This window comes from Anopheles ziemanni, chromosome 3 (assembly GCF_943734765.1).
Source record: "Anopheles ziemanni chromosome 3, idAnoZiCoDA_A2_x.2, whole genome shotgun sequence".
Taxonomy (NCBI): Eukaryota; Metazoa; Arthropoda; class Insecta; order Diptera; family Culicidae; genus Anopheles; species Anopheles ziemanni.
Genome location: NC_080706.1, coordinates 60,965,127 through 61,032,906, shown reverse-complemented (window position 1 = coordinate 61,032,906; position 67,780 = coordinate 60,965,127). Strand labels below are relative to the sequence as shown.

At 45.2% G+C, this 67,780-nt stretch overlaps 8 protein-coding genes across 8 annotated transcripts in view; 4 read left to right on the top strand and 4 right to left on the bottom strand.

Annotated features, from left to right (window-relative positions):
- The first annotated feature begins 22,925 nt into the window (after positions 1 to 22,925).
- On the top strand, positions 22,926 to 23,237 carry LOC131288291 (histone H4). Its single transcript, XM_058317411.1, has one exon. It carries the CDS (start codon positions 22,926 to 22,928, stop codon positions 23,235 to 23,237), a length of 312 nt encoding a protein of 103 aa, XP_058173394.1.
- Positions 23,238 to 24,134: 897 nt separating this feature from the next.
- LOC131285173 (histone H2A-like) lies at positions 24,135 to 25,669 on the bottom strand. The gene is made up of 2 exons (XM_058314035.1): positions 25,564 to 25,669; positions 24,135 to 24,541 (listed from the first exon to the last, which is right to left on the bottom strand). Exons 1-2 carry the CDS (start codon positions 25,667 to 25,669, stop codon positions 24,135 to 24,137), a joined length of 513 nt encoding a protein of 170 aa, XP_058170018.1.
- Positions 25,670 to 35,987: 10,318 nt separating this feature from the next.
- On the top strand, positions 35,988 to 36,362 carry LOC131285172 (histone H2B). Its single transcript, XM_058314034.1, has one exon. The coding sequence runs from the start codon at positions 35,988 to 35,990 to the stop codon at positions 36,360 to 36,362; it is 375 nt and encodes a 124-aa protein (XP_058170017.1).
- A 973-nt stretch (positions 36,363 to 37,335) lies between these two features.
- On the bottom strand, positions 37,336 to 52,847 carry LOC131285170 (uncharacterized). Its single transcript, XM_058314031.1, is given in 6 exon segments — positions 37,336 to 37,766; positions 38,013 to 38,298; positions 38,527 to 38,685; positions 39,230 to 39,580; positions 50,922 to 50,958; positions 52,444 to 52,847. Coding segments are annotated over 6 exon segments (1,668 nt in total).
- A 4,526-nt stretch (positions 52,848 to 57,373) lies between these two features.
- On the top strand, positions 57,374 to 57,685 carry LOC131289760 (histone H4). Its single transcript, XM_058319068.1, has one exon. The coding sequence runs from the start codon at positions 57,374 to 57,376 to the stop codon at positions 57,683 to 57,685; it is 312 nt and encodes a 103-aa protein (XP_058175051.1).
- Positions 57,686 to 58,583: 898 nt separating this feature from the next.
- LOC131285169 (histone H2A) lies at positions 58,584 to 58,958 on the bottom strand. The gene has a single exon (XM_058314029.1). It carries the CDS (start codon positions 58,956 to 58,958, stop codon positions 58,584 to 58,586), a length of 375 nt encoding a protein of 124 aa, XP_058170012.1.
- Positions 58,959 to 64,677: 5,719 nt separating this feature from the next.
- LOC131285168 (histone H2B) lies at positions 64,678 to 65,052 on the top strand. The gene has a single exon (XM_058314028.1). The coding sequence runs from the start codon at positions 64,678 to 64,680 to the stop codon at positions 65,050 to 65,052; it is 375 nt and encodes a 124-aa protein (XP_058170011.1).
- A 973-nt stretch (positions 65,053 to 66,025) lies between these two features.
- Positions 66,026 to 67,780, bottom strand: part of LOC131285167 (uncharacterized) — a 9,719-nt gene continuing 7,964 nt past the window's right edge. Inside the window, exons 3-4 of the mRNA XM_058314027.1 lie at positions 66,703 to 66,988; positions 66,026 to 66,456 (exon numbers count right to left, since the gene is read on the bottom strand). Of these exons, the coding sequence (XP_058170010.1) occupies positions 66,026 to 66,456; positions 66,703 to 66,988 (717 nt within the window). The remainder of the gene's footprint in view (positions 66,457 to 66,702; positions 66,989 to 67,780) is intronic.

Here is a 67,780-nt window from a genome sequence, read left to right as displayed (position 1 = left end):
GTTTCTATTCTGCCGCATATTTCCCCACAAACGATGACGGGCGTTCAGGTCCCCTCCAACAACCGTGCGGAAGTTGTTGCAGGCGATGGTGTTTAGATCTTGGCGAAAAGCTGCTTCAAGTGTACCAGAGCATTGTCTAGGACAGTACGCGGATACGATGTGCAGGGCTCCCGAGCTGGTACTGATCCTAACGCCAACTGCTTCAATGATGGTGGTGTTGAAGTGTGGTAGCAGTTGGTGCCTGATGCCACGTCGAACAGCGATCGCAACACCACCTCCGCGAGAGTTAATTCGATCCAGCCGATGTACTTTATAGTTGTCCAAATAGAAGCTCAGCTCTGGTTTGAGATGCGTCTCAACTATTAGCGCCACGTCGATGTTTTGACGATTCAGGAAGTCGTTCAGTGGAATTTGTTTGTTCCTGACAGAACAAGCGTTCCAGGTAGCCACTCTCAAACTAGGCATATCGAAGGACTAGCTTTGTCAGTCGAGTGAGCTGCTCCTGTTTAGACTGGCAGGAACGCACGGTAGCCATCATCTCATTGAAAATCTCCATGAGAGTTGCCGCATCTAGGAGATCGTTTTCATTGTTTGCCATTTTAGCCTTGGCGGCGTATGATGCTTCCTTTGCTTGCAGCTTCAGGTGATGTACGTCTACGGCCACCTCGTTTTGGGCTGGCTGATGTATCTTATTGTTTGGCAGGACCGGAAAATTTTCCTGCACATTCTTCAGCCGATCGCTCAGCCCGGATGATGGTTGTTTGAGCGCTTTTTTCATTTTTTGGCCTTTGCCTTGGGCACGCATTTGAATATTCTTGAACTCATCCCTTTTTGGGCACTCGCGGTCATTTGCGCGATGAGGGCCGCCGCAGTTTGCGCACTTGGGTGGTTCTGGTTTGACGCAGTTGGCCGTAAAATGCGAAAGGGAGCAGCTCTCGCATTTCGGCTGCAGGTGGCAATTTCGCGAGCCGTGGCCAAATGCTTGGCATCGATGGCATTGAGTGGGTCCTCGCTGGCCCCCACGGTAGGACTCCCACCTAATGCGGACAGAAAGAATCGCTCGCACCGATTTTAATGTTTGTAATGTGCAAGAAGCACGTTTCAAATGAACCACGTAGAGCTGGCTGTGGTAGGCCACCGTCTCCTCGTCCTTTCTCTTCATACGGAATACTTCTTCTACCTCTAGGGCATGGGTTGACCGGAGCTCATCCCGGATTTCCTCAGTATCCATTAGTGGGAGTCCTCGGATGACAACCTTGTATGGTCTATCATCGCGCAGATCGTGCGTGAAGTATTCAGCCTTCTCTTGCTCCAGAAGCTTCGTGAGAGCAGTGTGCTCCTCTCTGGTCTGCACGAAGAGTTTCGTGCCTGTGCTACCAAACTGGAACTCGGCTTTGATGTTTTTTGCCAGTAGTTTGGAGCGCAGAACGGGATAGGCCACGTTCTGGACTACCACTGGCGGTGGACGGCGATTGTTTGGCGGAAGCCCTGCTGAACGCCCTGGTGCAGATGTTTTGGGCGCATTATTTGCACCTTTCTCTGTCGTGCTCCGTTTGGCTCTCGTACGCACGGTGCGGAAGCCCTCCGGGTCTTCGTCAGACGAGTGGTCTACCTCACTACCACTGCAGGCAGACATGTTGACATCGGGTGGCGGCAACGCACCCGAACCGCATACTTTTTTCCTCTCGCTTCTCTCACTTCCACTAGAGCCCGAGCGCATCGTTCTCTTCTTCTTATCGTCACTCTTGTCCTTCGGCATAACGCCGAAAGGAAAAAACCGCTTCAATCACTAACACTGTGTTTCTTACTATGTGTCACTCCGTCTGCAGTCTGGGCTGGGCGGGCCGAACCGCGCCGTGAAACCGCGTTTATATAGTTTCGGGTCCCTCTTCGGGTGCTCACGATCGGGCAGGTCGGGTCAATAAAAACCGTGTTTCACTGCCGAAACCATCGCAGTTCGTCGAAACCGTTCGTTCAGTTTGCATCGTGTCAACAACAACCAATTGTGTAAAGCAGCATCATCATGACCGGCCGCGGAAAAGGAGGCAAGGGACTGGGCAAAGGAGGTGCCAAGCGTCATCGCAAAGTGCTGCGTGATAACATCCAGGGAATCACGAAACCGGCCATCCGCCGTCTGGCTCGCCGTGGCGGTGTGAAGCGTATTTCCGGCCTGATCTACGAAGAAACTCGCGGTGTGCTGAAAGTGTTCCTCGAGAACATGATCCGTGATGCCGTGACGTACACCGAGCACGCCAAGCGCAAGACCGTCACCGCCATGGACGTCGTGTACGCCCTGAAACGCCAGGGACGCACTCTGTACGGTTTCGGAGGCTAAGCTGCGCGAACAGCCCCCTTGTGTTACAAAAAAATCGGTCCTTTTCAGGACCACCAAAACTGTTCCAGAAAGATATATTTCCTGCTCATTCGTATCAAACTAAGCTTTTGTGGCTCTCCCGACGCTCCGGCACATTTGCCGCCAAAAACGCCAGGGAAAAAAAAAATGCGACTTGACTACTCCTCTCCTTCTCTTACCCCATTCCCCATGCCCGAAACGATATCCGATGGCATCCACAGCGAGTGGTACGGTGTACCGCGCATAGTGGTGGTGGTGGTAGTGGTGATGCGCGATACACTACCGACGGTTCTGATTCTCGGATATGTGACCGATTCGTTTTTTAACACGACGACCCACTGAGAGTTCGTAGAAAGGCGCCGGTCTACCTCACGGGGCTCGGTGTGGCATACGGGGAAAAGAACGCTTTGGTCGTTTACATTGTTAAATTCCCTACCTGTAGAGCGCGTAGCGTTGGCCGTTTCTAACGCGATGATCAAAACCCATCATTTTTCATGGCCACCATCACCAACGCATGTGTTCGGGTAGAAATGAGCGAAAAAAGCCACATACCTGATAGGAAGCAAAATGGTTTGCCCCGTTTAACCTACCAAACTTGCGATGTTACTTCACACATTGAGACACATTGCTTGAGTTAATTTTAAACATTTCTTTCGTTGTTCTCCAGCCACACTGTGAAATTACGTCCATTTAACCATTTTACTGCTGAAACTGAACAGAAACCAACTGCCATGGGCACTGAATGTAGTGAAATAAACCTTTATCACACGATTTTGTCGCCCTGAAAAGGACGGTTTTTGTGACGGTGAGATCTTCGGCGGGGTTTCTGAGCGCGACACGGTGCCGCGCGGCGGGGTGAGCACGAGAGAGCACGCCTTATGCCTTCTTTTCCGTCTTCTTCGGCAACAGCACGGCCTGAATGTTGGGCAGCACACCACCTTGGGCGATGGTCACACCGGAAAGCAGCTTGTTCAACTCTTCGTCGTTGCGGATGGCCAGCTGCAGATGGCGCGGGATGATGCGCGTCTTCTTGTTGTCACGGGCGGCGTTACCGGCCAACTCGAGCACTTCCGCGGCCAGATACTCCATCACGGCCGCCAGATACACCGGTGCGCCGGCACCGACGCGCTCGGCATAGTTACCCTTGCGCAGCAGACGATGAATACGGCCGACCGGGAACTGCAGACCGGCACGATTCGAGCGGGACTTTGCCTTTCCCTTCACTTTACCACCCTTGCCGCGTCCAGACATTTTCGATTGTTTAACGAGAGGGGTACGTGGTGCTCACTCGAAGAGGTTCTCTTCCGAACTATGCCGAAACGAACCTGAAACCGGGTTTATATAAACGTCGGGGTGTAGCGAAGCCAGCCAGCGAACTCGCCCGACGCTGAATAAAAGCCGAAGTGAGGGTCGAAAATCGCGTTAAAATTGAAGTCCATCATTCAGCTTCTGACCTCGGTCGAGACCAGACGTGTTTTTTCATTGTGCGAGATCAGATACGGAAATCTTCGGATTATCTTCTTTGCCAGTGTTGCATTCTAAGACTTGGAAGCTGAAGAAAGAACGCTAGCGAAAATTACAAGCGCAAGAGAGAGAGAGAACAGGAGAGAGAATTTGCGCTTGGCGCAAGCGCAAGCTTAACCGCAAGCGGAAGCGCAGCGAATAAGGACACAGAACATATATCCGTCTCGCTCTGAGTGGAAAGTTTTTTTGACCAAAGCCGGTAAAGCAAGTGCAAGCGAAGGATTTTTGAAAGTATATCCGTCTCGCTCGGCAACGGAAAGTTTTGGGTTTTTTCCTATTACGGGTGTACATATTTGTGTTTGTTTTGTTTCGTAGCTGTAGATAACCTTTGGACATATTGAGAATTTGTGTACATAGAAATTATTTAATAGTTACGACTGTGCAGTAATTTTTAGTTATTTGGTGTTGGTGAACATAAAACTCTTGGTGTATATAGTAAAGTTTAAACCGAGCCAGTGGAGTTTGGCTCGTAGTCATGGAGGGGAATTCCCCTCCTAGGAGAGACCCTCCTCCCGATCCTGGCAGCAGGACTAGAGAGCTGCCGGAATGGATGGACAAGGATGGAATGAGAGGAGACCTTAAGTTTCTGGTGTTGCAAGCAGAAGAGGGACACACTCTACCAAAAAATCCGTTTATTGTCAGCAAAAGCCTAACTCAACATGCTGGACAACTCAACCTTCCCGGTACTAGTTTTGAAAACGGTAGCAAATTCTTGTTGAAAACAAGATCCATCACACAATTTGAGAAGCTGCAAACTCTGAAGAAACTGATCGACGGAACACCGATAGAAATAACACCGCACTCCTCCCTCAACTACGTACAGTGTGTCATTTTCAGCCCAGATCTGAAAGAATTAACCGACGCTGAAATTCTCACGGAACTAGAGGCACAAAATGTTAAGAGTGTTCGACGTTTTTGGCGGAAAGTAGGCGATAATCTGATCCCCACAAACTCATTTTTACTGAAAATTGAGGCCCCGAGAATTCCAACACACATTCGGCTTGGTTTTCTTCAAGTGAAAACACGACCATATTATTCCCGCCCCATGATCTGCCACAACTGTGGTAAGTACGGGCACACTAAAACGAAATGCCAAGCAGAGTCTATCTGCCTGAACTGTGGTTCAAAGGCCCATGGGGAGTGTGAGAGGGAGAAGAAATGTCTTCACTGCAAGGGTCCTCATAAATTGCTCGACAGAAGCTGCGAATATTACAAGAAGGAAGAGGAGATCATTATATACAAAACGGATTATCAGGTGTCCTACACCGAAGCTCGCAAAGCTGTAATCGGAGCGCACTCAAACAACCAACAAAACAAGACTTTTGCACAAATAACTGGAACAGCTCAAGCAGATAAAGATAAAATCATTTTGGAATTATCGAGCACAGTAAACAAACTTAACGAGCAAATCCAAAATCTAAACCAATTAATGGCAACTCTCAACAAGAAACTGAAAATCCAGGACAACATAATAAACACACTCCGGCAACAAAACACCATGGAAACCGACACTGAAACAGTTATCAACACGGATTCATCATCATCGACCTGCACAACGCCTCGAAAACGCACCCTGAAGACCGGCTCCAGCTCATCCGAGGAAGAAACCAAGCTACGAGAAACGAAAGTCAGTAAAATTTCTAGCACTTCTACTACTGCCTCCTCACCAGAAACCCAATCCTCCTCCTCAAATTCCTCTAACCCTCCTTCCACCAACAAAAACAAAAAAAACAGATCAAAAACACCTTAATCAGTATATCAAAACAATCGTATTACCTCTTTTTTTTATTTTGAATTTTTTATGAAATCCTTTTTATTTTTTCATGTTCGATTCAACTAACCGAATAACGGATTCAACAAACCCATTCGCCATATCTTGGAATATAAGAGGTATCAGGAACAATTTAGACAACCTCAAATTGCTATTAATAAAATACAATCCAACAGTCATAGCTTTACAAGAAACTTTTCAGCAACACATTCCCAATAATTATCCATTTAATTTGTATAAATGGACACACTCTCCAGCCTCCACTATTTTAAATCACAGTGTTTGCATTGGAGTCCACAACAGCATTCCTTTTACAACATGCGCGCTATCTTCTCCCATTCCTACTGTTGCAATTAACATTAAGGCTCCTATCGAAGCCACAATAGTTTCCATATACCTTTCACCTACACAATTTAACAACCAAGAAATAGAAGAACATTTTACAGATCTAACTTCTCAAATTTCACCATCATCTATATTAATGGGTGATTTAAACGCAAGCCATGTTCAATGGGGGAACCCCAAAACCACCAGACGTGGTGAAGTTTTAAATAACATCCTGAATTGTTTGGACATACAGCCCATTATTAACTCCACCTCCACACGATTTTGCCCAAACAGAGGGACTGGTTCTGTTTTAGACCATTGCTTAGTCCCTTCAGAAATGGTAGCTTCTGTTAGGCTGAGGGTGGAAACCGACGCCTACGGTAGCGACCATTTTCCGCTTATCATCCAACATGATCTAAATACTCCGATTCCACGCACTCGTCCGCGTTGGAAATACACTGAAGCAGATTGGGACAAATATCAATCAGAATTTATTATTCTCACATCCAATATCGAATCCCCTGATGCCGAGGAGCTTTGTTATGCGATCGAGAACGCCGCCTCTGTTAGCATCCCTCGAACCAAAGGAACCCCAGGAAAGCGATATGCTCCCTGGTGGAACCAAACGGTCGGGCTGGCAATAAAAAACAGGAGAAAAGCTTTGAGAAAGTTTCGAAAAGCAAGCTTAATCATCGGAAACCCACAAATCCCCATACTTGCTGAACAATACCGAACCGCTAATCGCACGGCAAAAAAAGCGATATACACAGCTAAAACAGACTCATTCGACAAATTTGTTTCCGAGATAGATCCTGCCTTGTCTACCAAAGAAATTTGGAGACGAGTGCGCGCTTTGTCTGGAAATAAAAAGAAAACCAATAGTTCTATCATTCTTAAACAAAATGCACAATATTTCACACACCCCAAGGAAGTTGCCAACATTTTTGCCAAACAATTCTACGACACGTCTTCTACAGAAAACTATCCAACTAGATTCCGATCCCATAAACTGGCTTCCGAACTTTCTCCTCTTGAATTTCTTTCTTGTGAAGAGGAAGAATATAACAAAATGTTTTCGTTATCGGAACTTTCATGGGCATTGAATAAGTGCACCGGAAGCTCTGCAGGTCCTGATGGTATTGGGTACCCACTCTTGAAAAACCTTCCCTATATTGGGAAATCATTCCTGTTAAATATATACAACGACATCTGGAGGAAAGGAGAAATTCCGGCCCACTGGAAAAATAGTCTTATCGTTCCGATTTTAAAACCTGATAAGAATTCCCATAGCCCAGATAGTTACCGGCCCATCTCACTTTTAAATTGCATCAGTAAAGTCATGGAGCGGATGGTTAACCGCCGTCTCACACATGAACTTGAATCCCGAAAACTCCTCACCCCGGACCAACACGCGTTTCGAAGTGGCAGAGGCACGGAAACGTACTTTGCCACTTTCGAGCAATTTATCACAGATAGAAGAGCATTAAACCTTCCTGTAGATTGTGCAATAGTCGATTTATCGAAAGCCTTCGACCGAACCTGGCGCCAAGGGATACTTGACCAATTTGCCCGTTGGGGCTTTGGGGGTAGACTGACGGCCTTCATTAAAGATTTTTTATCTAACAGAAGTTTTCAGGTGACTGTAGGAGCTGATTGCTCAGACAGTTATATTCTGGAAAACGGGGTTCCTCAAGGTGCAATTCTCTCGCCAACACTCTTCCTTGTCAGCATCGAATCACTTATTCTGTCCATACCAGATCACACTCGGCTTTTCCTCTATGCTGATGATGTGATTCTCACCACATCTGCACACACCTCCACACAGACCAGAAAAAACCTCCAAGCCAGCATGGACAAGGTCCAACAATGGTGTCGCTGGACGGGCTTCGAGGTAGCTCCCGAAAAATGCAAAATTCTTCGTATTTGGGCTCCAAACACAGTTTTCAGGCAGCGTTTAAATCTCATTAAATTTAACAACTGCAATATTCCAAACGTTAGATCCGCAAAAATCCTCGGAATCATTGTTGACTCCAATCTTAACTTTTTCAAACACAGTATACATATCAAAAATAGTTCCAAAACGAGGTTAAACTTGTTCAGATTGTTAGGATGCGGTAAGCATAGGGCTACCCGTTCTACCATGTTTCAAATCTTGAACTCATGGCTTGTTCCCAAACTATTATATGGTGTTGAGTTCGTTAGTCTGGAGAGAGAACGATTTGAAAAATTAATTACTCCTTTGTATAATACAGCAATACGACTCTGTTCAGGTGTTTTCAAAACAAGTCCCATCCAAAGCATCCTCTCCGAATCCGGTCTCCTTCCATTTTCCCATATCATTACCAACAAAATAGTAGCAGCAGCTGTCCGTCAACTGGAAAGAGGCATTGAAGCAGAAAACCTCATAAGAAGAGCTAACGAAGCATTAACGGCACTTGTCGGACAATCCATTCCACACATCACCAAGCTTTGCAGAAACAACTCTCGACCATGGAACACACCACCTCCGAACATAGACTGGTCCATCAAAGATAAAATTAAAGCCGGATGCAATAGTGCAATAGCAATCCAACACCATCACTGGCTAATACAACGAAGATACAGAAATCACACTCACATCTACACCGATGGTTCAGTTCTACAGGATAATGCCGGATGTGGCATTTACTCAGCAATAGACAGCTGTTCTATAAAACTACCACAACACACCTCAATTTTCGCAGCAGAAGCAATAGCCCTATGTATCGCAACTGAAGAAGCAACCACTATTCAAAAACCCAATATCATCTTCAGCGACAGCGCCAGCGTATTGTCCGCTTTAGAAACTGGAAACCTTATTGACCCACACATCCAACAATTGGATGAGCTTCGGCAAGGAAAGAGAATTACGTATTGCTGGATTCCTAGCCATACAGGGATCAAAGGAAATGAAACAGCAGACCGATTGGCAAATGAGGCGCGACTTCAACCGGATACAGTTAGTGGTTCGATTTCTAAAGCCGACGCTCTTAGATGGGTAAAGAAACTGATTGCCGACCAATGGCAGAAGACATGGTACGATATCAACACCCGGTTTTTACGCAGCATCAAACCCAGCACAATAAAATGGAAAGATTTACCCAACGCAAGAGACCAACAAGTATTATCCAGACTCCGCATCGGCCACACTAACATCACACACAGCTACCTCTGCGATAGATCTTCACCTCCACTCTGCCAATTTTGTGGAGTGACAATAACTGTTAAACACCTCCTCGCTGACTGTTTTGGTTACTCCGATGAAAGAGCACAATGGGACATCGGACACGATATAGTAACTATTCTCTCAAATAACCCAACCAACCAAACCAAACTTCTAAACTTCCTCTATTCCACAAACTTATACAACAAGATTTAAAAAAAAAAAAAAAAAAAAAAAAAAAAAAAAAAAAAAAAAAAAAAAAAAAAAAAAAAAAAAAAAATCAAACAAACAAACAAACAAACAAACAAACATCAACATAAACAATTTAGTTTAAAACTATAAAGCAAAAAGATTAAAGACAAGAGAGATGAATGACCGAAGAGGTCAAAATCTCTGAAATAAAAAAAAAAAAAAAAAAAAAAAAAAAAATAAAATTGAAGTGACGCTCAACGAGGAAACACGTTTCACGCACGTTAAACAATCGCAATGGCCCCGAAAACCAGTGGAAAAGCCGCGAAGAAGTCTGGCAAGGCCCAGAAAAATATCTCCAAGTCGGACAAGAAGAAGAAAAGGAAGACCCGCAAGGAGAGCTACGCCATCTACATCTACAAGGTGCTGAAGCAGGTGCACCCGGACACCGGCATTTCCTCCAAGGCGATGAGCATCATGAACAGCTTCGTGAACGACATCTTCGAGCGCATCGCCGCCGAAGCGTCCCGCCTGGCGCACTACAACAAGCGTTCGACGATCACGTCACGCGAAATCCAGACCGCCGTCCGTCTGCTGCTTCCTGGTGAGCTGGCCAAGCACGCCGTGTCCGAGGGCACGAAGGCCGTCACCAAGTACACCAGCTCGAAGTAAGCTGTTCGTCCGTGGTCGTCGCAAACCACACCAACTCGTCGCCTAACAACGGTCCTTTTCAGGACCACAAAATGTTTTCCAAACAAGAATCATTTCATTTCATTCCATTCCATTCATCGAAGAGAAAGAAAGAAACCGACGAAGATCGAAAAATAATAATGTGTTTGTGTTGTGCGTTGAAGAAACAGAACAAAAAGTGTGCCGAACCGTGTTCTAGTTCTAACATCACCACTTCGTTGTGTTTTGGCGCACACATAGCCGCGCGTAAATGAATTGAATGAACATTTTAAACAGTGATTTTAAGAAAAAACCTAACGGTTAACTAACATTTAAAGCACTCCGTTATGGTTTCTATGGTTATGGCACAGCCAAAGGCAAAGCAATGTGTCATTTTTTTTTCTCGTCTAATACATATATGTTCAACTTGGTTTAATATGGAACAGATTCTCTTTAACAACTCTTTAAACCCACCGCGTGTAATTGCTCACTAACTTAAAATCGCCGCCAACGGATGGGGTTGCCTGGTGGTTTGTAAACGTTAGCATATGTATTATGTTATGGTTTGTGTCACGGCTAGGTTATGGTTGGCATGTTTGATTGCATTTTTTTTTTTTTTTTTTTTTTTTTTTTATTTCAGAGATTTTGACCTCTTCGGTCATTCATCTCTCTTGTCTTTAATCTTTTTGCTTTATAGTTTTAAACTAAATTGTTTATGTTGATGTTTGTTTGTTTGTTTGTTTGTTTGTTTGATTTTTTTTTTTTTTTTTTTTTTTTTTTTTTTTGTTTTTTTTTTTTTTTTTTTTAAATCTTGTTGTATAAGTTTGTGGAATAGAGGAAGTTTAGAAGTTTGGTTTGGTTGGTTGGGTTATTTGAGAGAATAGTTACTATATCGTGTCCGATGTCCCATTGTGCTCTTTCATCGGAATAACCAAAACAGTCAGCGAGGAGGTGTTTAACAGTTATTGTCACTCCACAAAATTGGCAGAGTGGAGGTGAAGATCTATCGCAGAGGTAGCTGTGTGTGATGTTAGTGTGGCCGATGCGGAGTCTGGATAATACTTGTTGGTCTCTTGCGTTGGGTAAATCTTTCCATTTTATTGTGCTGGGTTTGATGCTGCGTAAAAACCGGGTGTTGATATCGTACCATGTCTTCTGCCATTGGTCGGCAATCAGTTTCTTTACCCATCTAAGAGCGTCGGCTTTAGAAATCGAACCACCAACTGAATCCGGTTGAAGTCGCGCCTCATTTGCCAATCGGTCTGCTGTTTCATTTCCTTTGATCCCTGTATGGCTAGGAATCCAGCAATACGTAATTCTCTTTCCTTGCCGAAGCTCATCTAATTGTTGGATGTGTGGGTCAATAAGGTTTCCAGTTTCTAAAGCGGACAATACGCTGGCGCTGTCGCTGAAGATGATATTGGGTTTTTGAATAGTGGTTGCTTCTTCAGTTGCGATACATAGGGCTATTGCTTCTGCTGCGAAAATTGAGGTGTGTTGTGGTAGTTTTATAGAACAGCTGTCTATTGCTGAGTAAATGCCACATCCGGCATTATCCTGTAGAACTGAACCATCGGTGTAGATGTGAGTGTGATTTCGGTATCTTCGTTGTATTAGCCAGTGATGGTGTTGGATTGCTATTGCACTATTGCATCCGGCTTTAATTTTATCTTTGATGGACCAGTCTATGTTCGGAGGTGGTGTGTTCCATGGTCGAGAGTTGTTTCTGCAAAGCTTGGTGATGTGTGGAATGGATTGTCCGACGAGTGCCGTTAATGCTTCGTTAGCTCTTCTTATGAGGTTTTCTGCTTCAATGCCTCTTTCCAGTTGACGGACAGCTGCTGCTACTATTTTGTTGGTAATGATATGGGAAAATGGAAGGAGACCGGATTCGGAGAGGATGCTTTGGATGGGACTTGTTTTGAAAACACCTGAACAGAGTCGTATTGCTGTATTATACAAAGGAGTAATTAATTTTTCAAATCGTTCTCTCTCCAGACTAACGAACTCAACACCATATAATAGTTTGGGAACAAGCCATGAGTTCAAGATTTGAAACATGGTAGAACGGGTAGCCCTATGCTTACCGCATCCTAACAATCTGAACAAGTTTAACCTCGTTTTGGAACTATTTTTGATATGTATACTGTGTTTGAAAAAGTTAAGATTGGAGTCAACAATGATTCCGAGGATTTTTGCGGTTTCTAACGTTTGGAATATTGCAGTTGTTGAATTTAATGAGATTTAAACGCTGCCTGAAAACTGTGTTTGGAGCCCAAATACGAAGAATTTTGCATTTTTCGGGAGCTACCTCGAAGCCCGTCCAGCGACACCATTGTTGGACCTTGTCCATGCTGGCTTGGAGGTTTTTTCTGGTCTGTGTGGAGGTGTGTGCAGATGTGGTGAGAATCACATCATCAGCATAGAGGAAAAGCCGAGTGTGATCTGGTATGGACAGAATAAGTGATTCGATGCTGACAAGGAAGAGTGTTGGCGAGAGAATTGCACCTTGAGGAACCCCGTTTTCCAGAATATAACTGTCTGAGCAATCAGCTCCTACAGTCACCTGAAAACTTCTGTTAGATAAAAAATCTTTAATGAAGGCCGTCAGTCTACCCCCAAAGCCCCAACGGGCAAATTGGTCAAGTATCCCTTGGCGCCAGGTTCGGTCGAAGGCTTTCGATAAATCGACTATTGCACAATCTACAGGAAGGTTTAATGCTCTTCTATCTGTGATAAATTGCTCGAAAGTGGCAAAGTACGTTTCCGTGCCTCTGCCACTTCGAAACGCGTGTTGGTCCGGGGTGAGGAGTTTTCGGGATTCAAGTTCATGTGTGAGACGGCGGTTAACCATCCGCTCCATGACTTTACTGATGCAATTTAAAAGTGAGATGGGCCGGTAACTATCTGGGCTATGGGAATTCTTATCAGGTTTTAAAATCGGAACGATAAGACTATTTTTCCAGTGGGCCGGAATTTCTCCTTTCCTCCAGATGTCGTTGTATATATTTAACAGGAATGATTTCCCAATATAGGGAAGGTTTTTCAAGAGTGGGTACCCAATACCATCAGGACCTGCAGAGCTTCCGGTGCACTTATTCAATGCCCATGAAAGTTCCGATAACGAAAACATTTTGTTATATTCTTCCTCTTCACAAGAAAGAAATTCAAGAGGAGAAAGTTCGGAAGCCAGTTTATGGGATCGGAATCTAGTTGGATAGTTTTCTGTAGAAGACGTGTCGTAGAATTGTTTGGCAAAAATGTTGGCAACTTCCTTGGGGTGTGTGAAATATTGTGCATTTTGTTTAAGAATGATAGAACTATTGGTTTTCTTTTTATTTCCAGACAAAGCGCGCACTCGTCTCCAAATTTCTTTGGTAGACAAGGCAGGATCTATCTCGGAAACAAATTTGTCGAATGAGTCTGTTTTAGCTGTGTATATCGCTTTTTTTGCCGTGCGATTAGCGGTTCGGTATTGTTCAGCAAGTATGGGGATTTGTGGGTTTCCGATGATTAAGCTTGCTTTTCGAAACTTTCTCAAAGCTTTTCTCCTGTTTTTTATTGCCAGCCCGACCGTTTGGTTCCACCAGGGAGCATATCGCTTTCCTGGGGTTCCTTTGGTTCGAGGGATGCTAACAGAGGCGGCGTTCTCGATCGCATAACAAAGCTCCTCGGCATCAGGGGATTCGATATTGGATGTGAGAATAATAAATTCTGATTGATATTTGTCCCAATCTGCTTCAGTGTATTTCCAACGCGGACGAGTGCGTGGAATCGGAATATTAAGGTTGTGTTGAATGATAAGGGGAAAATGGTCGCTACCGTAGGCGTCGGTTTCCACCCTCAGCCCAACAGAAGCTACCATTACTGAAGGGACTATACAATGGTCTAAAACGGAACCAGTCCCTCTGGTTGGGCAAAAACGTGTGGAAGTGGAATTAAAAATGGGCTGTGTGTCCAAACAATTCAGAATGTTATTTAAAACTTCACCACGTCTGGTGGTTTTGGGGTTCCCCCATTGAACATGGCTTGCGTTTAAATCACCCATTAATATAGATGATGGTGAAATTTGAGAAGTTAGATCTGTAAAATGTTCTTCTATTTCTTGGTTGTTAAATTGTGTAGGTGAAAGGTATATGGATACTATTGTGGCTTCGATAGGAGCCTTAATGTTAATTGCAACAGTAGGAATGGGAGAAGATAGCGCGCATGTAGTAAAAGGAATGCTGTTGTGGACTCCAATGCAAACACTGTGATTTAAAATAGTGGAGGCTGGAGAGTGTGTCCATTTATACAAATTAAATGGATAATTATTGGGAATGTGTTGCTGAAAAGTTTCTTGTAAAGCTATGACTGTTGGATTGTATTTTATTAATAGCAATTTGAGGTTGTCTAAATTGTTCCTGATACCTCTTATATTCCAAGATATGGCGAATGGGTTTGTTGAATCCGTTATTCGGTTAGTTGAATCGAACATGAAAAAATAAAAAGGATTTCATAAAAAATTCGAAATAAAAAAAGAGGTAATACGTTTGTTTTTAAATTCTGATTAAGGTGTTTTTGATCTGTTTTTTTTGTTTTTGTTGGTGGAAGGAGGGTTAGAATTTGAGGAGGAGGATTGGGTTTCTGGTGAGGAGGCAGTAGTAGAAGTGCTAGAAATTTTACTGACTTTCTTTTCTCGTAGCTTGCTTTCTTCCTCTGATGAGCTGGAGCCGGTCTTTAAGGCACGTTTTCGAGGCGTTGTGCAGGTCGATGATGATGAATCCGTGTTGATAACTGTTTCAGTGTCGGTTTCCATGGTGTTTTGTTGCCGGAGTGTGTTTATTATGTTGTCCTGGATTTTCAGTTTCTTGTTGAGAGTTGCCATTATTTGGTTTAGATTTTGGATTTGCTCGTTAAGTTTGTTTACTGTGCTCGATAATTCCAAAATGATTTTATCTTTATCTGCTTGAGCTGTTCCAGTTATTTGTGCAAAAGTCTTGTTTTGTTGGTTGTTTGAGTGCGCTCCGATTACAGCTTTGCGAGCTTCGGTGTAGGACACCTGATAATCCGTTTTGTATATAATGATCTCCTCTTCCTTCTTGTAATATTCGCAGCTTCTGTCGAGCAATTTATGAGGACCCTTGCAGTGAAGACATTTCTTCTCCCTCTCACACTCCCCATGGGCCTTTGAACCACAGTTCAGGCAGATAGACTCTGCTTGGCATTTCGTTTTAGTGTGCCCGTACTTACCACAGTTGTGGCAGATCATGGGGCGGGAATAATATGGTCGTGTTTTCACTTGAAGAAAACCAAGCCGAATGTGTGTTGGAATTCTCGGGGCCTCAATTTTCAGTAAAAATGAGTTTGTGGGGATCAGATTATCGCCTACTTTCCGCCAAAAACGTCGAACACTCTTAACATTTTGTGCCTCTAGTTCCGTGAGAATTTCAGCGTCGGTTAATTCTTTCAGATCTGGGCTGAAAATGACACACTGTACGTAGTTGAGGGAGGAGTGCGGTGTTATTTCTATCGGTGTTCCGTCGATCAGTTTCTTCAGAGTTTGCAGCTTCTCAAATTGTGTGATGGATCTTGTTTTCAACAAGAATTTGCTACCGTTTTCAAAACTAGTACCGGGAAGGTTGAGTTGTCCAGCATGTTGAGTTAGGCTTTTGCTGACAATAAACGGATTTTTTGGTAGAGTGTGTCCCTCTTCTGCTTGCAACACCAGAAACTTAAGGTCTCCTCTCGTTCCATCCTTGTCCATCCATTCCGGCAGCTCTCTAGTCCTGCTGCCAGGATCGGGAGGAGGGTCTCTCCTAGGAGGGGAATTCCCCTCCATGACTACGAGCCAAACTCCACTGGCTCGGTTTAAACTTTACTATATACACCAAGAGTTTTATGTTCACCAACACCAAATAACTAAAAATTACTGCACAGTCGTAACTATTAAATAATTTCTATGTACACAAATTCTCAATATGTCCAAAAGTTATCTACAGCTACGAAACAAAACAAACACAAATATGTACACCCGTAATAGGAAAAAACCCAAAACTTTCCGTTGCCGAGCGAGACGGATATATTTTCAACAATCCTTCGCTTGCACTTGCTTTACCGGCTTTGGTCAAAAAACTTTCCACTCAGAGCGAGACGGATATATGTTCTGTGTCCTTATTCGCTGCGCTTCCGCTTGCGGTTAAGCTTGCGCTTGCGCCAAGCGCAAATTTTCTCTCCTGTTCTCTCTCTCTCTTGCGCTTGTAATTTTCGCTAACGTTCTTTCTTCAGCTTCCAAGTCTTAGAATGCACCACTGGCAAAGAAGATAATCCGAAGATTTCCGTATCTGATCTCGCACAATGAAAAAACACGTCTGGTCTCGACCGAGGTCAGAAGCTGAATGTTTGATTGCATTTCTATCGTCATATGTTGGGTTTTGTTCTTATTTATCATCATCATCATCATAGATTATTATATTATATATAATAATATATATATATATATATATATAAGTTTATATTATGTGGTTTGTATTGTGTTGATTGCATCTCATACCTCTGATATGTATCAGACAGGGGTTCACCATTTATCATCATCATCTTCTTCTTCATCATCATCATCATCATAGATATATATAAATATTATATATATCGATATAGCGTGTACGACGGGACGGGACGGTACGGGACGGGTACGAAATAATCCTCCTTTCGGTAACGGGTTGGTGGTCCTGAAAAGGACCGTTTGGGTTTGGTTGAAAACGAAACGAAACGAAACGAACCGTTGTCACTTAGGCACGTTCACCACGGATACGACGAGCAAGCTGGATGTCTTTCGGCATGATGGTGACGCGCTTCGCGTGGATCGCACACAGATTCGTGTCCTCGAACAGACCGACCAGATACGCTTCACTCGCTTCCTGCAGCGCCATCACGGCCGAGCTCTGGAAACGCAGATCCGTCTTGAAATCCTGTGCAATTTCACGCACCAATCGCTGGAAGGGCAACTTGCGGATCAGCAGCTCGGTCGACTTCTGGTAGCGACGGATTTCACGCAGAGCCACCGTTCCCGGTCGGTAGCGATGCGGCTTCTTCACTCCTCCGGTGGCCGGAGCACTCTTGCGAGCCGCCTTGGTGGCCAGCTGCTTGCGCGGCGCCTTTCCTCCGGTGGACTTACGGGCAGTTTGCTTGGTACGTGCCATCGTAGTTGATGTTGTTGATGCTGTTGACGTTGATCGGGTTCGACACGGGTCTGTTCACTTGTGGTGGTAATACAAAACTTTTTTTTTTTTTTTTTTTTTTTTTTTTTTATTTAAGAGATTTTGCGCCTTAACGGCGACATTCATCTCTATCTTAAATTAAAGTTACATATTAGGGAAATGTTTGGAATCATGGGATAGTTTAAGGAAAGGAATGGGTGGGGAGGGGAACAATATTGCCTTAATTTAAATTTAAGACTAGGTTTGTTTTTCATTTTTATTTATTCTTTCCTTTCTGTTAAATTTCTTTATATATTTTAATTTCTTTCAAAAATTTTATGATGTTGTCTTCGCTTGTGGGGTCGTTGCTGAGAGCGGATTCTAGGTTTAGTGGGATGTTGAATTGCTGTCTGGCTGTAGTATGGGCTCTGCATTCAACTATGATATGATTGACGGTGAGCTGGCATCCACAGGTGATGCACATTGGTGGTGGGCTGTTCTTCGTGAAAAGGTAGCTATGAGTCAGTCGGGTGTGTCCTATTCTGATGCGGGTGAGGATCCGTTGGTCGCGTGGTTTCGGTGTGTCATTCCATGGTAGTGTGGTTGGTTTGATGCTGTGAAGTTTGGCGTCGATGAGCGATCTCCATTTGCGTTCCCAAGATGAGCGTACTTCGTCTTGGGCCCAGCGAAGGAGGTCTCTCTTTGGGAAGGGTGTCTCGATGGTGACCGGTTTCGCTCGACCTTCGTTCGCCAATCGGTCGGCGGCTTCGTTTCCAGCGATTCCCATGTGACTCGGTATCCAGCAAAGGGTGATGTTCCGAGTGTCTAGGTGTTCGTCAATGGATTGTATGTAGGGATGTCTTGATGTTCCTTTTTCTATTGCTTGAAGTGCGCTTGCGGAATCTGTAAATATAACGTTAGGTTTGTTGTCTATTGTGGCCTCATCGGCCGCTATTAGGAGGGCTAAAGCTTCTGCGGAAAAAATTGATAGATTATTATTGAGTTTAAGACTGCTGGATGTGGTTTCCGAGTATATTCCACATCCGGTTTCATTCGCTTGAACGGAACCGTCTGTGTAGATGTGGTGATGTGTTTTGTACTTGCCATTGATGAGCTGCTGGAAGAGTTGTTGAGCAATGGTGGGGTTGTAGTTGTCCTTTTTAATGTCTTTCATTGTCCAGTCTATGTTGGGTTTTGTTGCGTTCCAGGGTCTGTCTTTGAGTCTGTTTAGTTTTTCTATTTCTAAGAGTTCTTTGGTGGTAATTTGTTTGAAGAGGGTTTTGGTTCTGTTGGTGAGGGGCTGAGCTGGGAAATTTTTCTCGTTGAGTCGTGCTTGTGCTGATACTAGTCTATTGAGTAAAATGTGACTGAAAGGGAGCTGTCCGGATTCGCAGATTAACGAAGGTATGGGACTGGTGCGGAAAGCTCCTGAGATTTGTCTCAGGGCCTGGTTGTAAATTTTCTCTACTTTGGTTTGGATGTTAGGGCCGCCTCTAGAGTAGAGTTCGGCGCCAAATAGTATTTTCGGAACAAGCCAGCCGTTCATGACCTTCAGCAGGGTTTCGCGAGAAGCTCGCTTTTTACCGCAGCCAAGATACTTGAACAGCTGTAGTTTGTTTTTGGTGGAAGATTGGAGATATTGAGTGTGTGGTATGAAGCTAAGAGTTGAGTCAATGACTACTCCTAGAATTTTGGTTTTTGTTACGTTAGGAATTCTGGAGTTATTGATGTATAGTGGTTTTGAGCGGCGGGCAGAAAATTGGGAAAAACAGATGATTTTGCTTTTCTCAGGGGAAATGTCGTAGCCCGTGAAGCGGGACCACTGTTGTAATTTGTCGAGTCCTTTCTGAAGAGATTGTTGTGTTTGTTTCGGTGTTGAGCCGGTAGCTATCAGAAGGATATCATCGGCGTATATGAGTGGCGTGATGTTTTCTGGGAGTGAGTTTATAAGTGTCTGTGTTGTGATGTTGAATAGTGTAGGGGAGAGAATGGCGCCTTGAGGGACACCATTTTCTAACTGTCTTACTGATGATCGGGTGTTTCCTATTATTGTCTGAAAGGTTCGGTCTGAGAGAAAGCTGGAGATGAAGGAAGCAAGGTTTCCTCCGATGCCCCAGCGCGATAACTGATCTAAGATCGGGTATCTCCATGCTCGATCAAAAGCCTTGGAGATGTCTATTGTTGCACAGGAGATTTGTTCGTTTTTAGAAAAAGATTTCTGGATTATTGTTTCTAATGAGGCGAAATAGGATTCTGTACCGCGCCCTGCACGATAAGCGTGCTGAGCGTCGCTGAGCAGGTTTTGGCTTTCGAGAATGTAAACCAAACGACGATTTACCATTCTCTCTAGCACTTTTCCTACGCAGTTTAAGAGTGATATGGGGCGATAGTTTGTTGCTTCGTGTGGGTTTTTGTCTGGTTTGGGTATGGGGACTATTAAGCTATTTTTCCAGTTCGAGGGTATATTGCCAGTGTGCCAGATGTCGTTGTATATGGATAAGAGGGTCAGTTTTCCTGAATGGGGTAGATTTTGAAGCAGTGGGTAGCCGATGTCATCCGGTCCTGCAGACTTCCCTTTGCACTTGTAGAGTGCCCAGGTAAGTTCTGCAGCGTCGAAAGGTTTGTTGTAGGGAGCGTTCGTTTGGGTAGGAAAATTGATTTCGTGGAGTTCTGCTGTCTGTTTGGTCCTTTGGAATGGGATTGAGTATTGTTGGGTAGACGAGGTATTGTAAAAATGTTTGTTGAAAGTTTCTGCTATTATTGCTGGGTCTGTGGTGTACGTGTTATTCAGGTAAAGGATTGGTTTGGGTTTTTTGTAAGTTCCGTTGAGGAGAGAAACCCGTTGCCACATTTCTTGACAGGTCATGTCTGGGTTTATTTCTTCAACGAAACGTCCTCTAGAGTCTTCTTTTGCCTTTTCTGTGATTATTTTTGCATGTTTGTTGGCTGTCCGATATGTTTCTGCTAAAGCAAGGATTTGAGGGGTTGTTGGAGGGTTGTTTTTGGTTGCTCGGCGGAGCATCCTTAGGGCTTTTCTACGGGATTTTATGGCTTGGGCTACGTCCGCGTTCCACCAGGGGTTGCGTCGTTTTCTTGGTTTGTTGGAACTTTGGGGAATGAATCTATTTGCTGTTTGTTGAATAAGGTTTGTAAATTGTTCTGCTGTCCAGTTTTGTCGATAAGTTGTGCAAAAGTCTATTTCCTTTTGGTAACCAATCCAGTCGGCTTGTTGATATATGTACTTTGGGCGAAGTTGGGATTCGGAAGGATTGTCGTTAAGTTGCAGCATGACAGGGAAATGATCACTGCCATACGTGTCGGTTTCTACGTCTGTTTGTAGTTGTTGTGTTAGTTGGGAGGATAGTATTGCCAAGTCGAGTGTGCTTTGATGTCCGTTGTGTGATGAGATTCTGGTGGGTTTGTTTGGATTGGTAATTATGAGGTCATTTCTGATGGAAAAATCAACTATCACCCTCCCCCGTGGCGTGATATGGCTACCACCCCAAATGGGATGATGACTGTTGAAATCTCCAAGAAAGACGACTGGTTTGGGAACTTTGTCTATTAGGTCTTGTAGTTTTGAGTTGAGATTAGGAATGTTTTGGTTTTGGAGATAGATGCTGATGAAGGTGGCTTTGATTGGGCATTTTAGTTGTACTGCTACGGCAGGGAGGTCTGTGTTGGTATTGAGTGTTTTGTGAGGATAGTCTTTGTGTATGCCTAGGCAGACATTGTGATGGGGTGGATTGGATTCTTTGAAATACCATTTGTAATTGTTGTTTATGTGTCTTCGGGGGTATGCTTCTTGTAATGATATAACAATCGGTGAATGTTTGTCAATTAAAAGTAGGAGGTTGTTAATATTCGAGTTGATGCTACGTATGTTCCATTGTAGTGCTAATTTGTTTGTCATTTTTAAAAAGGGGGTTGTTTTCTTTTTCAGATAGTTTGTTTAAGAGCGTAGGTCCGTTAGAATGTGTCTTGGGGCTTGCTAGGGTCGTTTCTTTGAGTCTAACTCGTGTGTGTTTGTTAGCCGTTCCGCTTTTTGTTCTTTTTGGTGTCTTTTTTGGGAGTGTTTTGGGTGTCGCTTTGTTTGGGTGCAAGTTTCTGTGATTTTTTGTTCGTTAAGCGAAGGTCTTCTTCGGATGAGTTTGGTCGGGTGTTTCTGCGTTTTTGGGTTGTTTTCGTTTCGTGTTCCTGTGTATTGTTCGAGGTGGAGTTTGAAGTTTCGGAGTCAGATGTCGCGGTGGACATCTCTTCGTCGGATTCTTCAGTGTCTTCAGTTTCGGTGGTTGTGTTGTTTTGTTCAAGTTTTTCCGTAAGTGTTTTTATTTGCAGTTGGAGGGCTGCGACCAAGGAAGTAAGGTCAGCGATTTGTTGGTCTCGTGGGTCGATTTTCTTCAAAGCGTCAAGTCGGTTGTTAACTGATTTTCGGTTTTGTTCTTCGTACTGTTTCCGTGCTTCAAAAAATGTGATTCCACAGTCCACTTTGATATGGATGATGTTTTGTTCATCAACATATCTTGGGCAGGAGCGACTCAAAGAGTTGTGGTCTCCGTCACAGTTCTTGCACTTCGGGGCAGCATTGCAAGTGCCGTGCGCGTCCTGGTTACAGTTTGAGCAAACTGGAACAGGCGACGGGCATTTTGCTTTGCTGTGACCGAATTTGGCACAGTTAAAACATTGCATGGGTCGGGGGTAGTAGGTCCGGGTCTTTATTTGTAGTAGTCCAATGCGGATGTTTGTGGGCACGAGCACTGAATCTATAGTTAACAGGAAAGAGTTTGTCTCCGTTGTTTCGTTGTTGTTGCGTCGCAGGAATCGTCTAACTGCTGTCACTTTTTGGTCCACTAGGTTTTCCAGGATTTCTTCGTCCGTTAGTCCTTTTAGTTCCGGGCATGTGATGACACATTGCACGCGGTTTAAAAATGGGTGTTCCGTGATCAGTACGGGGGTATTGTCCGATAGCTGCGTGATTGTCTGTAGTTTGTCAAATTGGTTCTTAGATCTGGTTTTTAATAAATACCTGGTTCCTTTGTTGATCGGAGCGCAGGGTTCCATATCGCCTACAATGCTGGTTAAACTTTTGCTGATGAGGAACGGGTTTTTCGGCAGCTGGAGTCCTTCTGGTGCTTGTAGGATTAAGTAAAGGAGTTCGCCATTTACTCCTTTCGGGTCCATCCATTCCGGTGCTAGGCGTCCACGTTGATTTTCTCGGGGAGAAGGATCTCCCCAAGGCGGTGTATGACCCGCCATATCCTGGGCGGGTGTCAGTAACTTTGAGTAAATTTTCTTTTCACCACACCAATGTAAGAGTCCGTCCAAAATTCCACCTTCAGAGATTTCACTTCCGTCACTCTCACAGTCACAGGTACTTGTACACACTCACAGGTAAAGTCACTTTCACAGGTACTTTAAGCTGTATGCTCGAGGCAGGTAGCTGAAGACACGACTGATTTTCACAAGCACTTTCACTGCACTGGATGCTGGAGGTAGGCTGCTGCAAACACGTCTGCACTGCTCGGTGGTTGAAACAAGAGTGTAATACAAAACTGGGCCGAACCGCGCCGTGAAACCGCGTTTATATAGTTTCGGGTCCCTCTTCGGGTGCTCACGATCGGGCAGGTCGGGTCAATAAAAACCGTGTTTCACTGCCGAAACCATCGCAGTTCGTCGAAACCGTTCGTTCAGTTTGCATCGTGTCAACAACAACCAATTGTGTAAAGCAGCATCATCATGACCGGCCGCGGAAAAGGAGGCAAGGGACTGGGCAAAGGAGGTGCCAAGCGTCATCGCAAAGTGCTGCGTGATAACATCCAGGGAATCACGAAACCGGCCATCCGCCGTCTGGCTCGCCGTGGCGGTGTGAAGCGTATTTCCGGCCTGATCTACGAAGAAACTCGCGGTGTGCTGAAAGTGTTCCTCGAGAACGTGATCCGTGATGCCGTGACGTACACCGAGCACGCCAAGCGCAAGACCGTCACCGCCATGGACGTCGTGTACGCCCTGAAACGCCAGGGACGCACTCTGTACGGTTTCGGAGGCTAAGCTGCGCGAACAGCCCCCTTGTGTTACAAAAAAATCGGTCCTTTTCAGGACCACCAAAACTGTTCCAGAAAGATATATTTCCTGCTCATTCGTATCAAACTAAGCTTTTGTGGCTCTCCCGACGCTCCGGCACATTTGCCGCCAAAAACGCCAGGGAAAAAAAAAATGCGACTTGACTACTCCTCTCCTTCTCTTACCCCATTCCCCATGCCCGAAACGATATCCGATGGAATTCACAGCGAGTGGTACGGTGTACCGCGCGTAGTGGTGGTGGTGGTGGTGGTGGTGATGCGCGATACACTACCGACGGTTCTGATGCTCGGATATGTGACCGATTCGTTTTTTAACACGACGACCCACTGAGAGTTCGTAGAAAGGCGTCGGTCTACCTCACGGGGCTCGGTGTGGCATACGGGGAAAAGAACGCTTTGGTCGTTTACATTGTTAAATTCCCTACCTGTAGAGCGCGTAGCGTTGGTCGTTTCTAACGCGATGTTCAAAACCCATCACTTTTCATGGCCACCACCACCAACGCATGTGTTCGGGTAGAAATGAGCGAAAAAAGCCACATACCTGATAGGAAGCAAAATGGTTTGCCCCGTTTAACCTACCAAACTTGCGATGTTACTTCACACATTGAGACACATTGCTTGAGTTAATTTTAAACATTTCTTTCGTTGTTCTCCAGCCACACTGTGAAATTACGTCCATTTAACCATTTTACTGCTGAAACTGAACAGAAACCAACTGCCATGGGCACTGAATGTAGTGAAATAAACCTTTATCACACGATTTTGTCGCCCTGAAAAGGACGGTTTTTGTGACGGTGAGATCTTCGGCGGGGTTTCTGAGCGCGACACGGTGCCGCGCGGCGGGGTGAGCACGAGAGAGCACGCCTTATGCCTTCTTTTCCGTCTTCTTCGGCAACAGCACGGCCTGAATGTTGGGCAGCACACCACCTTGGGCGATGGTCACACCGGAAAGCAGCTTGTTCAACTCTTCGTCGTTGCGGATGGCCAGCTGCAGATGGCGCGGGATGATGCGCGTCTTCTTGTTGTCACGGGCGGCGTTACCGGCCAACTCGAGCACTTCCGCGGCCAGATACTCCATCACGGCCGCCAGATACACCGGTGCGCCGGCACCGACGCGCTCGGCATAGTTACCCTTGCGCAGCAGACGATGAATACGGCCGACCGGGAACTGCAGACCGGCACGATTCGAGCGGGACTTTGCCTTTCCCTTCACTTTACCACCCTTGCCGCGTCCAGACATTTTCGATTGTTTAACGAGAGGGGTACGTGGTGCTCACTCGAAGAGGTTCTCTTCCGAACTTTTTTTTTTTTTTTTTTTTTTTTTTTTTTTTTTTTATTAAAGAGATTTTGCGCCTTAACGGCGACATTCATCTCTATCTTAAAATTAGGTTTACATGTTAGGGAAAAGTTTGGAATCATGGGATAGTTTAAGGAAAGGAATGGGTGGGGAGGGGAACAATATTGCCTTAATTTAAATTTTATGATGAGGTTTGTTTTTCATTTTTATTCATTTTTTCTTTTCTGTTAGATTTCTTTATATATTTTAATTTCTTTCAAAAATTGTATTATGTTGTCTTCGCTTGTGGGGTTGTTGCTGAGGGCGGATTCTAGGTTTGGTGGGATGTTGAATTGCTGTCTGGCTGTAGTATGGGTTCTGCATTCAACTATGATGTGATTGACGGTGAGCTGGCATCCACAGGTGATGCACATTGGTGGTGGGCTGTTCTTCGTGAAAAGGTAGCTATGAGTCAGTCGGGTGTGTCCTATTCTGATGCGGGTGAGGATTCGTTGGTCGCGTGGTTTGGGTGTGTCATTCCATGGTAGTGTGGTTGGTTTGATGCTGTGAAGTTTGGCGTCGATGAGCGATCTCCATTTGCGTTCCCAAGATGAGCGTACTTCGTCTTGGGCCCAGCGGAGGAGGTCTCTCTTTGGGAAGGGTGTCTCGATGGTGTCCGGTTTCGCTCGACCTTCGTTCGCCAATCGGTCGGCGGCTTCGTTTCCAGCGATTCCCATGTGACTCGGTATCCAGCAAAGGGTGATGTTCCGAGTGGCTAGGTGTTCGTCTATGGATTGTATGTAGGGATGTCTTGATGTTCCTTTTTCTATTGCTTGAAGTGCGCTTGCGGAATCTGTAAATATAACGTTAGGTTTGTTGTCTATTGTGGCCTCATCGGCCGCTATTAGGAGGGCTAAAGCTTCTGCGGAAAAGATTGATAGATTGTTATTGAGTTTAAGACTGCTAGATGTAGTTTCCGAGTATATTCCACATCCGGTTTCATTCGCTTGAACGGAACCGTCTGTGTAGATGTGGTGATGTGTTTTGTACTTGCCATTGATGAGCTGCTGGAAGAGTTGTTGAGCAATGGTGGGGTTGTAGTTGTCCTTTTTAATGTCTTTCATTGTCCAGTCTATGTTGGGTTTTGTTGCGTTCCAGGGTCTGTCTTTGAGTCTGTTTAGTTTTTCTATTTCTAAGAGTTCTTTGGTGGTAATTTGTTTGAAGAGGGTTTTGGTTCTGTTGGTGAGGGGATGAGCTGGGAAATTTTTCTCGTTGAGTCGTGCTTGTGCTGATACTAGTCTATTGAGTAAGGTGTGACTGAAAGGGAGCTGTCCGGATTCGCAGATTAATGAAGATATGGGACTGGTGCGGAAAGCTCCTGAGATTTGTCTCAGGGCCTGGTTGTAAATTTTTTCTACTTTGGTTTGGATGTTAGGGCCGCCTCTAGAGTAGAATTCGGCGCCAAATAGTATTTTCGGAACAAGCCAGCCGTTCATGACCTTCAGCAGGGTTTCGCGAGAAGCTCGCTTTTTACCGCAGCCAAGATACTTGAACAGCTGTAGTTTGTTTTTGGTGGAAGATTGGAGATATTGAGTGTGTGGTATGAAGCTAAGAGTTGAGTCAATGACTACTCCTAGAATTTTGGTTTTTGTTACGTTAGGAATTCTGGAGTTATTGATGTATAGTGGTTTTGAGCGGCGGGCAGAAAATTGGGAAAAACAGATGATTTTGCTTTTCTCAGGGGAAATGTCGTAGCCCGTGAAGCGGGACCACTGTTGTAATTTGTCGAGTCCTTTCTGAAGAGATTGTTGTGTTTGTTTCGGTGTTGAGCCGGTAGCTATCAGAAGGATATCATCGGCGTATATGAGTGGCGTGATGTTTTCTGGGAGTGAGTTTATAAGTGTCTGTGTTGTGATGTTGAATAGTGTAGGGGAGAGAATGGCGCCTTGAGGGACACCATTTTCTAACTGTCTTACTGATGATCGGGTGTTTCCTATTATTGTCTGAAAGGTTCGGTCTGAGAGAAAGCTGGAGATGAAGGAAGCAAGGTTTCCTCCGATGCCCCAGCGCGATAACTGATCTAAGATCGGGTATCTCCATGCTCGATCAAAAGCCTTGGAGATGTCTATTGTTGCACAGGAGATTTGTTCGTTTTTAGAAAAAGATTTCTGGATTATTGTTTCTAATGAGGCGAAATAGGATTCTGTACCGCGCCCTGCACGATAAGCGTGCTGAGCGTCGCTGAGCAGGTTTTGGCTTTCGAGAATGTAAACCAAACGACGATTTACCATTCTCTCTAGCACTTTTCCTACGCAGTTTAAGAGTGATATGGGGCGATAGTTTGTTGCTTCGTGTGGGTTTTTGTCTGGTTTGGGTATGGGGACTATTAAGCTATTTTTCCAGTTCGAGGGTATATTGCCAGTGTGCCAGATGTCGTTGTATATGGATAAGAGGGTCAGTTTTCCTGAATGGGGTAGATTTTGAAGCAGTGGGTAGCCGATGTCATCCGGTCCTGCAGACTCCCCTTTGCACTTGTAGAGTGCCCAGGTAAGTTCTGCAGCGTCGAAAGGTTTGTTGTAGGGAGCGTTCGTTTGGGTAGGAAAATTGATTTCGTGGAGTTCTGCTGTCTGTTTGGTCCTTTGGAATGGGATTGAGTATTGTTGGGTAGACGAGGTATTGTAAAAATGTTCGTTGAAAGTTTCTGCTATTACTGCTGGGTCTGTGGTGTACGTGTTATTCAGGTAAAGGATTGGTTTGGGTTTTTTGTAAGTTCCGTTGAGGAGAGAAACCCGTTGCCACATTTCTTGACAGGTCATGTCTGGGTTTATTTCTTCAACGAAACGTCCTCTAGAGTCTTCTTTTGCCTTTTCTGTGATTATTTTTGCATGTTTGTTGGCTGTCCGATATGTTTCTGCTAAAGCAAGGATTTGAGGGGTTGTTGGAGGGTTGTTTTTGGTTGCTCGGCGGAGCATCCTTAGGGCTTTTCTACGGGATTTTATGGCTTGGGCTACGTCCGCGTTCCACCAGGGGTTGCGTCGTTTTCTTGGTTTGTTGGAACTTTGGGGAATGAATCTATTTGCTGTTTGTTGAATAAGGTTTGTAAATTGTTCTGCTGTCCAGTTTTGTTGATAAGTTGTGCAAAAGTCTATTTCCTTTTGGTAACCAATCCAGTCGGCTTGTTGATATATGTACTTTGGGCGAAGTTGGGATTCGGAAGGATTGTCGTTAAGTTGCAGCATGACAGGGAAATGATCACTGCCATACGTGTCGGTTTCTACGTCTGTTTGTAGTTGTTGTGTTAGTTGGGAGGATAGTATTGCCAAGTCGAGTGTGCTTTGATGTCCGTTGTGTGATGAGATTCTGGTGGGTTTGTTTGGATTGGTAATTATGAGGTCATTTCTGATGGAAAAATCAACTATCATCCTCCCCCGTGGCGTGATATGGCTACCACCCCAAATGGGATGATGACTGTTGAAATCTCCAAGAAAGACGACTGGTTTGGGAACTTTGTCTATTAGGTCTTGTAGTTTTGAGTTGAGATTAGGAATGTTTTGGTTTTGGAGATAGATGCTGATGAAGGTGGCTTTGATTGGGCATTTTAGTTGTACTGCTACGGCAGGGAGGTCTGTGTTGGTATTGAGTGTTTTGTGAGGATAGTCTTTGTGTATGCCTAGGCAGACATTGTGATGGGGTGGATTGGATTCTTTGAAATACCATTTGTAATTGTTGTTTATGTGTCTTCGGGGGTATGCTTCTTGTAATGATATAACAATCGGTGAATGTTTGTCAATTAAAAGTAGGAGGTTGTTAATATTCGAGTTGATGCTACGTATGTTCCATTGTAGTGCTAATTTGTTTGTCATTTTTAAAAAGGGGGTTGTTTTCTTATTCAGATAGTTTGTTTAAGAGCGTAGGTCCGTTAGAATGTGTCTTGGGGCTTGCTAGGGTCGTTTCTTTGAGTCTAACTCGTGTGTGTTTGTTAGCCGTTCCGCTTTTTGTTCTTTTTGGTGTCTTTTTTGGGAGTGTTTTGGGTGTCGCTTTGTTTGGGTGCAAGTTTCTGTGATTTTTTGTTCGTTAAGCGAAGGTCTTCTTCGGATGAGTTTGGTCGGGTGTTTCTGCGTTTTTGGGTTGTTTTCGTTTCGTGTTCCTGTGTATTGTTCGAGGTGGAGTTTGAAGTTTCGGAGTCAGATGTCGCGGTGGACATCTCTTCGTCGGATTCTTCAGTGTCTTCAGTTTCGGTGGTTGTGTTGTTTTGTTCAAGTTTTTCCGTAAGTGTTTTTATTTGCAGTTGGAGGGCTGCGACCAAGGAAGTAAGGTCAGCGATTTGTTGGTCTCGTGGGTCGATTTTCTTCAAAGCGTCAAGTCGGTTGTTAACTGATTTTCGGTTTTGTTCTTCGTACTGTTTCCGTGCTTCAAAAAATGTGATTCCACAGTCCACTTTGATATGGATGATGTTTTGTTCATCAACATATCTTGGGCAGGAGCGACTCAAAGAGTTGTGGTCTCCGTCACAGTTCTTGCACTTCGGGGCAGCATTGCAAGTGCCGTGCGCGTCCTGGTTACAGTTTGAGCAAACTGGAACAGGCGATGGGCATTTTGCTTTGCTGCGACCGAATTTGGCACAGTTAAAACATTGCATGGGTCGGGGGTAGTAGGTCCGGGTCTTTATTTGTAGTAGTCCAATGCGGATGTTTGTGGGCACGAGCACTGAATCTATAGTTAACAGGAAAGAGTTTGTCTCCGTTGTTTCGTTGTTGTTGCGTCGCAGGAATCGTCTAACTGCTGTCACTTTTTGGTCCACTAGGTTTTCCAGGATTTCTTCGTCCGTTAGTCCTTTTAGTTCCGGGCATGTGATGACACATTGCACGCGGTTTAAAAATGGGTGTTCCGTGATCAGTACGGGGGTATTGTCCGATAGCTGCGTGATTGTCTGTAGTTTGTCAAATTGGTTCTTAGATCTGGTTTTTAATAAATACCTGGTTCCTTTGTTGATCGGAGCGCAGGGTTCCATATCGCCGACAATGCTGGTTAAACTTTTGCTGATGAGGAACGGGTTTTTCGGCAGCTGGAGTCCTTCTGGTGCTTGTAGGATTAAGTAAAGGAGTTCGCCATTTACTCCTTTCGGGTCCATCCATTCCGGTGCTAGGCGTCCACGTTGATTTTCTCGGGGAGAAGGATCTCCCCAAGGCGGTGTATGACCCGCCATATCCTGGGCGGGTGTCAGTAACTTTGAGTAAATTTTCTTTTCACCACACCAATGTTAAAGTCCGTCCAAAATTCCACCTTCAGAGATTTCACTTCCGTCACTCTCACAGTCACAGGTACTTGTACACACTCACAGGTAAAGTCACTTTCACAGGTACTTTAAGCTGTATGCTCGAGGCAGGTAGCTGAAGACACGACTGATTTTCACAAGCACTTTTCACTGCACTGGATGCTGGAGGTAGGCTGCTGCAAACACGTCTGCACTGCTCGGTGGTTGAAACAAGAGTGTTCTCTTCCGAACTATGCCGAAACGAACCTGAAACCGGGTTTATATAAACGTCGGGGTGTAGCGAAGCCAGCCAGCGAACTCGCCCGACGCTGAATAAAAGCCGAAGTGAGGGTCGAAAATCGCGTTAAAATTGAAGTTCATTCAGCTTCTGACCTCGGTCGAGACCAGACGTGTTTTTTCATTGTGCGAGATCAGATACGGAAATCTTCGGATTATCTTCTTTGCCAGTGGTGCATTCTAAGACTTGGAAGCTGAAGAAAGAACGTTAGCGAAAATTACAAGCGCAAGAGAGAGAGAGAACAGGAGAGAAAATTTGCGCTTGGCGCAAGCGCAAGCTTAACCGCAAGCGGAAGCGCAGCGAATAAGGACACAGAACATATATCCGTCTCGCTCTGAGTGGAAAGTTTTTTGACCAAAGCCGGTAAAGCAAGTGCAAGCGAAGGATTGTTGAAAATATATTTGTCTCGCTCGGCAACGGAAAGTTTTGGGTTTTTTCCTATTACGGGTGTACATATTTGTGTTTGTTTTGTTTCGTAGCTGTAGATAACTTTTGGACATATTGAGAATTTGTGTACATAGAAATTATTTAATAGTTACGACTGTGCAGTAATTTTTAGTTATTTGGTGTTGGTGAACATAAAACTCTTGGTGTATATAGTAAAGTTTAAACCGAGCCAGTGGAGTTTGGCTCGTAGTCATGGAGGGGAATTCCCCTCCTAGGAGAGACCCTCCTCCCGATCCTGGCAGCAGGACTAGAGAGCTGCCGGAATGGATGGACAAGGATGGAACGAGAGGAGACCTTAAGTTTCTGGTGTTGCAAGCAGAAGAGGGACACACTCTACCAAAAAATCCGTTTATTGTCAGCAAAAGCCTAACTCAACATGCTGGACAACTCAACCTTCCCGGTACTAGTTTTGAAAACGGTAGCAAATTCTTGTTGAAAACAAGATCCATCACACAATTTGAGAAGCTGCAAACTCTGAAGAAACTGATCGACGGAACACCGATAGAAATAACACCGCACTCCTCCCTCAACTACGTACAGTGTGTCATTTTCAGCCCAGATCTGAAAGAATTAACCGACGCTGAAATTCTCACGGAACTAGAGGCACAAAATGTTAAGAGTGTTCGACGTTTTTGGCGGAAAGTAGGCGATAATCTGATCCCCACAAACTCATTTTTACTGAAAATTGAGGCCCCGAGAATTCCAACACACATTCGGCTTGGTTTTCTTCAAGTGAAAACACGACCATATTATTCCCGCCCCATGATCTGCCACAACTGTGGTAAGTACGGGCACACTAAAACGAAATGCCAAGCAGAGTCTATCTGCCTGAACTGTGGTTCAAAGGCCCATGGGGAGTGTGAGAGGGAGAAGAAATGTCTTCACTGCAAGGGTCCTCATAAATTGCTCGACAGAAGCTGCGAATATTACAAGAAGGAAGAGGAGATCATTATATACAAAACGGATTATCAGGTGTCCTACACCGAAGCTCGCAAAGCTGTAATCGGAGCGCACTCAAACAACCAACAAAACAAGACTTTTGCACAAATAACTGGAACAGCTCAAGCAGATAAAGATAAAATCATTTTGGAATTATCGAGCACAGTAAACAAACTTAACGAGCAAATCCAAAATCTAAACCAAATAATGGCAACTCTCAACAAGAAACTGAAAATCCAGGACAACATAATAAACACACTCCGGCAACAAAACACCATGGAAACCGACACTGAAACAGTTATCAACACGGATTCATCATCATCGACCTGCACAACGCCTCGAAAACGTACCCTGAAGACCGGCTCCAGCTCATCCGAGGAAGAAACCAAGCTAAGAGAAACGAAAGTCAGTAAAATTTCTAGCACTTCTACTACTGCCTCCTCACCAGAAACCCAATCCTCCTCCTCAAATTCCTCTAACCCTCCTTCCACCAACAAAAACAAAAAAAACAGATCAAAAACACCTTAATCAGTATATCAAAACAATCGTATTACCTCTTTTTTTATTTTGAATTTTTTATGAAATCCTTTTTATTTTTTCATGTTCGATTCAACTAACCGAATAACGGATTCAACAAACCCATTCGCCATATCTTGGAATATAAGAGGTATCAGGAACAATTTAGACAACCTCAAATTGCTATTAATAAAATACAATCCAACAGTCATAGCTTTACAAGAAACTTTTCAGCAACACATTCCCAATAATTATCCATTTAATTTGTATAAATGGACACACTCTCCAGCCTCCACTATTTTAAATCACAGTGTTTGCATTGGAGTCCACAACAGCATTCCTTTTACAACATGCGCGCTATCTTCTCCCATTCCTACTGTTGCAATTAACATTAAGGCTCCTATCGAAGCCACAATAGTATCCATATACCTTTCACCTACACAATTTAACAACCAAGAAATAGAAGAACATTTTACAGATCTAACTTCTCAAATTTCACCATCATCTATATTAATGGGTGATTTAAACGCAAGCCATGTTCAATGGGGGAACCCCAAAACCACCAGACGTGGTGAAGTTTTAAATAACATCCTGAATTGTTTGGACACACAGCCCATTTTTAATTCCACTTCCACACGTTTTTGCCCAACCAGAGGGACTGGTTCCGTTTTAGACCATTGTATAGTCCCTTCAGTAATGGTAGCTTCTGTTGGGCTGAGGGTGGAAACCGACGCCTACGGTAGCGACCATTTTCCCCTTATCATTCAACACAACCTCAATATTCCGATTCCACGCACTCGTCCGCGTTGGAAATACACTGAAGCAGATTGGGACAAATATAAATCAGAATTTATTATTCTCACATCCAATATCGAATCCCCTGATGCCGAGGAGCTTTGCTATGCTATCGAAAACGCCGCCTCCGTTAGCATCCCTCGAACCAAAGGAACCCCAGGAAAGCGATATGCTCCCTGGTGGAACCAAACGGTCGGGCTGGCAATAAAAAACAGGAGAAAAGCTTTGAGAAAGTTTCGAAAAGCAAGCTTAATCATCGGAAACCCACAAATCCCCATACTTGCTGAACAATACCGAACCGCTAATCGCACGGCGAAAAAAGCGATATACACAGCTAAAACAGACTCATTCGACAAATTTGTTTCCGAGATAGATCCTGCCTTATCTACCAAAGAAATTTGGAGACGAGTGCGCGCTTTGTCTGGAAATAAAAAGAAAACCAATAGTTCTATCATTCTTAAACAAAATGCACAATATTTCACACACCCCAAGGAAGTTGCCAACATTTTTGCCAAACAATTCTACGACACGTCTTCTACAGAAAACTATCCAACTAGATTCCGATCCCATAAACTGGCTTCCGAACTTTCTCCTCTTGAATTTCTTTCTTGTGAAGAGGAAGAGTATAACAAAATGTTTTCGTTATCGGAACTTTCATGGGCATTGAATAAGTGCACCGGAAGCTCCGCAGGTCCTGATGGTATTGGATACCCACTCTTGAAAAACCTTCCCTATATTGGGAAATCATTCCTGTTAAATATATACAACGACATCTGGAGGAAAGGAGAAATTCCGGCCCACTGGAAAAATAGTCTTATCGTTCCGATTTTAAAACCTGATAAGAACTCCCATAGCCCAGATAGTTACCGGCCCATCTCACTTTTAAATTGCATCAGTAAAGTCATGGAGCGGATGGTTAACCGCCGTCTCACACATGAACTTGAATCCCGAAAACTCCTCACCCCGGACCAACACGCGTTTCGAAGTGGCAGAGGCACGGAAACGTACTTTGCCACTTTCGAGCAATTTATCACAGATAGAAGAGCATTAAACCTTCCTGTAGATTGTGCAATAGTCGATTTATCGAAAGCCTTCGACCGAACCTGGCGCCAAGGGATACTTGACCAATTTGCCCGTTGGGGCTTTGGGGGTAGACTGACGGCCTTCATTAAAGATTTTTTATCTAACAGAAGTTTTCAGGTGACTGTAGGAGCTGATTGCTCAGACAGTTATATTCTGGAAAACGGGGTTCCTCAAGGTGCAATTCTCTCGCCAACACTCTTCCTTGTCAGCATCGAATCACTTATTCTGTCCATACCAGATCACACTCGGCTTTTCCTCTATGCTGATGATGTGATTCTCACCACATCTGCACACACCTCCACACAGACCAGAAAAAACCTCCAAGCCAGCATGGACAAGGTCCAACAATGGTGTCGCTGGACGGGCTTCGAGGTAGCTCCCGAAAAATGCAAAATTCTTCGTATTTGGGCTCCAAACACAGTTTTCAGGCAGCGTTTAAATCTCATTAAATTCAACAACTGCAATATTCCAAACGTTAGATCCGCAAAAATCCTCGGAATCATTGTTGACTCCAACCTTAACTTTTTCAAACACAGTATACATATCAAAAATAGTTCCAAAACGAGGTTAAACTTGTTCAGATTGTTAGGATGCGGTAAGCATAGGGCTACCCGTTCTACCATGTTTCAAATCTTGAACTCATGGCTTGTTCCCAAACTATTATATGGAGTTGAGTTCGTTAGTCTGGAGAGAGAACGATTTGAAAAATTAATTACTCCTTTGTATAATACAGCAATACGACTCTGTTCAGGTGTTTTCAAAACAAGTCCCATCCAAAGCATCCTCTCCGAATCCGGTCTTCTTCCTTTTTCCCATATCATTACCAACAAAATAGTAGCAGCAGCTGTTCGCCAACTGGAAAGAGGCATTGAAGCCGAAAACCTCATAAGAAGAGCTAACGAAGCATTAACGGCACTTGTCGGACAATCCATTCCACACATCACCAAGCTTTGCAGAAACAACTCTCGACCATGGAACACACCACCTCCGAATATAGACTGGTCCATCAAAGATAAAATTAAAGCCGGATGCAATAGTGCAATAGCAATCCAACATTATCACTGGCTAATACAACGAAGATACCGAAATCACACTCACATCTACACCGATGGTTCAGTTCTACAGGAAAATGCCGGATGTGGCATTTACTCAGCAATAGACAACTGCTCTATAAAACTACCACAACACACCTCAATTTTCGCAGCAGAAGCAATAGCCCTATGTATCGCAACTGAAGAAGCAACCATTATTCAAAAACCCAATATCATCTTCAGCGACAGCGCCAGCGTATTGTCCGCTTTAGAAACCGGAAACCTTATTGACCCACACATCCAACAATTGGATGAGCTTCGGCAAGGAAAGAGAATTACGTATTGCTGGATTCCTAGCCATACAGGGATCAAAGGAAATGAAACAGCAGACCGATTGGCAAATGAGGCGCGACTTCAACCGGATACAGTTAGTGGTTCGATTTCTAAAGCCGACGCTCTTAGATGGGTAAAGAAACTGATTGCCGACCAATGGCAGAAGACATGGTACGATATCAACACCCGGTTTTTACGCAGCATCAAACCCAGCACAATAAAATGGAAAGATTTACCCAACGCAAGAGACCAACAAGTATTATCCAGACTCCGCATCGGCCACACTAACATCACACACAGCTACCTCTGCGATAGATCTTCACCTCCACTCTGCCAATTTTGTGGAGTGACAATAACTGTTAAACACCTCCTCGCTGACTGTTTTGGTTACTCCGATGAGAGAGCACAATGGGACATCGGACACGATATAGCAAATATTCTCTCTAATAACCCAACCAACCAAACCAAACTGCTAAACTTCCTCTATTCTACAAATTTATACAACAAGATTTAATAAAAAAAAAAAAAAAAAAAAAAAAAAAAAATTAAACAAACAAACATACAAAAAAACAAACATTAACATCAACAATTTAGTTTAAAACTATAAAGCAGACAAGACAAGAGAGATGAATGACCGAATAGGTCAAAATCTCTAAAATTAAAAAAAAAAAAAAAAAAAAAAAAAAAAAAAAAATTGAAGTGACGCTCAACGAGGAAACACGTTTCACGCACGTTAAACAATCGCAATGGCACCGAAAACCAGCGGAAAGGCAGCGAAGAAGTCTGGCAAGGCCCAGAAAAATATCTCCAAGTCGGACAAGAAGAAGAAGCGCAAGACCCGCAAGGAAAGCTACGCCATCTACATCTACAAGGTGCTGAAGCAAGTCCATCCGGACACTGGCATCTCGTCGAAGGCGATGAGCATCATGAACAGCTTCGTGAACGACATCTTCGAGCGCATCGCCGCCGAAGCGTCCCGGCTGGCGCACTACAACAAGCGTTCGACGATCACGTCACGCGAAATCCAGACCGCCGTCCGTCTGCTGCTTCCTGGTGAGCTGGCCAAGCACGCCGTGTCCGAGGGCACGAAGGCCGTCACCAAGTACACCAGCTCGAAGTAAGCTGTTCGTCCGTGGTCGTCGCAAACCACACCAACTCGTCGCATAACAACGGTCCTTTTCAGGACCACAAAATGTTTTCCAAACAAGAATCATTTCATTCCATTCCATTCCGTTCATCGAAGAGAAAGAAAGAAACCGACGAAGATCGAAAAATAATAATGTGTTTGTGTTGTGCGTTGAAGAAACAGAATAAAAAGTGTGCCGAACCGTTTTCTAGTTTAACATCACCACTTCGTTGTGTTTTGGCGCACACATAGCCGCGCGTTACACAAGCGCGCGTAAATGAATTGAATGAACATTTTAAACAGTGGTTTTAAGAAAAAACCTAACGGTTACTAACATTTAAAGCACTTAAATGTTATGGTTTCTATGGTTATGGCACAGCCAAAGGCAAAGCAATGTGTCATTTTTTTTCTCGTCCAATACATATATGTTCAACTTGGTTCAATATGGAACAGATTCTCTTTAACAACTCGCTAAACCCACCGCATGTAATTGCTCACTAACTTAAAATCGCCGAAAACGGATGGGGTTGCCTGGTGGTTTGTAGACGTTAGCATATGTATTATGTTATGGTTTGTGTCACGGCTAGGTTATGGTTTGCATTTCTATCGTCATATGTTAGGTTTTGTTTTTATTTATCGTCATCTTCTTCTTCTTCTTCTTCATCATCATCATCATCATCATAGATTATTATATTATATATAATAATATATATCATTATATATGGTTTGTATTGTTTTGATTGCATCTCATACCCCATATGTATCAGACAGGGGTTCACCATTTATCATCATCATCTTCTTCTTCATCATCATCATCATCATAGATATATAAATATATTATATATATCGATATAGCGTGGGGACGACGGGACGGGTACGAAATAATCCTCCTTTCGGTAACGGGTTGGTGGTCCTGAAAAGGACCGTTTGGGTTTGGTTGAAAACGAAACGAAACGAACCGTTGTCACTTAGGCACGTTCACCACGGATACGACGAGCAAGCTGGATGTCTTTCGGCATGATGGTGACGCGCTTCGCGTGGATGGCACACAGATTCGTGTCCTCGAACAGACCGACCAGATACGCTTCACTCGCTTCCTGCAGCGCCATCACGGCCGAGCTCTGGAAACGCAGATCCGTCTTGAAATCCTGTGCAATTTCACGCACCAATCGCTGGAAGGGCAACTTGCGGATCAGCAGCTCGGTCGACTTCTGGTAGCGACGGATTTCACGCAGAGCCACCGTTCCCGGTCGGTAGCGATGCGGCTTCTTCACTCCTCCGGTGGCCGGAGCACTCTTGCGGGCCGCCTTGGTGGCCAGCTGCTTGCGCGGCGCCTTTCCTCCGGTGGACTTACGGGCAGTTTGCTTGGTACGTGCCATCGTAGTTGATGTTGTTGATGCTGTTGACGTTGATCGGGTTCGACACGGGTCTGTTCACTTGTGGTGGTAATACAAAACTGGGCCGAACCGCGCCGTGAAACCGCGTTTATATAGTTTCGGGTCCCTCTTCGGGTGCTCACGATCGGGCAGGTCGGGTCAATAAAAACCGTGTTTCACTGCCGAAACCATCGCAGTTCGTCGAAACCGTTCGTTCAGTTTGCATCGTGTCAACATCAACCAATTGTGTAAAGCAGCAGCATCATGACCGGCCGTGGAAAAGGAGGCAAGGGACTGGGCAAAGGAGGTGCCAAGCGTCATCGCAAAGTGCTGCGTGATAACATCCAGGGAATCACGAAACCGGCCATCCGCCGTCTGGCTCGCCGTGGCGGTGTGAAGCGTATTTCCGGCCTGATCTACGAAGAAACTCGCGGTGTGCTGAAAGTGTTCCTCGAGAACGTGATCCGTGATGCCGTGACGTACACCGAGCACGCCAAGCGCAAGACCGTCACCGCCATGGACGTCGTGTACGCCCTGAAACGCCAGGGACGCACCCTGTACGGTTTCGGAGGTTAAGCTGCGCGAACAGCCCCCTTGTGTTACAAAAAAAATCGGTCCTTTTCAGGACCACCAAAACTGTTCCGTAAAGATATATTTCCTGCTCATTCGTATCAAACTAAGCTTTTGTGGCTCTCCCGACGCTCCGGCACATTTGCCGCCAAAAACGCCAGAGAAAACAAAACAAAAAAAAAAATGCGACTTGACTACTCCTCTCCTTCTTACCCCATTCCCCATGCCCGAAACGATATCCGATGGCATCCACAGCGAGTGGTACGGTGTACCGCGCATAGTGGTGGTGGTGGTAGTGGTGATGCGCGATACACTACCGACGGTTCTGATTCTCGGATATGTGACCGATTCGTTTTTTAACACGACGACCCACTGAGAGTTCGTAGAAAGGCGCCGGTCTACCTCACGGGGCTCGGTGTGGCATACGGGGAAAAGAACGCTTTGGTCGTTTACATTGTTAAATTCCCTACCTGTAGAGCGCGTAGCGTTGGTCGTTTCTAACGCGATGATCAAAACCCATCACTTTTCATGGCCACCACCACCAACGCATGTGTTCGGGTAGAAATGAGCGAAAAAGCCACATACCTGATATGAAGCAAAATGGTTTGCCCCGTTTAACCTACCAAACTTGCGATGTTACTTCACACATTGAGACACATTGCTTGAGTTAATTTTAAACATTTCTTTCGTTGTTCTCCAGCCACACTGTGAAATTACGTCCATTTAACCATTTTACTGCTGAAACTGAACAGAAACCAACTGCCATGGGCACTGAATGTAGTGAAATAAACCTTTATCACACGATTTTGTCGCCCTGAAAAGGACGGTTTTTTGTGACGGTGAGATCTTCGGCGGGGTTTGTGAGCGCGACACGGTGCCGCGCGGCGGGGTGAGCACGAGAGAGCACGCCTTATGCCTTCTTTTCCGTCTTCTTCGGCAACAGCACGGCCTGAATGTTGGGCAGCACACCACCTTGGGCGATGGTCACACCGGAAAGCAGCTTGTTCAACTCTTCGTCGTTGCGGATGGCCAGCTGCAGATGGCGCGGGATGATGCGCGTCTTCTTGTTGTCACGGGCGGCGTTACCGGCCAACTCGAGCACTTCCGCGGCCAGATACTCCATCACGGCCGCCAGATACACCGGTGCGCCGGCACCGACGCGCTCGGCATAGTTACCCTTGCGCAGCAGACGATGAATACGGCCGACCGGGAACTGCAGACCGGCACGATTCGAGCGGGACTTTGCCTTTCCCTTCACTTTACCACCCTTGCCGCGACCAGACATTTTCGATTGTTTAACGAGAGGGATACGTGGTGCTCACTCGAAGAGGTTCTCTTCCGAACTTTTTTTTTTTTTTTTTTTTTTTTTTTTATTTAAGAGATTTTGCGCCTTAACGGCGACATTCATCTCTATCTTAAATTAAAGTTACATATTAGGGAAATGTTTGGAATCATGGGATAGTTTAAGGAAAGGAATGGGTGGGGAGGGGAACAATATTGCCTTAATTTAAATTTAAGACTAGGTTTGTTTTTCATTTTTATTTATTCTTTCCTTTCTGTTAAATTTCTTTATATATTTTAATTTCTTTCAAAAATTTTATTATGTTGTCTTCGCTTGTGGGGTCGTTGCTGAGAGCGGATTCTAGGTTTAGTGGGATGTTGAATTGCTGTCTGGCTGTAGTATGGGCTCTGCATTCAACTATGATATGATTGACGGTGAGCTGGCATCCACAGGTGATGCACATTGGTGGTGGGCTGTTCTTCGTGAAAAGGTAGCTATGAGTCAGTCGGGTGTGTCCTATTCTGATGCGGGTGAGGATCCGTTGGTCGCGTGGTTTCGGTGTGTCATTCCATGGTAGTGTGGTTGGTTTGATGCTGTGAAGTTTGGCGTCGATGAGCGATCTCCATTTGCGTTCCCAAGATGAGCGTACTTCGTCTTGGGCCCAGCGAAGGAGGTCTCTCTTTGGGAAGGGTGTCTCGATGGTGACCGGTTTCGCTCGACCTTCGTTCGCCAATCGGTCGGCGGCTTCGTTTCCAGCGATTCCCATGTGACTCGGTATCCAGCAAAGGGTGATGTTCCGAGTGTCTAGGTGTTCGTCAATGGATTGTATGTAGGGATGTCTTGATGTTCCTTTTTCTATTGCTTGAAGTGCGCTTGCGGAATCTGTAAATATAACGTTAGGTTTGTTGTCTATTGTGGCCTCATCGGCCGCTATTAGGAGGGCTAAAGCTTCTGCGGAAAAAATTGATAGATTATTATTGAGTTTAAGACTGCTGGATGTGGTTTCCGAGTATATTCCACATCCGGTTTCATTCGCTTGAACGGAACCGTCTGTGTAGATGTGGTGATGTGTTTTGTACTTGCCATTGATGAGCTGCTGGAAGAGTTGTTGAGCAATGGTGGGGTTGTAGTTGTCCTTTTTAATGTCTTTCATTGTCCAGTCTATGTTGGGTTTTGTTGCGTTCCAGGGTCTGTCTTTGAGTCTGTTTAGTTTTTCTATTTCTAAGAGTTCTTTGGTGGTAATTTGTTTGAAGAGGGTTTTGGTTCTGTTGGTGAGGGGATGAGCTGGGAAATTTTTCTCGTTGAGTCGTGCTTGTGCTGATACTAGTCTATTGAGTAAGGTGTGACTGAAAGGGAGCTGTCCGGATTCGCAGATTAATGAAGATATGGGACTGGTGCGGAAAGCTCCTGAGATTTGTCTCAGGGCCTGGTTGTAAATTTTCTCTACTTTGGTTTGGATGTTAGGGCCGCCTCTAGAGTAGAGTTCGGCGCCAAATAGTATTTTCGGAACAAGCCAGCCGTTCATGACCCTCAGCAGGGTTTCGCGAGAAGCTCGCTTTTTACCGCAGCCAAGATACTTGAACAGCTGTAGTTTGTTTTTGGTGGAAGATTGGAGATATTGAGTGTGTGGTATGAAGCTAAGAGTTGAGTCAATGACTACTCCTAGAATTTTGGTTTTTGTTACGTTAGGAATTCTGGAGTTATTGATGTATAGTGGTTTTGAGCGGCGGGCAGAAAATTGGGAAAAACAGATGATTTTGCTTTTCTCAGGGGAAATGTCGTAGCCCGTGAAGCGGGACCACTGTTGTAATTTGTCGAGTCCTTTCTGAAGAGATTGTTGTGTTTGTTTCGGTGTTGAGCCGGTAGCTATCAGAAGGATATCATCGGCGTATATGAGTGGCGTGATGTTTTCTGGGAGTGAGTTTATAAGTGTCTGTGTTGTGATGTTGAATAGTGTAGGGGAGAGAATGGCGCCTTGAGGGACACCATTTTCTAACTGTCTTACTGATGATCGGGTGTTTCCTATTATTGTCTGAAAGGTTCGGTCTGAGAGAAAGCTGGAGATGAAGGAAGCAAGGTTTCCTCCGATGCCCCAGCGCGATAACTGATCTAAGATCGGGTATCTCCATGCTCGATCAAAAGCCTTGGAGATGTCTATTGTTGCACAGGAGATTTGTTCGTTTTTAGAAAAAGATTTCTGGATTATTGTTTCTAATGAGGCGAAATAGGATTCTGTACCGCGCCCTGCACGATAAGCGTGCTGAGCGTCGCTGAGCAGGTTTTGGCTTTCGAGAATGTAAACCAAACGACGATTTACCATTCTCTCTAGCACTTTTCCTACGCAGTTTAAGAGTGATATGGGGCGATAGTTTGTTGCTTCGTGTGGGTTTTTGTCTGGTTTGGGTATGGGGACTATTAAGCTATTTTTCCAGTTCGAGGGTATATTGCCAGTGTGCCAGATGTCGTTGTATATGGATAAGAGGGTCAGTTTTCCTGAATGGGGTAGATTTTGAAGCAGTGGGTAGCCGATGTCATCCGGTCCTGCAGACTTCCCTTTGCACTTGTAGAGTGCCCAGGTAAGTTCTGCAGCGTCGAAAGGTTTGTTGTAGGGAGCGTTCGTTTGGGTAGGAAAATTGATTTCGTGGAGTTCTGCTGTCTGTTTGGTCCTTTGGAATGGGATTGAGTATTGTTGGGTAGACGAGGTATTGTAAAAATGTTCGTTGAAAGTTTCTGCTATTACTGCTGGGTCTGTGGTGTACGTGTTATTCAGGTAAAGGATTGGTTTGGGTTTTTTGTAAGTTCCGTTGAGGAGAGAAACCCGTTGCCACATTTCTTGACAGGTCATGTCTGGGTTTATTTCTTCAACGAAACGTCCTCTAGAGTCTTCTTTTGCCTTTTCTGTGATTATTTTTGCATGTTTGTTGGCTGTCCGATATGTTTCTGCTAAAGCAAGGATTTGAGGGGTTGTTGGAGGGTTGTTTTTGGTTGCTCGGCGGAGCATCCTTAGGGCTTTTCTACGGGATTTTATGGCTTGGGCTACGTCCGCGTTCCACCAGGGGTTGCGTCGTTTTCTTGGTTTGTTGGAACTTTGGGGAATGAATCTATTTGCTGTTTGTTGAATAAGGTTTGTAAATTGTTCTGCTGTCCAGTTTTGTTGATAAGTTGTGCAAAAGTCTATTTCCTTTTGGTAACCAATCCAGTCGGCTTGTTGATATATGTACTTTGGGCGAAGTTGGGATTCGGAAGGATTGTCGTTAAGTTGCAGCATGACAGGGAAATGATCACTGCCATACGTGTCGGTTTCTACGTCTGTTTGTAGTTGTTGTGTTAGTTGGGAGGATAGTATTGCCAAGTCGAGTGTGCTTTGATGTCCGTTGTGTGATGAGATTCTGGTGGGTTTGTTTGGATTGGTAATTATGAGGTCATTTCTGATGGAAAAATCAACTATCACCCTCCCCCGTGGCGTGATATGGCTACCACCCCAAATGGGATGATGACTGTTGAAATCTCCAAGAAAGACGACTGGTTTGGGAACTTTGTCTATTAGGTCTTGTAGTTTTGAGTTGAGATTAGGAATGTTTTGGTTTTGGAGATAGATGCTGATGAAGGTGGCTTTGATTGGGCATTTTAGTTGTACTGCTACGGCAGGGAGGTCTGTGTTGGTATTGAGTGTTTTGTGAGGATAGTCTTTGTGTATGCCTAGGCAGACATTGTGATGGGGTGGATTGGATTCTTTGAAATACCATTTGTAATTGTTGTTTATGTGTCTTCGGGGGTATGCTTCTTGTAATGATATAACAATCGGTGAATGTTTGTCAATTAAAAGTAGGAGGTTGTTAATATTCGAGTTGATGCTACGTATGTTCCATTGTAGTGCTAATTTGTTTGTCATTTTTAAAAAGGGGGTTGTTTTCTTTTTCAGATAGTTTGTTTAAGAGCGTAGGTCCGTTAGAATGTGTCTTGGGGCTTGCTAGGGTCGTTTCTTTGAGTCTAACTCGTGTGTGTTTGTTAGCCGTTCCGCTTTTTGTTCTTTTTGGTGTCTTTTTTGGGAGTGTTTTGGGTGTCGCTTTGTTTGGGTGCAAGTTTCTGTGATTTTTTGTTCGTTAAGCGAAGGTCTTCTTCGGATGAGTTTGGTCGGGTGTTTCTGCGTTTTTGGGTTGTTTTCGTTTCGTGTTCCTGTGTATTGTTCGAGGTGGAGTTTGAAGTTTCGGAGTCAGATGTCGCGGTGGACATCTCTTCGTCGGATTCTTCAGTGTCTTCAGTTTCGGTGGTTGTGTTGTTTTGTTCAAGTTTTTCCGTAAGTGTTTTTATTTGCAGTTGGAGGGCTGCGACCAAGGAAGTAAGGTCAGCGATTTGTTGGTCTCGTGGGTCGATTTTCTTCAAAGCGTCAAGTCGGTTGTTAACTGATTTTCGGTTTTGTTCTTCGTACTGTTTCCGTGCTTCAAAAAATGTGATTCCACAGTCCACTTTGATATGGATGATGTTTTGTTCATCAACATATCTTGGGCAGGAGCGACTCAAAGAGTTGTGGTCTCCGTCACAGTTCTTGCACTTCGGGGCAGCATTGCAAGTGCCGTGCGCGTCCTGGTTACAGTTTGAGCAAACTGGAACAGGCGACGGGCATTTTGCTTTGCTGTGACCGAATTTGGCACAGTTAAAACATTGCATGGGTCGGGGGTAGTAGGTCCGGGTCTTTATTTGTAGTAGTCCAATGCGGATGTTTGTGGGCACGAGCACTGAATCTATAGTTAACAGGAAAGAGTTTGTCTCCGTTGTTTCGTTGTTGTTGCGTCGCAGGAATCGTCTAACTGCTGTCACTTTTTGGTCCACTAGGTTTTCCAGGATTTCTTCGTCCGTTAGTCCTTTTAGTTCCGGGCATGTGATGACACATTGCACGCGGTTTAAAAATGGGTGTTCCGTGATCAGTACGGGGGTATTGTCCGATAGCTGCGTGATTGTCTGTAGTTTGTCAAATTGGTTCTTAGATCTGGTTTTTAATAAATACCTGGTTCCTTTGTTGATCGGAGCGCAGGGTTCCATATCGCCTACAATGCTGGTTAAACTTTTGCTGATGAGGAACGGGTTTTTCGGCAGCTGGAGTCCTTCTGGTGCTTGTAGGATTAAGTAAAGGAGTTCGCCATTTACTCCTTTCGGGTCCATCCATTCCGGTGCTAGGCGTCCACGTTGATTTTCTCGGGGAGAAGGATCTCCCCAAGGCGGTGTATGACCCGCCATATCCTGGGCGGGTGTCAGTAACTTTGAGTAAATTTTCTTTTCACCACACCAATGTAAGAGTCCGTCCAAAATTCCACCTTCAGAGATTTCACTTCCGTCACTCTCACAGTCACAGGTACTTGTACACACTCACAGGTAAAGTCACTTTCACAGGTACTTTAAGCTGTATGCTCGAGGCAGGTAGCTGAAGACACGACTGATTTTCACAAGCACTTTCACTGCACTGGATGCTGGAGGTAGGCTGCTGCAAACACGTCTGCACTGCTCGGTGGTTGAAAACGACTCTTCCGAACTATGCCGAAACGAACCTGAAACCGGGTTTATATAAACGTCGAGGTGTAGCGAAGCCAGCCAGCGAACTCGCCCGACGCTGAATAAAAGCCGAAGTGAGGGTCGAAAATCGCGTTAAAATTGAAGTGAAGTGGGATTCAGCTTCTGACCTCGGTCGAGACCAGACGTGTTTTTTCATTGTGCGAGATCAGATACGGAAATCTTCGGATTATCTTCTTTGCCAGTGGTGCATTCTAAGACTTGGAAGCTGAAGAAAGAACGTTAGCGAAAATTACAAGCGCAAGAGAGAGAGAGAACAGGAGAGAAAATTTGCGCTTGGCGCAAGCGCAAGCTTAACCGCAAGCGGAAGCGCAGCGAATAAGGACACAGAACATATATCCGTCTCGCTCTGAGTGGAAAGTTTTTTGACCAAAGCCGGTAAAGCAAGTGCAAGCGAAGGATTGTTGAAAATATATCCGTCTCGCTCGGCAACGGAAAGTTTTGGGTTTTTTCCTATTACGGGTGTACATATTTGTGTTTGTTTTGTTTCGTAGCTGTAGATAACTTTTGGACATATTGAGAATTTGTGTACATAGAAATTATTTAATAGTTACGACTGTGCAGTAATTTTGAGTTATTTGGTGTGGGTGAACATAAAACTCTTGGTGTATATAGTAAAGTTTAAACCGAGCCAGTGGAATTTGGCTCGTAGTCATGGAGGGGAATTCCCCTCCTAGGAGAGACCCTCCTCCCGATCCTGGCAGCAGGACTAGAGAGCTGCCGGAATGGATGGACAAGGATGGAACGAGAGGAGACCTTAAGTTTCTGGTGTTGCAAGCAGAAGAGGGACACACTCTACCAAAAAATCCGTTTATTGTCAGCAAAAGCCTAACTCAACATGCTGGACAACTCAACCTTCCCGGTACTAGCTTTGAAAACGGTAGCAAATTCTTGTTGAAAACAAGATCCATCACACAATTTGAGAAGCTGCAAACTCTGAAGAAACTGATCGACGGAACACCGATAGAAATAACACCGCACTCCTCCCTCAACTACGTACAGTGTGTCATTTTCAGCCCAGATCTGAAAGAATTAACCGACGCTGAAATTCTCACGGAACTAGAGGCACAAAATGTTAAGAGTGTTCGACGTTTTTGGCGGAAAGTAGGCGATAATCTGATCCCCACAAATTCATTTTTACTGAAAATTGAGGCCCCGAGAATTCCAACACACATTCGGCTTGGTTTTCTTCAAGTGAAAACACGACCATATTATTCCCGCCCCATGATCTGCCACAACTGTGGTAAGTACGGGCACACTAAAACGAAATGCCAAGCAGAGTCTATCTGCCTGAACTGTGGTTCAAAGGCCCATGGGGAGTGTGAGAGGGAGAAGAAATGTCTTCACTGCAAGGGACCTCATAAATTGCTCGACAGAAGCTGCGAATATTACAAGAAGGAAGAGGAGATCATTATATACAAAACGGATTATCAGGTGTCCTACACCGAAGCTCGCAAAGCTGTAATCGGAGCGCACTCAAACAACCAACAAAACAAGACTTTTGCACAAATAACTGGAACAGCTCAAGCAGATAAAGATAAAATCATTTTGGAATTATCGAGCACAGTAAACAAACTTAACGAGCAAATCCAAAATCTAAACCAATTAATGGCAACTCTCAACAAGAAACTGAAAATCCAGGACAACATAATAAACACACTCCGGCAACAAAACACCATGGAAACCGACACAGAAACAGTTATCAACACGGATTCATCATCATCGACCTGCACAACGCCTCGAAAACGTACCCTGAAGACCGGCTCCAGCTCATCCGAGGAAGAAACCAAGCTACGAGAAACGAAAGTCAGTAAAATTTCTAGCACTTCTACTACTGCCTCCTCACCAGAAACCCAATCCTCCTCCTCAAATTCCTCTAACCCTCCTTCCACCAACAAAAACAAAAAAAACAGATCAAAAACACCTTAATCAGTATATCAAAACAATCGTATTACCTCTTTTTTTATTTTGAATTTTTTTATGAAATCCTTTTTATTTTTTCATGTTCGATTCAACTAACCGAATAACGGATTCAACAAACCCATTCGCCATATCTTGGAATATAAGAGGTATCAGGAACAATTTAGACAACCTCAAATTGCTATTAATAAAATACAATCCAACCGTCATAGCTTTACAAGAAACTTTTCAGCAACACATTCCCAATAATTATCCATTTAATTTGTATAAATGGACACACTCTCCAGCCTCCACTATTTTAAATCACAGTGTTTGCATTGGAGTCCACAACAGCATTCCTTTTACAACATGCGCGCTATCTTCTCCCATTCCTACTGTTGCAATTAACATTAAGGCTCCTATCGAAGCCACAATAGTTTCCATATACCTTTCACCTACACAATTTAACAACCAAGAAATAGAAGAACATTTTACAGATCTAACTTCTCAAATTTCACCATCATCTATATTAATGGGTGATTTAAACGCAAGCCATGTTCAATGGGGGAACCCCAAAACCACCAGACGTGGTGAAGTTTTAAATAACATCCTGAATTGTTTGGACATACAGCCCATTATTAACTCCACCTCCACACGATTTTGCCCAAACAGAGGGACTGGTTCTGTTTTAGACCATTGCTTAGTCCCTTCAGAAATGGTAGCTTCTGTTAGGCTGAGGGTGGAAACCGACGCCTACGGTAGCGACCATTTTCCGCTTATCATCCAACATGATCTAAATACTCCGATTCCACGCACTCGTCCGCGTTGGAAATACACTGAAGCAGATTGGGACAAATATCAATCAGAATTTATTATTCTCACATCCAATATCGAATCCCCTGATGCCGAGGAGCTTTGTTATGCTATCGAAAACGCCGCCTCCGTTAGCATCCCTCGAACCAAAGGAACCCCAGGAAAGCGATATGCTCCCTGGTGGAACCAAACGGTCGGGCTGGCAATAAAAAACAGGAGAAAAGCTTTGAGAAAGTTTCGAAAAGCAAGCTTAATCATCGGAAACCCACAAATCCCCATACTTGCTGAACAATACCGAACCGCTAATCGCACGGCAAAAAAAGCGATATACACAGCTAAAACAGACTCATTCGACAAATTTGTTTCCGAGATAGATCCTGCCTTGTCTACCAAAGAAATTTGGAGACGAGTGCGCGCTTTGTCTGGAAATAAAAAGAAAACCAATAGTTCTATCATTCTTAAACAAAATGCACAATATTTCACACACCCCAAGGAAGTTGCCAACATTTTTGCCAAACAATTCTACGACACGTCTTCCACAGAAAACTATCCAACTAGATTCCGATCCCATAAACTGGCTTCTGAACTTTCTCCTCTTGAATTTCTTTCTTGTGAAGAGGAAGAATATAACAAAATGTTTTCGTTATCGGAACTTTCATGGGCATTGAATAAGTGCACCGGAAGTTCTGCAGGTCCTGATGGTATTGGGTACCCACTCTTGAAAAACCTTCCCTATATTGGGAAATCATTCCTGTTAAATATATACAACGACATCTGGAGGAAAGGAGAAATTCCGGCCCACTGGAAAAATAGTCTTATCGTTCCGATTTTAAAACCTGATAAGAATTCCCATAGCCCAGATAGTTACCGGCCCATCTCACTTTTAAATTGCATCAGTAAAGTCATGGAGCGGATGGTTAACCGCCGTCTCACACATGAACTTGAATCCCGAAAACTCCTCACCCCGGACCAACACGCGTTTCGAAGTGGCAGAGGCACGGAAACGTACTTTGCCACTTTCGAGCAATTTATCACAGATAGAAGAGCATTAAACTTTCCTGTAGATTGTGCAATAGTCGATTTATCGAAAGCCTTCGACCGAACCTGGCGCCAAGGGATACTTGACCAATTTGCCCGTTGGGGCTTTGGGGGTAGACTGACGGCCTTCATTAAAGATTTCTTATCTAACAGAAGTTTTCAGGTGACTGTAGGAGCTGATTGCTCAGACAGTTATATTCTGGAAAACGGGGTTCCTCAAGGTGCAATTCTCTCGCCAACACTCTTCCTTGTCAGCATCGAATCACTTATTCTGTCCATACCAGATCACACTCGGCTTTTCCTCTATGCTGATGATGTGATTCTCACCACATCTGCACACACCTCCACACAGACCAGAAAAAACCTCCAAGCCAGCATGGACAAGGTCCAACAATGGTGTCGCTGGACGGGCTTCGAGGTAGCTCCCGAAAAATGCAAAATTCTTCGTATTTGGGCTCCAAACACAGTTTTCAGGCAGCGTTTAAATCTCATTAAATTCAACAACTGCAATATTCCAAACGTTAGATCCGCAAAAATACTCGGAATCATTGTTGACTCCAATCTTAACTTTTTCAAACACAGTATACATATCAAAAATAGTTCCAAAACGAGGTTAAACTTGTTCAGATTGTTAGGATGCGGTAAGCATAGGGCTACCCGTTCTACCATGTTTCAAATCTTGAACTCATGGCTTGTTCCCAAACTATTATATGGTGTTGAGTTCGTTAGTCTGGAGAGAGAACGATTTGAAAAATTAATTACTCCTTTGTATAATACAGCAATACGACTCTGTTCAGGTGTTTTCAAAACAAGTCCCATCCAAAGCATCCTCTCCGAATCCGGTCTTCTTCCTTTTTCCCATATCATTACCAACAAAATAGTAGCAGCAGCTGTCCGTCAACTGGAAAGAGGCATTGAAGCAGAAAACCTCATAAGAAGAGCTAACGAAGCATTAACGGCACTTGTCGGACAATCCATTCCACACATCACCAAGCTTTGCAGAAACAACTCTCGACCATGGAACACACCACCTCCGAACATAGACTGGTCCATCAAAGATAAAATTAAAGCCGGATGCAATAGTGAAATAGCAATCCAACACCATCACTGGCTAATACAACGAAGATACCGAAATCACACTCACATCTACACCGATGGTTCAGTTCTACAGGATAATGCCGGATGTGGCATTTACTCAGCAATAGACAGCTGTTCTATAAAACTACCACAACACACCTCAATTTTCGCAGCAGAAGCAATAGCCTTATGTATCGCAACTGAAGAAGCAACCACTATTCAAAAACCCAATATCATCTTCAGCGACAGCGCCAGCGTATTGTCCGCTTTAGAAACTGGAAACCTTATTGACCCACACATCCAACAATTAGATGAGCTTCGGCAAGGAAAAAGAATTACGTATTGCTGGATTCCTAGCCATACAGGGATCAAAGGAAATGAAACAGCAGACCGATTGGCAAATGAGGCGCGACTTCTACCAGATACAGTTAGTGGTTCGATTTCTAAAGCCGACGCTCTTAGATGGGTAAAGAAACTGATTGCCGACCAATGGCAGAAGACATGGTACGATATCAACACCCGGTTTTTACGCAGCATCAAACCCAGCACAATAAAATGGAAAGATTTACCCAACGCAAGAGACCAACAAGTATTATCCAGACTCCGCATCGGCCACACTAACATCACACACAGCTACCTTTGCGATAGATCTTCACCTCCACTCTGCCAATATTGTGGAGTGACAATAACCGTTAAACACCTGCTCGCTGACTGTTTTGGGTACTCCGATGAAAGAGCACAATGGGACATCGGACACGATATAGCAAATATTCTCTCAAATAACCCAACCAACCAAACCAAACTGCTAAACTTCCTCTATTCTACAAATTTATACAACAAGATTTAAAAAGGAAAAAAAAAAAAAAAAAAAAAAAAAAAAAAAAAAAAAAAAAAAAAAAAAAAATCAAACAAACAAACAAACAAACAAACAAACATCAACATAAACAATTTAGTTTAAAACTATAAAGCAAAAAGATTAAAGACAAGAGAGATGAATGACCGAATAGGTCAAAATCTCTAAAATTAAAAAAAAAAAAAAAAAAAAAAAATTGAAGTGACGCTCAACGAGGAAACACGTTTCACGCACGTTAAACAATCGCAATGGCACCGAAAACCAGCGGAAAGGCAGCGAAGAAGTCTGGCAAGGCCCAGAAAAATATCTCCAAGTCGGACAAGAAGAAGAAGCGCAAGACCCGCAAGGAAAGCTACGCCATCTACATCTACAAGGTGCTGAAGCAAGTCCATCCGGACACTGGCATCTCGTCGAAGGCGATGAGCATCATGAACAGCTTCGTGAACGACATCTTCGAGCGCATCGCCGCCGAAGCGTCCCGGCTGGCGCACTACAACAAGCGTTCGACGATCACGTCACGCGAAATCCAGACCGCCGTCCGTCTGCTGCTTCCTGGTGAGCTGGCCAAGCACGCCGTGTCCGAGGGCACGAAGGCCGTCACCAAGTACACCAGCTCGAAGTAAGCTGTTCGTCCGTGGTCGTCGCAAACCACACCAACTCGTCGCATAACAACGGTCCTTTTCAGGACCACAAAATGTTTTCCAAACAAGAATCATTTCATTCCATTCCATTCCGTTCATCGAAGAGAAAGAAAGAAACCGACGAAGATCGAAAAATAATAATGTGTTTGTGTTGTGCGTTGAAGAAACAGAATAAAAAGTGTGCCGAACCGTTTTCTAGTTTAACATCACCACTTCGTTGTGTTTTGGCGCACACATAGCCGCGCGTAACACAAGCGCGCGTAAATGAATTGAATGAACATTTTAAACAGTGGTTTTAAGAAAAAACCTAACGGTTACTAACATTTAAAGCACTTAAATGTTATGGTTTCTATGGTTATGGCACAGCCAAAGGCAAAGCAATGTGTCATTTTTTTTCTCGTCCAATACATATATGTTCAACTTGGTTCAATATGGAACAGATTCTCTTTAACAACTCGCTAAACCCACCGCATGTAATTGCTCACTAACTTAAAATCGCCGAAAACGGATGGGGTTGCCTGGTGGTTTGTAGACGTTAGCATATGTATTATGTTATGGTTTGTGTCACGGCTAGGTTATGGTTTGCATTTCTATCGTCATATGTTAGGTTTTGTTTTTATTTATCGTCATCTTCTTCTTCTTCTTCTTCATCATCATCATCATCATCATAGATTATTATATTATATATAATAATATATATCATTATATATGGTTTGTATTGTTTTGATTGCATCTCATACCCCATATGTATCAGACAGGGGTTCACCATTTATCATCATCATCTTCTTCTTCATCATCATCATCATCATAGATATATAAATATATTATATATATCGATATAGCGTGGGGACGACGGGACGGGTACGAAATAATCCTCCTTTCGGTAACGGGTTGGTGGTCCTGAAAAGGACCGTTTGGGTTTGGTTGAAAACGAAACGAAACGAACCGTTGTCACTTAGGCACGTTCACCACGGATACGACGAGCAAGCTGGATGTCTTTCGGCATGATGGTGACGCGCTTCGCGTGGATGGCACACAGATTCGTGTCCTCGAACAGACCGACCAGATACGCTTCACTCGCTTCCTGCAGCGCCATCACGGCCGAGCTCTGGAAACGCAGATCCGTCTTGAAGTCCTGTGCGATTTCACGCACCAATCGCTGGAAGGGCAACTTGCGGATCAGCAGCTCGGTCGACTTCTGGTAGCGACGGATTTCACGCAGAGCCACCGTTCCCGGCCGGTAGCGATGCGGCTTCTTCACTCCTCCGGTAGCCGGAGCACTCTTGCGGGCCGCCTTGGTGGCCAGCTGCTTGCGCGGCGCCTTTCCTCCGGTGGACTTACGGGCAGTTTGCTTGGTACGTGCCATCGTAGTTGATGTTGTTGATGCTGTTGACGTTGATCGGGTTCGACACGGGTCTGTTCACTTGTGGTGGTAATACAAAACTGGGCCGAACCGCGATGATGATGATGATAAATTCATTTCGTTTATTTGTACTAATTCCGAGATCGTTTTTGCGAGATTTAGCGATCGCACGCTTTTCATACGCTGTTTACATTAGTATTGCCATGGAGGCAGTTTGATTTGTTTTAAATGTGTGGTTTTGTGCCAACGGCGATGAGAGTATTAACCTTAACCTACTCCTAACCTAATATTAACCTATTATTAACCTACTATTTACACCAAGCCTCTAATCAGTTCATGGGGTGAGGCTTGCATGGCGGATCTCAGTCGATCCGTTGCTTCAAATGCTATTACGTCTAGCGCTTTCGTGTCTGCTACATTATAAAGCTCCTCTAGACGCGTTCTAGGAGGAGCATTTAATATTAGTACAAGAAATCTATTCAGTGCCGTTTGTACGCGTTTCAGATTAGTGGCGGCACAGGAGCTCCAAACTGGGATGGCATATGTGGCCGCAGGCAGAACAATTTGTTTGAACACCGCAATCTTGTTCTTTTTATGAAGGGTAGATTGCCGTTTTACGAGCGGGTACAGCAGCTTAAGTAAAACAGCAATGCGGTCTGCAAGATAGCGCGTGTGGTGGTGGAACAGAAGCCGATTGTCGATCGTGACGCCTAGGTACCGAACCGACTGCTGCCATGGCACTGGTGTTGAACCCACTTTGAGACGGGATTGCTCCGGAGGTTGCAGCAGGTTTTTCCTTAGTCGATACGGGATGACCATCGCTTGCGTCTTCTCTTGGTTCAGCTTTATCTTCCAGCTGGCGGCGTATTGCTGGAAGACGTCGAGAGCCCGTTGACCGCTGTTCCTCAACTCTGCTGGAGTGCGACCCTTGGTGGTGATGGCAGTGTCATCAGCATACAAGTATATTTCCGAACCCCTTGGCAACTCTGGAAGATCCGCCGTAAACAGAGTGTACAACAAGGGGCCCAGGATGCTGCCCTGTGGGACGCCTGCCGCGATGTTGGTTGGGCTGGATGACACTGATCCCAGGGACACCCGGAAGGTTCGTTGCCGCAGGTAGTTGCTGACCAGCTTCACAAGATATGGAGGAAGCCGGAAGGAGTGCATTTTGTGGACAAGCCCGTCATGCCACACACTGTCGAAAGCCTTCTCCACATCAAGCATGACGACCGCAGTGGACTTTCCGACCCTCTTGTTCTTTTCGATGCTTATTTTCAGCCTCAGGAGTTGATGTGTTGTTGCGTGTCCTGCACGGAAGCCAAACTGCTCAGGAGGCAATATCTGCAGATCTTCCATCGCATCCCGAAGTCTCCAACTTATGAGTCTCTCGAAAAGTTTTCCAAGCGTGCTCAGCAGGCTGATAGGGCGATAACTGGAAGACCTCGTTGGGTCCTTGCCTGGTTTTAATATCGGAACCACCTTTGCCGTCTTCCAAGTCTGCGGATAGTATTGCAGTTCTAGGCAGCAGTTAAGAATGTTCGTCAGGAGGGTGAGGGCTCGGAGTGGGAGATGCTTTAGAAGGATGCTAAGAATCCCATCAAAGCCAGGGGCTTTCATATTCCGCATCATCTTCAGAGCATGACTCACCTCTCCGACGGTGGTGCGATCCTCTGGAGGCAGGGTTGGTTGTAGGGAGTTCACTCTGGCCACTGATGAGGCCACCTCTACCTCATGAGGGCTGGACAGAGCAAGGCCAATTCGGTGAGCATCCGCGAAGTGTTGTGCGAGGGCACCAGTCTTCTCCGCTGGAGTAAGAAGCACTGTGTTGTCGGCTGCAACTAGAGGTGGTATCGGCCGGGGTTTTGTACGAAGCGTCTTTGCCACTTTCCAGAAAGCGTTGGTACCTGGATGGAGTCGCTGGACCATGCGCTCAAAGTTGTTATTTCTAATAATCTCCACCCGATGCTGGATAATGCGGGAAAGTTGTGCTGCCTGCTGTTTACAGAGCTGATCCCCGGTGCGCTGGTATTGCCGCCTCATCATGTTTCGCCGCGAGATAAGCTGCCGAGTATGGTCGTCTAGGACAATCACCTGCCCTCGTGTGGACACCACTGGGACACACTCCGCCTCTGCCGCGCGAATAGCCTCCTCCACGATGGTTACAGCTGCCTCAATGGAAGCTGGTGACGGTGCAATCTCGGTGGTGGTGATTTGCTGGTCAACCAGTCTTCCAAAGTGGTCCCAGTCAACGCAGTGGTAATTTTTCCTTGTTACCGGCGGAGCTCTGATGGCGTTGAGCTGAACGTGCGTTAAGACCGGGAAGTGGTCCGAATTTAGCTCATCCAGGGTGGAGGGTTTGGTGATCTGCAGGTTGGTGAGAAACAGATCGATAACTGAAGGGGATCCATGGTTGGGAATGGCGGTGGGAGCATCTGGAAACTCGACGATGAAATGTCCATGCTGGGCGACCTCAGCCAGGATGTTTCCGTTTCTATTCTGCCGCATATTTCCCCACAAACGATGACGGGCGTTTAGGTCCCCTCCAACAACCGTGCGGAAGTTGTTGCAGGCGATGATGTTTAGATCTTGGCGAAAAGCTGCTTCAAGTGTACCAGAGCATTGTCGAGGACAGTACGCGGATACGATGTGAAGGGCTCCCGAGCTGGTACTGATCCTAACGCCAACTGCTTCAATGATGGTGGTGTTGAAGTGTGGTAGCAATTGGTGCCTGATGCCACGTCGAACAGCGATCGCAACACCACCTCCGCGAGAGTTAATTCGATCCAGCCGATGTACTTTATAGTTGTCCAAATAGAAGCTCAGCTCTGGTTTAAGATGCGTCTCAACTATTAGCGCAACGTCGATGTTTTGACGATTCAGGAAGTCGTTCAGTGGAATTTGTTTGTTCCTGACAGAACAAGCGTTCCAGGTAGCCACTCTCAAACTAGGCATATCGAAGGACTAGCTTTGTCAGTCGAGTGAGCTGCTCCTGTTTAGACTGGCAGGAACGCACGGTAGCCATCATCTCATTGAAAATCTCCATGAGAGTTGCCGCATCTAGGAGATCGTTTTCATTGTTTGCCATTTTAGCCTTGGCGGCGTATGATGCTTCCTTTGCTTGCAGCTTCAGGTGATGTACGTCTGCGGCCACCTCGTTTAGGGCTGGCTGATGTTTCTTATTGTTTGGCAGGTCCGGAAAATTTTCCTGCACATTCTTCAGCCGATCGCTCAGCCCGGATGATGGTTGTTTGAGCGCTTTTTTCATTTTTTGGCCTTTGCCTTGGGCACGCATTTGAATATTCTTGAACTCATCCCTTTTTGGGCACTCGCGGTCATTTGCGCGATGAGGGCCGCCGCAGTTTGCGCACTTGGGTGGTTCTGGTTTGACGCAGTTGGCCGTAAAATGCGAAAGGGAGCAGCTCTCGCATTTCGGCTGCAGGTGGCAATTTCGCGAGCCGTGGCCAAATGCTTGGCATCGATGGCATTGAGTGGGTCCTCGCTGGCCCCCACGGTAGGACTCCCACCTAATGCGGACTGAAAGAATCGCTCGCACCGATTTTAATGTTTGTAATGTGCAAGAAGCACGTTTCAAATGAACCACGTAGAGCTGGCTGTGGTAGGCCACCGTCTCCTCGTCCTTTCTCTTCATACGGAATACTTCTTCTACCTCTAGGGCATGGGTTGACCGGAGCTCATCCCGGATTTCCTCAGTATCCATTAGTGGGAGTCCTCGGATGACGACCTTGTATGGTCTATCATCGCGCAGATCGTGCGTGAAGTATTCAGCCTTCTCTTGCTCCAGAAGCTTCGTGAGAGCAGTGTGCTCCTCTCTGGTCTGCACGAAGAGTTTCGTGCCTGTGCTGCCAAACTGGAACTCGGCTTTGATGTTTTTTGCCAGTAGTTTGGAGCGCAGAACGGGATAGGCCACGTTCTGGACTACCACTGGCGGTGGACGGCGATTGTTTGGCGGAAGCCCTGCTGAACGCCCTGGTGCAGTTGTTTTGGGCGCATTATTTGCACCTTTCTCTGTCGTGCTCCGTCTGGCTCTCGTACGCACGGTGCGGAAGCCCTCCGGGTCTTCGTCAGACGAGTGGTCTACCTCACTACCACTGCAGGCAGACATGTTAACATCGGGTGGCGGCAACGCACCCGAACCGCATACTTTTTTCCTCTCGCTTCTCTCACTTCCACTAGAGCCCGAGCGCATCGTTCTCTTCTTCTTATCGTCACTCTTGTCCTTCGGCATAACGCCGAAAGGAAAAAACCGCTTCAATCACTAACACTGTGTTTCTTACTATGTGTCACTCCGTCTGCAGTCTGAGTGCGAATCGAGTATCGGGCATTGGGGGGCCGAACCGCGCCGTGAAACCGCGTTTATATAGTTTCGGGTCCCTCTTCGGGTGCTCACGATCGGGCGGGTCGGGTCAATAAAAACCGTGTTTCACTGCCGAAACCATCGCAGTTCGTCGAAACCGTTCGTTCAGTTTGCATCGTGTCAACAACAACCAATTGTGTAAAGCAGCATCATCATGACCGGCCGCGGAAAAGGAGGCAAGGGACTGGGCAAAGGAGGTGCCAAGCGTCATCGCAAAGTGCTGCGTGATAACATCCAGGGAATCACGAAACCGGCCATCCGCCGTCTGGCTCGCCGTGGCGGTGTGAAGCGTATTTCCGGCCTGATCTACGAAGAAACTCGCGGTGTGCTGAAAGTGTTCCTCGAGAACGTGATCCGTGATGCCGTGACGTACACCGAGCACGCCAAGCGCAAGACCGTCACCGCCATGGACGTCGTGTACGCCCTGAAACGCCAGGGACGCACCCTGTACGGTTTCGGAGGTTAAGCTGCGCGAACAGCCCCCTTGTGTTACAAAAAAAATCGGTCCTTTTCAGGACCACCAAAACTGTTCCGTAAAGATATATTTCCTGCTCATTCGTATCAAACTAAGCTTTTGTGGCTCTCCCGACGCTCCGGCACATTTGCCGCCAAAAACGCCAGAGAAAACAAAAAAAAAATGCGACTTGACTACTCCTCTCCTTCTTACCCCATTCCCCATGCCCGAAACGATATCCGATGGCATCCACAGCGAGTGGTACGGTGTACCGCGCATAGTGGTGGTGGTGGTAGTGGTGATGCGCGATACACTACCGACGGTTCTGATTCTCGGATATGTGACCGATTCGTTTTTTAACACGACGACCCACTGAGAGTTCGTAGAAAGGCGCCGGTCTACCTCACGGGGCTCGGTGTGGCATACGGGGAAAAGAACGCTTTGGTCGTTTACATTGTTAAATTCCCTACCTGTAGAGCGCGTAGCGTTGGCCGTTTCTAACGCGATGATCAAAACCCATCACTTTTCATGGCCACCACCACCAACGCATGTGTTCGGGTAGAAATGAGCGAAAAAGCCACATACCTGATATGAAGCAAAATGGTTTGCCCCGTTTAACCTACCAAACTTGCGATGTTACTTCACACATTGAGACACATTGCTTGAGTTAATTTTAAACATTTCTTTCGTTGTTCTCCAGCCACACTGTGAAATTACGTCCATTTAACCATTTTACTGCTGAAACTGAACAGAAACCAACTGCCATGGGCACTGAATGTAGTGAAATAAACCTTTATCACACGATTTTGTCGCCCTGAAAAGGACGGTTTTTTGTGACGGTGAGATCTTCGGCGGGGTTTGTGAGCGCGACACGGTGCCGCGCGGCGGGGTGAGCACGAGAGAGCACGCCTTATGCCTTCTTTTCCGTCTTCTTCGGCAACAGCACGGCCTGAATGTTGGGCAGCACACCACCTTGGGCGATGGTCACACCGGAAAGCAGCTTGTTCAACTCTTCGTCGTTGCGGATGGCCAGCTGCAGATGGCGCGGGATGATGCGCGTCTTCTTGTTGTCACGGGCGGCGTTACCGGCCAACTCGAGCACTTCCGCGGCCAGATACTCCATCACGGCCGCCAGATACACCGGTGCGCCGGCACCGACGCGCTCGGCATAGTTACCCTTGCGCAGCAGACGATGAATACGGCCGACCGGGAACTGCAGACCGGCACGATTCGAGCGGGACTTTGCCTTTCCCTTCACTTTACCACCCTTGCCGCGACCAGACATTTTCGATTGTTTAACGAGAGGGATACGTGGTGCTCACTCGAAGAGGTTCTCTTCCGAACTTTTTTTTTTTTTTTTTTTTTTTTTTTTTTATTTAAGAGATTTTGCGCCTTGACGGCGACATTCATCTCTATCTTAAATTAAAGTTACATATTAGGGAAATGTTTGGAATCATGGGATAGTTTAAGGAAAGGAATGGGTGGGGAGGGGAACAATATTGCCTTAATTTAAATTTAAGACTAGGTTTGTTTTTCATTTTTATTTATTCTTTCCTTTCTGTTAAATTTCTTTATATATTTTAATTTCTTTCAAAAATTTTATTATGTTGTCTTCGCTTGTGGGGTCGTTGCTGAGAGCGGATTCTAGGTTTAGTGGGATGTTGAATTGCTGTCTGGCTGTAGTATGGGCTCTGCATTCAACTATGATATGATTGACGGTGAGCTGGCATCCACAGGTGATGCACATCGGTGGTGGGCTGTTCTTCGTAAAAAGGTGGCTATGAGTCAGTCTGGTGTGTCCTATTCTGATGCGGGTGAGGATCCGTTGGTCGCGTGGTTTCGGTGTGTCATTCCATGGTAGTGTGGTTGGTTTGATGCTGTGAAGTTTGGCGTCGATGAGCGATCTCCATTTGCGTTCCCAAGATGAGCGTACTTCGTCTTGGGCCCAGCGAAGGAGGTCTCTCTTTGGGAAGGGTGTCTCGATGGTGACCGGTTTCGCTCGACCTTCGTTCGCCAATCGGTCGGCGGCTTCGTTTCCAGCGATTCCCATGTGACTCGGTATCCAGCAAAGGGTGATGTTCCGAGTGTCTAGGTGTTCGTCAATGGATTGTATGTAGGGATGTCTTGATGTTCCTTTTTCTATTGCTTGAAGTGCGCTTGCGGAATCTGTAAATATAACGTTAGGTTTGTTGTCTATTGTGGCCTCATCGGCCGCTATTAGGAGGGCTAAAGCTTCTGCGGAAAAAATTGATAGATTATTATTGAGTTTAAGACTGCTGGATGTGGTTTCCGAGTATATTCCACATCCGGTTTCATTCGCTTGAACGGAACCGTCTGTGTAGATGTGGTGATGTGTTTTGTACTTGCCATTGATGAGCTGCTGGAAGAGTTGTTGAGCAATGGTGGGGTTGTAGTTGTCCTTTTTAATGTCTTTCATTGTCCAGTCTATGTTGGGTTTTGTTGCGTTCCAGGGTCTGTCTTTGAGTCTGTTTAGTTTTTCTATTTCTAAGAGTTCTTTGGTGGTAATTTGTTTGAAGAGGGTTTTGGTTCTGTTGGTGAGGGGCTGAGCTGGGAAATTTTTCTCGTTGAGTCGTGCTTGTGCTGATACTAGTCTATTGAGTAAAATGTGACTGAAAGGGAGCTGTCCGGATTCGCAGATTAACGAAGGTATGGGACTGGTGCGGAAAGCTCCTGAGATTTGTCTCAGGGCCTGGTTGTAAATTTTCTCTACTTTGGTTTGGATGTTAGGGCCGCCTCTAGAGTAGAGTTCGGCGCCAAATAGTATTTTCGGAACAAGCCAGCCGTTCATGACCTTCAGCAGGGTTTCGCGAGAAGCTCGCTTTTTACCGCAGCCAAGATACTTGAACAGCTGTAGTTTGTTTTTGGTGGAAGATTGGAGATATTGAGTGTGTGGTATGAAGCTAAGAGTTGAGTCAATGACTACTCCTAGAATTTTGGTTTTTGTTACGTTAGGAATTCTGGAGTTATTGATGTATAGTGGTTTTGAGCGGCGGGCAGAAAATTGGGAAAAACAGATGATTTTGCTTTTCTCAGGGGAAATGTCGTAGCCCGTGAAGCGGGACCACTGTTGTAATTTGTCGAGTCCTTTCTGAAGAGATTGTTGTGTTTGTTTCGGTGTTGAGCCGGTAGCTATCAGAAGGATATCATCGGCGTATATGAGTGGCGTGATGTTTTCTGGGAGTGAGTTTATAAGTGTCTGTGTTGTGATGTTGAATAGTGTAGGGGAGAGAATGGCGCCTTGAGGGACACCATTTTCTAACTGTCTTACTGATGATCGGGTGTTTCCTATTATTGTCTGAAAGGTTCGGTCTGAGAGAAAGCTGGAGATGAAGGAAGCAAGGTTTCCTCCGATGCCCCAGCGCGATAACTGATCTAAGATCGGGTATCTCCATGCTCGATCAAAAGCCTTGGAGATGTCTATTGTTGCACAGGAGATTTGTTCGTTTTTAGAAAAAGATTTCTGGATTATTGTTTCTAATGAGGCGAAATAGGATTCTGTACCGCGCCCTGCACGATAAGCGTGCTGAGCGTCGCTGAGCAGGTTTTGGCTTTCGAGAATGTAAACCAAACGACGATTTACCATTCTCTCTAGCACTTTTCCTACGCAGTTTAAGAGTGATATGGGGCGATAGTTTGTTGCTTCGTGTGGGTTTTTGTCTGGTTTGGGTATGGGGACTATTAAGCTATTTTTCCAGTTCGAGGGTATATTGCCAGTGTGCCAGATGTCGTTGTATATGGATAAGAGGGTCAGTTTTCCTGAATGGGGTAGATTTTGAAGCAGTGGGTAGCCGATGTCATCCGGTCCTGCAGACTTCCCTTTGCACTTGTAGAGTGCCCAGGTAAGTTCTGCAGCGTCGAAAGGTTTGTTGTAGGGAGCGTTCGTTTGGGTAGGAAAATTGATTTCGTGGAGTTCTGCTGTCTGTTTGGTCCTTTGGAATGGGATTGAGTATTGTTGGGTAGACGAGGTATTGTAAAAATGTTTGTTGAAAGTTTCTGCTATTACTGCTGGGTCTGTGGTGTACGTGTTATTCAGGTAAAGGATTGGTTTGGGTTTTTTGTAAGTTCCGTTGAGGAGAGAAACCCGTTGCCACATTTCTTGACAGGTCATGTCTGGGTTTATTTCTTCAACGAAACGTCCTCTAGAGTCTTCTTTTGCCTTTTCTGTGATTATTTTTGCATGTTTGTTGGCTGTCCGATATGTTTCTGCTAAAGCAAGGATTTGAGGGGTTGTTGGAGGGTTGTTTTTGGTTGCTCGGCGGAGCATCCTTAGGGCTTTTCTACGGGATTTTATGGCTTGGGCTACGTCCGCGTTCCACCAGGGGTTGCGTCGTTTTCTTGGTTTGTTGGAACTTTGGGGAATGAATCTATTTGCTGTTTGTTGAATAAGGTTTGTAAATTGTTCTGCTGTCCAGTTTTGTCGATAAGTTGTGCAAAAGTCTATTTCCTTTTGGTAACCAATCCAGTCGGCTTGTTGATATATGTACTTTGGGCGAAGTTGGGATTCGGAAGGATTGTCGTTAAGTTGCAGCATGACAGGGAAATGATCACTGCCATACGTGTCGGTTTCTACGTCTGTTTGTAGTTGTTGTGTTAGTTGGGAGGATAGTATTGCCAAGTCGAGTGTGCTTTGATGTCCGTTGTGTGATGAGATTCTGGTGGGTTTGTTTGGATTGGTAATTATGAGGTCATTTCTGATGGAAAAATCAACTATCACCCTCCCCCGTGGCGTGATATGGCTACCACCCCAAATGGGATGATGACTGTTGAAATCTCCAAGAAAGACGACTGGTTTGGGAACTTTGTCTATTAGGTCTTGTAGTTTTGAGTTGAGATTAGGAATGTTTTGGTTTTGGAGATAGATGCTGATGAAGGTGGCTTTGATTGGGCATTTTAGTTGTACTGCTACGGCAGGGAGGTCTGTGTTGGTATTGAGTGTTTTGTGAGGATAGTCTTTGTGTATGCCTAGGCAGACATTGTGATGGGGTGGATTGGATTCTTTGAAATACCATTTGTAATTGTTGTTTATGTGTCTTCGGGGGTATGCTTCTTGTAATGATATAACAATCGGTGAATGTTTGTCAATTAAAAGTAGGAGGTTGTTAATATTCGAGTTGATGCTACGTATGTTCCATTGTAGTGCTAATTTGTTTGTCATTTTTAAAAAGGGGGTTGTTTTCTTTTTCAGATAGTTTGTTTAAGAGCGTAGGTCCGTTAGAATGTGTCTTGGGGCTTGCTAGGGTCGTTTCTTTGAGTCTAACTCGTGTGTGTTTGTTAGCCGTTCCGCTTTTTGTTCTTTTTGGTGTCTTTTTTGGGAGTGTTTTGGGTGTCGCTTTGTTTGGGTGCAAGTTTCTGTGATTTTTTGTTCGTTAAGCGAAGGTCTTCTTCGGATGAGTTTGGTCGGGTGTTTCTGCGTTTTTGGGTTGTTTTCGTTTCGTGTTCCTGTGTATTGTTCGAGGTGGAGTTTGAAGTTTCGGAGTCAGATGTCGCGGTGGACATCTCTTCGTCGGATTCTTCAGTGTCTTCAGTTTCGGTGGTTGTGTTGTTTTGTTCAAGTTTTTCCGTAAGTGTTTTTATTTGCAGTTGGAGGGCTGCGACCAAGGAAGTAAGGTCAGCGATTTGTTGGTCTCGTGGGTCGATTTTCTTCAAAGCGTCAAGTCGGTTGTTAACTGATTTTCGGTTTTGTTCTTCGTACTGTTTCCGTGCTTCAAAAAATGTGATTCCACAGTCCACTTTGATATGGATGATGTTTTGTTCATCAACATATCTTGGGCAGGAGCGACTCAAAGAGTTGTGGTCTCCGTCACAGTTCTTGCACTTCGGGGCAGCATTGCAAGTGCCGTGCGCGTCCTGGTTACAGTTTGAGCAAACTGGAACAGGCGACGGGCATTTTGCTTTGCTGTGACCGAATTTGGCACAGTTAAAACATTGCATGGGTCGGGGGTAGTAGGTCCGGGTCTTTATTTGTAGTAGTCCAATGCGGATGTTTGTGGGCACGAGCACTGAATCTATAGTTAACAGGAAAGAGTTTGTCTCCGTTGTTTCGTTGTTGTTGCGTCGCAGGAATCGTCTAACTGCTGTCACTTTTTGGTCCACTAGGTTTTCCAGGATTTCTTCGTCCGTTAGTCCTTTTAGTTCCGGGCATGTGATGACACATTGCACGCGGTTTAAAAATGGGTGTTCCGTGATCAGTACGGGGGTATTGTCCGATAGCTGCGTGATTGTCTGTAGTTTGTCAAATTGGTTCTTAGATCTGGTTTTTAATAAATACCTGGTTCCTTTGTTGATCGGAGCGCAGGGTTCCATATCGCCTACAATGCTGGTTAAACTTTTGCTGATGAGGAACGGGTTTTTCGGCAGCTGGAGTCCTTCTGGTGCTTGTAGGATTAAGTAAAGGAGTTCGCCATTTACTCCTTTCGGGTCCATCCATTCCGGTGCTAGGCGTCCACGTTGATTTTCTCGGGGAGAAGGATCTCCCCAAGGCGGTGTATGACCCGCCATATCCTGGGCGGGTGTCAGTAACTTTGAGTAAATTTTCTTTTCACCACACCAATGTAAGAGTCCGTCCAAAATTCCACCTTCAGAGATTTCACTTCCGTCACTCTCACAGTCACAGGTACTTGTACACACTCACAGGTAAAGTCACTTTCACAGGTACTTTAAGCTGTATGCTCGAGGCAGGTAGCTGAAGACACGACTGATTTTCACAAGCACTTTCACTGCACTGGATGCTGGAGGTAGGCTGCTGCAAACACGTCTGCACTGCTCGGTGGTTGAAACAAGAGTGTTTCCTACGTTGTGTGATCTCTTCCGAACTATGCCGAAACGAACCTGAAACCGGGTTTATATAAACATCGAGGTGTAGCGAAGCCAGCCAGCGAACTCGCCCGACGCTGAATAAAAGCCGAAGTGAGGGTCGAAAATCGCGTTAAAATTGAAGTGACGCTCAACGAGGAAACACGTTTCACGCACGTTAAACAATCGCAATGGCACCGAAAACCAGCGGAAAGGCAGCGAAGAAGTCTGGCAAGGCCCAGAAAAATATCTCCAAGTCGGACAAGAAGAAGAAGCGCAAGACCCGCAAGGAAAGCTACGCCATCTACATCTACAAGGTGCTGAAGCAAGTCCATCCGGACACTGGCATCTCGTCGAAGGCGATGAGCATCATGAACAGCTTCGTGAACGACATCTTCGAGCGCATCGCCGCCGAAGCGTCCCGGCTGGCGCACTACAACAAGCGTTCGACGATCACGTCACGCGAAATCCAGACCGCCGTCCGTCTGCTGCTTCCTGGTGAGCTGGCCAAGCACGCCGTGTCCGAGGGCACGAAGGCCGTCACCAAGTACACCAGCTCGAAGTAAGCTGTTCGTCCGTGGTCGTCGCAAACCACACCAACTCGTCGCATAACAACGGTCCTTTTCAGGACCACAAAATGTTTTCCAAACAAGAATCATTTCATTCCATTCCATTCCGTTCATCGAAGAGAAAGAAAGAAACCGACGAAGATCGAAAAATAATAATGTGTTTGTGTTGTGCGTTGAAGAAACAGAATAAAAAGTGTGCCGAACCGTTTTCTAGTTTAACATCACCACTTCGTTGTGTTTTGGCGCACACATAGCCGCGCGTAACACAAGCGCGCGTAAATGAATTGAATGAACATTTTAAACAGTGGTTTTAAGAAAAAACCTAACGGTTACTAACATTTAAAGCACTTAAATGTTATGGTTTCTATGGTTATGGCACAGCCAAAGGCAAAGCAATGTGTCATTTTTTTTCTCGTCCAATACATATATGTTCAACTTGGTTCAATATGGAACAGATTCTCTTTAACAACTCGCTAAACCCACCGCATGTAATTGCTCACTAACTTAAAATCGCCGAAAACGGATGGGGTTGCCTGGTGGTTTGTAGACGTTAGCATATGTATTATGTTATGGTTTGTGTCACGGCTAGGTTATGGTTTGCATTTCTATCGTCATATGTTAGGTTTTGTTTTTATTTATCGTCATCTTCTTCTTCTTCTTCTTCATCATCATCATCATCATCATAGATTATTATATTATATATAATAATATATATCATTATATATGGTTTGTATTGTTTTGATTGCATCTCATACCCCATATGTATCAGACAGGGGTTCACCATTTATCATCATCATCTTCTTCTTCATCATCATCATCATCATAGATATATAAATATATTATATATATCGATATAGCGTGGGGACGACGGGACGGGTACGAAATAATCCTCCTTTCGGTAACGGGTTGGTGGTCCTGAAAAGGACCGTTTGGGTTTGGTTGAAAACGAAACGAAACGAACCGTTGTCACTTAGGCACGTTCACCACGGATACGACGAGCAAGCTGGATGTCTTTCGGCATGATAGTGACGCGCTTCGCGTGGATGGCACACAGATTCGTGTCCTCGAACAGACCGACCAGATACGCTTCACTCGCTTCCTGCAGCGCCATCACGGCCGAGCTCTGGAAACGCAGATCCGTCTTGAAGTCCTGTGCGATTTCACGCACCAATCGCTGGAAGGGCAACTTGCGGATCAGCAGCTCGGTCGACTTCTGGTAGCGACGGATTTCACGCAGAGCCACCGTTCCCGGCCGGTAGCGATGCGGCTTCTTCACTCCTCCGGTAGCCGGAGCACTCTTGCGGGCCGCCTTGGTGGCCAGCTGCTTGCGCGGCGCCTTTCCTCCGGTGGACTTACGGGCAGTTTGCTTGGTACGTGCCATCGTAGTTGATGTTGTTGATGCTGTTGACGTTGATCGGGTTCGACACGGGTCTGTTCACTTGTGGTGGTAATACAAAACTGGGCCGAACCGCGCCGTGAAACCGCGTTTATATAGTTTCGGGTCCCTCTTCGGGTGCTCACGATCGGGCGGGTCGGGTCAATAAAAACCGTGTTTCACTGCCGAAACCATCGCAGTTCGTCGAAACCGTTCGTTCAGTTTGCATCGTGTCAACAACAACCAATTGTGTAAAGCAGCATCATCATGACCGGCCGCGGAAAAGGAGGCAAGGGACTGGGCAAAGGAGGTGCCAAGCGTCATCGCAAAGTGCTGCGTGATAACATCCAGGGAATCACGAAACCGGCCATCCGCCGTCTGGCTCGCCGTGGCGGTGTGAAGCGTATTTCCGGCCTGATCTACGAAGAAACTCGCGGTGTGCTGAAAGTGTTCCTCGAGAACGTGATCCGTGATGCCGTGACGTACACCGAGCACGCCAAGCGCAAGACCGTCACCGCCATGGACGTCGTGTACGCCCTGAAACGCCAGGGACGCACCCTGTACGGTTTCGGAGGTTAAGCTGCGCGAACAGCCCCCTTGTGTTACAAAAAAAATCGGTCCTTTTCAGGACCACCAAAACTGTTCCGTAAAGATATATTTCCTGCTCATTCGTATCAAACTAAGCTTTTGTGGCTCTCCCGACGCTCCGGCACATTTGCCGCCAAAAACGCCAGAGAAAACAAAACAAAAAAAAAAATGCGACTTGACTACTCCTCTCCTTCTTACCCCATTCCCCATGCCCGAAACGATATCCGATGGCATCCACAGCGAGTGGTATGGTGTACCGCGCGTAGTGGTGGTGGTGGTGGGGGTGATGCGCGATACACTACCGACGGTTCTGATTCTCGGATATGTGACCGATTCGTTTTTTAACACGACGACCCACTGAGAGTTCGTAGAAAGGCACCGGTCTACCTCACGGGGCTCGGTGTGGCATACGGGGAAAAGAACGCTTTGGTCGTTTACATTGTTAAATTCCCTACCTGTAGAGCGCGTAGCGTTGGCCGTTTCTAACGCGATGATCAAAACCCATCACTTTTCATGGCCACCACCACCAACGCATGTGTTCGGGTAGAAATGAGCGAAAAAGCCACATACCTGATATGAAGCAAAATGGTTTGCCCCGTTTAACCTACCAAACTTGCGATGTTACTTCACACATTGAGACACATTGCTTGAGTTAATTTTAAACATTTCTTTCGTTGTTCTCCAGCCACACTGTGAAATTACGTCCATTTAACCATTTTACTGCTGAAACTGAACAGAAACCAACTGCCATGGGCACTGAAT

Coding starts and splice junctions, on each gene's coding strand:
- LOC131288291 (XM_058317411.1), top strand. CDS start 22,926: ATGACCGGCCGCGGAAAAGGAGGCAAGGGACTGGGCAAAGGAGGTGCC.
- LOC131285173 (XM_058314035.1), bottom strand. CDS start 25,669: ATGAAAGACATTAAAAAGGACAACTACAACCCCACCATTGCTCAACAA. Junction 24,542..25,563: donor TCACCACATCTACACAGACG/GTTCCGTTCAAG, acceptor TCTTCGAGTGAG/CACCACGTACCCCTCTCGTT.
- LOC131285172 (XM_058314034.1), top strand. CDS start 35,988: ATGGCACCGAAAACCAGCGGAAAGGCAGCGAAGAAGTCTGGCAAGGCC.
- LOC131289760 (XM_058319068.1), top strand. CDS start 57,374: ATGACCGGCCGCGGAAAAGGAGGCAAGGGACTGGGCAAAGGAGGTGCC.
- LOC131285169 (XM_058314029.1), bottom strand. CDS start 58,958: ATGTCTGGTCGCGGCAAGGGTGGTAAAGTGAAGGGAAAGGCAAAGTCC.
- LOC131285168 (XM_058314028.1), top strand. CDS start 64,678: ATGGCACCGAAAACCAGCGGAAAGGCAGCGAAGAAGTCTGGCAAGGCC.